The 72,089-nt window shown below is 36.8% G+C and overlaps 2 protein-coding genes across 11 annotated transcripts; both read left to right on the forward strand.

Moving 5' to 3' along the window:
• Positions 1-28,918: 28,918 nt before the first annotated feature.
• On the forward strand, positions 28,919-34,663 carry LOC114261063 (protein SAR DEFICIENT 1). Of its 3 annotated transcripts, none has more exons than XM_028201267.2 (7): positions 28,919-29,289; positions 29,604-29,679; positions 30,179-30,728; positions 32,063-32,223; positions 32,513-32,713; positions 32,860-32,965; positions 34,180-34,663. In XM_028201267.2, exons 1-7 carry the CDS (start codon positions 29,201-29,203, stop codon positions 34,344-34,346), a joined length of 1,350 nt encoding a protein of 449 aa, XP_028057068.2. In that variant the 5' UTR covers positions 28,919-29,200; the 3' UTR covers positions 34,347-34,663. The 3 variants fall into 3 exon arrangements, with proteins under 3 accessions (XP_028057068.2, XP_028057069.2, XP_082722873.1); XM_028201268.2 differs by having other exon boundaries at positions 32,872-32,965; XM_082866747.1 differs by lacking the exons at positions 28,919-29,289; positions 29,604-29,679 and adding an exon at positions 29,953-30,055.
• A 721-nt stretch (positions 34,664-35,384) lies between these two features.
• On the forward strand, positions 35,385-56,995 carry LOC114261021 (solanesyl diphosphate synthase 3, chloroplastic/mitochondrial). 8 transcript variants are annotated; one of them, XR_014327775.1, is made up of 15 exons: positions 35,385-35,545; positions 35,723-35,802; positions 38,266-38,340; positions 40,262-40,354; positions 41,211-41,291; positions 41,417-41,488; positions 47,607-47,738; positions 50,339-50,425; positions 52,759-52,830; positions 53,212-53,297; positions 53,945-54,077; positions 54,610-54,685; positions 54,791-54,880; positions 55,569-55,667; positions 56,564-56,995. XR_014327775.1 is itself a non-coding variant. In XM_028201227.2 (14 exons), the coding sequence occupies exons 1-14, from the start codon at positions 35,404-35,406 to the stop codon at positions 56,741-56,743; spliced, it is 1,422 nt and encodes a 473-aa protein (XP_028057028.2). In that variant the 5' UTR covers positions 35,385-35,403; the 3' UTR covers positions 56,744-56,995. The 8 variants fall into 8 exon arrangements, 3 of the variants coding, with proteins under 3 accessions (XP_028057028.2, XP_082722874.1, XP_082722876.1); XR_014327777.1 differs by lacking the exons at positions 54,610-54,685; positions 56,564-56,995 and adding exons at positions 54,258-54,387; positions 55,906-56,361 and having other exon boundaries at positions 55,569-55,816; XR_014327776.1 differs by lacking the exon at positions 56,564-56,995 and adding an exon at positions 55,906-56,361 and having other exon boundaries at positions 55,569-55,816.
• The last annotated feature ends 15,094 nt before the right edge of the window (positions 56,996-72,089 follow it).

Consider the following 72,089-nt stretch of genomic DNA (forward strand, 5'->3'; position numbering starts at 1 on the left):
AAGAAATAGTTGAGGATGAGATGTTTGAAGCCTTCATTGCTGAACAGACATTTTTGGTCGAAAAACCAGCAGGAGCAGACTATTCGAAGGAAGTCACTAGTATTAAAGTATCAGAGTGCAGCATGGAAAATGCTTCTGAAATAACTGAACAAGTTAGCCTGGAAAAGAAACAAGTGCAGCCAGCAGTTCAGTTTGGCTCTTTCCTCCAGTATCAGTGAATATGGTATATATATATATATATATTGCCACAGGAGTTCCAGCTGAAGATGGAAACCAAGAAAGTCAAGAAATTGATCCTATTCCAGTTCTTAGTGAAGATTCACAAGTTAGCATGATTCAAGATGAGTCTGATGTGGTCACACCAATGGAAACTAAAGATGAAAGTGAGGAAGTGAGTATTAATCTCTCATATCCCTTTGAGTATCCTACAACCTCTATGACACAGCACGTTAAGCCCTTGTATATCAAGGCTTTTTTCGGTGGGATACAAATGAACAGGGTATTGGTGGATAATGGGGCAACAGTGAACTTACTTCCGAAGTCCTCTTTGAAAAAACTGGAAAAAAGAAACTCCAGATTAATCCCAACCAGCACAACCATTGCTGGCTTTGCTGGGGATAAGCAGATGGCTCGGGGTATCTTGCCCATTAACCTGAGTGTGGAAACCAGAGATTGCATAACAACATTCTTTGTTATAGATAGTAATGCCAAGTATAATGCTTTACTTGGCAGAGATTGGATCCATACCAACAAATGTGTGCCTTCCTCTCTACATCAGAAGATAATGATGGCCCTATGCAATAGATAGACATAGGAGATCGATGCAGACCCTCAAACCTTTATTGTTTGTGCTGACTTTGCAGAGGCCAAGTTGTATACTGAATAAGTGACACCACTCAGTATATTGAGAAAATTTGATGGATTAGCCGAAGTGGCAGCTGATGAAGAAATAACACACGTGAAGCACTTAGTGCAGGAGAGTGCTGATGAAGAATTCGTCATCAAGGATGATAATGATGTCTGGTTGTAGGCAAGAAGATGCAATCCAAGAAGCCAAACCCTTGGCTTTAGTTAAATTTTCAATATTGGACATAAAATCAATAGTCTAGAAGGTTCAATAACAAGAGAAGGAAGCCATGGTAGTTGGCTGTAAGCAGGAGCAACAATTGGTCAAGCCGTTGACCTTTGATAAGTACTGTGTATTAGACATCGAAACAAAAGTCCAGGAAATACAGGAGAAGAAGCCTTATGGACAGATTTTGTCTATGAGTAAGAAGGCAAAGGTGTTGAACTAGAGAAAGTGGGAGCAGAACAAAGTAGAGAAATTGCTTCGAAGGCAGAATAAGTCAAAAGAGAAGCATTAGTAAGTGCTCAAGCACAAGACCCCTTAGAAAAAGTCAATTTAGAGGAAGGTTTTGCACAGCAACCCACTTATATCAGTGCTTGGTTAAGTGCTCCTGATAGGAACCAGTTATTGATAGTCTTAAAAAAATATAAGGATTGCTTTTCGTGGTCTTATAATGAGCTGCCAAGATTGGATAGGTCATTAGTGGAACATAGGCTCCCTATGAAGCCTAATTTCAAACCACACAAACAAAAACCAAGACGGATGAGCCCTGAAGTGGTTCAGAAAGTGAAGGAAGAAATGCTTAGACTCATTAAAGCAGGCTTCATTAGAACAGCCAGGTATGTTGAATGGTTGTCAAACATTGTGCATGTAGTTAAAAAGAATGGCAAGATGAGGGTATGCATCAATTTTCGAAATCTGAATGATTTTCGAAATCTGAATTTGGCAACTCCAAAACATGAATACCCTATGCTTATAGTGGATCTACTAATTCAGCAGGGCATAGGATTTTGTCCATGATGGATAGGCATTCTGGTTACAACCAAATCTGCATTGCAGAGGGGGATGTTCACAAGACAGCATTTAGGTGTCCTGGGAATATTAGCACCTTCGAATGGGTAAAAATGCCATTTGGTCTAAAGAATGCTGGGACAACATATTAGAGGGCAATGAATACTATTTTTCATGATATTATTGGAGGATACCTAGAGTGTTACATTGATGATATTGTTGTACAATCCCAGTCCATGGAGAAGCACTTGGTTCACTTGGTAGCAGCTTTCGAAAGAATGAGAAAGTTCAAGTTGAAGCCTAATCTTCTCAAATGTGCTTTTGGTGTACCAGCTGGAAACTTCTTAGAGTATGTAGTGCACAAGAAGTAAATACAGATTGATCAAAATAAAGTTAAAGCCATCATTGTGGTTAAGCTTCTATCAAGTAAGAAAAAAGTACAAAAGTTCCTTGGTCAGGTTAATTTTCTTCAAAAATTTATTTCTAACACTGTAGGGAAAACTAAAGTATTTTTTTCTTTATAAAAGTTGAAAGATGAAGAGGAGTTTGTGTGGACAGCAGAGCATCAAACTACTTTCAAAGGAATTAAAGCCTATTTGGCCAAGCCTCCAGTGCTGATGCCACCAAAGAACGATAAGCCCTTGAAGTTATACATTGCTGTAGCAGAAGATTCATTGGGAGTATTTCTAGCCCAGGACAATGAAGAAGGTAAGGAGCAAACAGTTTATTACCTTAGTAGGTTTTTAAATTCTTGTGAATGTAAATATTTAGCTGTAGAAAAGTTACGCCTTGCATTGTACTTTGCAGCAATGGAATTGAGATATTATCTTTTGCTTACTGTTGTTTTGGTAATTGTAATCACAGACTTGGTTAAATATATGTTATCTAGACCTATGTTGAAGGGAAGAATTGGCAAATGGATATTAGTTTTATCAGAATTTCATCTAAAATATATCCCCCAAAAGACAGTAAAAGGGCAAGTTTTGGCTAACTTCTTGGCAGATCATCCATGTCAAATAGAAAGCCAGGAGATAATGGATCTTGGTATGGTTAATGTTGAGCCATGGCAGATGTGGTTCGACGGATCAAAGGCTAATGGTTTGATTGGAATTGGTATTGTAATTAAGTCACTACAGGGAGTAGAAACCACACATGGTTTCAGGGTTGATGAAATTACTTGTTTCAATAATCAAGCTGAATATGAAAATTTAATAATGAGACTGGAAATGCTTATTAGATTACAAGCTCATGCAGTTGATATATTTGGAGATTCTCAATTGGTAGTCAACCAAGTGAAATGAATTTTCAAATGTCAAAGTGCAAGCATGTTACCATATTATGTTGTTGCATTACATTTGCTTTCTCAGTTTCAGATAACAAATGTGACTTACATCCCAAGGTTCATGAATAACAAAGCCAATAATGTAGCTCAGGAGGCTTCGAATTTCGGAATGAGGGATGACACTCAATTGAACATAAGTCAAGCAACATATCAAAAAATAATATCACCTTTAGCTAAAAGGAATGCGGTGTTGGAAGTCAATCATAATGACTTGTAGGCTCAAGATTGGAGGTATCCAATCATGTAGTACTTAACTGGCCCATCTTCGAAGGCCAGCAGAAAGATTAAATTACAATCTATGCAATACATAGTGTATAACAATGCTCTTTACAAAAAGGAAGCAGATGGGTTGTTATTGGAATGTCTAGGGCCAAAGGAGGCATTGACAGCCATAGCTGAAGTTCATAAAGGCATTTGTGGTGTTCATCAGTCTGGTGTGAAGATGAGATGGTTGCTTAGAAGGCATTTCTACTATTGGCCAACCATTCTTAAAGATTGTATAGAATATGCCAAAGGTTGCCAAGCATGCCAAAAACATGGCATGATAAGACATGCACCAATAACTGATTTGCATGCAGTTGTGAAACCTTGGCCATTTAAAGGTTGAGCTATGGATATGATAGGGAAAATACACCCACCTTCTTCGAAGTATCATTGTTTCATCCTAATGACCACAGATAACTTCACTAAGTGGGTCGAAGCTAAACCATATAAGGTTGTAGATCAAACTGAAGTTATTGGATTTATTAAAGATCTAATTCACAGGCTTGGCATTGCACAGACCATAACTGTAGATAATGAGACTGTATTTGATGGAAAGATAGTAAAATCTTTCACAGCAAAATTTGAAATTAGACTTGTTAATTCCACCCCTTATTATGCATAAGCGAATGGTCAGACAAAATCATCCAACAAGTCTTTGAAAAAAGGAATACAGAGAGTTGCGGAAGACAATTCTAGGGATTGACATAAGTTGTTGTTGGATGTATTATGGGCTTATAGGACTTCTCCAAGATCAAGTACAAGAGTTACTCCTTATGCTGTAGTCTATGGGCATGATGTCGTGCTGCCTATGGAGATTAATATTATGTCCTTGAGGGTGAAATGCCAGGACCAGTTAGCTTTTGAGCAGTACCATCAGAGCATGTTCTTGGAATCAGAAAATGTGGATGAAGCTAGAATTTTGGCATTAAATAGTATTCTTTTCCAAAAGAAGAAGGCAGCCAAAAATTATAATAAAAAGGTCAAACACATTAGCTTTGATGAAGTTGATTTGGTATGGAAGGCAATACTTTCAATAGGAATTAAAAGCCATAAGTTTGGCAAATGGTCATCTAATTGGGAAAGACCATATCAAATTTATAGAGTCTTGCTTGGGGGAGCATACCATTTGAGAAATTTGAATGGATATGTGCATCCTAAGAAAATTAATGGTAGGTACTTGAGACCTTATTATCCAACTATGTGGGAAACACAAGGAATGTGAGAAATGCTAAGTCAAAATAAACACAAGAAGCATCAAAACACTTCAACAATAAATAAGGATTGCATTTCATATAGAGTTGAGTACATGCAGCCATAAATTGGCCCAAAAATCAGTACAATGTTTCAGTTGTTCCCTTACGATGGGAACAACTGAATGGCTGTAGCTATGTCCTGCCTTCGATCAGCCAGCCCTTGATTGGTGATTTGCAGCTTTGTAGCAGTTTGATCCAAGGCTAGATTAACTGCTGATAACTCTTTTTCTAATTGAGCCTTCTTCTCCAAGAGTTGGGTTCGAAATTGAGAAGCAGATGAATGTTGTCCTTTCAATTTAGACACCTCAGCATGTATATGGGAAACCAATTCCTTTTCTTTCAATAGCTTTTCCTCTGCAACTTTGGCAATGCGGCAGATGTTGACATAAAAATCTATGGTAGCTACTGCCTAGGACAAGTGACTTGAAATAGCCATGTTGGATTGCTCAATGACCTTACAACACTGGAGGAAACCATTCTTGATGACATGTCTTTGTAAGGCTTCGAATGGGATCCTTAAGAATAATGTCAGCAATTCCAAACAGGTGCCCAAGTCCAGTAGAAGTAAGGAAGCCCTACTGATGGTTGAAGAGCTCTCAAATATTTCCAAGAGAAAGTCAGCCAAAACCAATAGCTCAGCTTCATTACTGGTTGCTGGAATGGTAGAAGGTATGTCAAAAAAGCTACCTAGCTTAGCTTAAAAAATGTCCATCTCTTCTACTGACATTGGAGGTGCAGAAAGGTCTCTAGTGGAAGAAGGAGATTGATGCATAGGAATAGGAGAGGAGGTTGAAGTGCCTCTAGCAGTGTCTATAGTCCTGGCCACTAGTAAGTCAAGAGAAGAAGGATTGGAACTAGATGGTGATGGTGGACAAAGAATTGATGAGCTACCAATGTCTTCTCTAGGAGTGTCAGCTATCACTGTAGATGAAGTGATAACTGGGACCTCCTCAGGTGGGGAAGGAGCAACCAAGACTATATGGAGAGTAAATTGGGCTGAGGTGAAGGTTAGATGAGTTAGATATAGATTTAAGCCCGGGCATAAAGATATAGGAATGCCTTACCTTAAAAGGGGTATGGAAAGTGTAGAACCAGGAAGTGGAAGTATTGTTTGGATGAGCTCTACATGTAAGGGCACTTTGGTGGTGATTTTTTTCCTCTTTTTCGAGGCTGTCTATAATGGTCTTTCAACTTCAGATAAGACTGAAGAGGCCATTATCGAAGGAGGAGGTGGAATAACTATTACTACAAGATAATAAATATAAAGCAATGTTAAGTTTCATTACTGAAAACTTGGGAAAGGAAATTACTAAGACACCAAAGGAAATTACCAGTTTTGGAAGTGGTGGCAATGGTTGGAGAACTGCGAAGGGCATAATATTTAGCAGTTTGTTACCTTCTTGCAGTTTCCCTTTGAAGTGCATCAACAACAGTTACCTCATTCCTTAATACCTGTTGCTATCTCCTTTTCTTAGACCTTTGAAAAACTACCAATTCTTTGGACTGCTCCTTCTCTACTGCCTTGGCAGTTGCTTGATGAACAGGGTCATCAATGAAATCAGAGAGACTGACTGTTAATTTCTTCCTTCTCTTGAGTGAGGTTTCTTGTTCCTTTTCTATAGGGATATCAGGTGCTTCATCTTTTTTAGGATCAAACACAAGCTTTCTTTTCTTTTGTTGTCGTTGCTGCTTGTCTTTAAGAATACTCAGTGCTCAAACCTTCTGAGGAGAGTCTACTAGTGAAGTCCCTGCATCAAATAAAAGCTATGAATAAAAGAGCTAAGCATTATAACAGAAGGGGAAAGAAATATAAGAGGTGTATGCATTTCTTCGAAGCAGCCCTAGTAACTCTAGGAGGAGGAGGAGAGGCATAAGGAGCATTCTCTGTGGTAGCAGGAACAAAAGTTGGGATGACAGGAGTAGTAGAAGGAGTGATGAGCCCAATCCCCTTAGGCTGGGCCTGAGAAGGCAAGTCTAGACCCACCAATATATCTTGAGGGGGGATGGCTAAGTGAACCTCTATATTTGATGACCACCAGTTCTGGTACCTCTTCAGTGCAATGCCTTGTGGGATGAAAGGAGTGAACTGAAATTTGATTAAGTCCTGAACTAATTTGGAGGTCGCCTCCTCTAACCTGGATCTTTTCACCTTCAGCTCTTTGGTGGCAAGATTGGGGTTAGTTTAACTGCATAAAGGAATAGGGATCCCTTAGGTAAGCCTAAATTGCCTGGCAAATTGAGCAGGGCAGTAGGCTTCTGCTATGCATTTGTAGGCTCTAGGGTTTAAAGTGCCAATAAAAAGCTCTCTTGGAGTTAAAATAAAAGCCTACATATCCCTATGCTGGGGCTGGGAACAATTTCTATTAGCTAAGAAAGTCCCCAACCAGGCTGGGCCAATATTGGTTTCGAAGGGACAGAAGAAGGTGTGAGAAGGAGGGGAAGCTGGGAGTTGATGGAAAAAAGTAAAATAATAGGCAAAAGTGGAGGGATAAAGTGAAACTCTAGCATATTTTGTTCCATAAGAAGTAGGGTTTGATAGTAAAAATCCCAAACACCTAGAATGCAAAACAGTGAAATAAGTAAAAAGCCAGAATTGCAATATCTAGAATGGCCGCCCTTGATTGGCATCTAAAGGTTTTTCACAACATTGGGAGCAGACTCTATACACATGGCCCAGAGGATATGGAGCTAAGGGTATTTTGTTCTCCAAAGCCAGAGCCTTAGCAAGGGAAGCAAACTCAGGCATAATCCTCTAAGAAGAAGTACAAAACAAGAATTTACAAAGCCAATACAAAAGATAGGAGAAGAACTCTCTGTCTGACACAGGGCCTTCCCTTGGGTTTTCAGAGTGTGCAAAATCACTGAAGGAGGAGTTCAAAGGAGGGATAGAAAAAGGCACATTAAGGCCAAGATAGTCTGGACCAAAAGAAGTGCCAATGGGGGATAACCCTAAGAGATGGCATATGTCCAGAATGGTAGGGGCTATCATACCGCATCGAAATTGGAAAAAATTAAAAGAAGAATTCCAAAAACATAATACAGCAGGTATGAGGAAAGGCCCTTCAAGAATAGATAACCTGGCTAGTCGAAAGGCATTAAGGAGGCAGAGTTCTTGAAGGTCAAGTGTCCTAGCGGGGACAACTCGATCATACCATTCTTCTCATTCAGGTCTCATTGTGGGCCAGCAACGGTGGGGTTGGTTCAACCTCCAACTTCCCCAGTCAAGGTTCCCCTTGTAGAGTAAGCATTGATCCTCTAGACGAGGGTCTAAGGCAGGGAGCTGAGCAGGGGCCTTTCTAAAAATGAGTCCAAGTACATACTCTCCTTGAGCATAATAGCAAGGAATAAGAATGCGTCCAACAACAACACACCATTCACTAGCTTTGTATTTTTCACATTCTTCATTGATGAGTCTCCTTAAAGCTACAGAGGGACTCATACGCTCAACGACTTACACTTTAGAGAAGGCATTACTGAAGGGGTGAAAGAGGAAGGTGGATAAGAAGTGAAAAGTTGCAGACAAGATCAAAAGGGAGAGAAAGGAAATTTTGGGCATTTAGATAGGTAAAGTACGAAGGAAAGTTTAAATCTTTCTGTCCAAAAGTTACCCGAACAAGCTGAGTGGGTCAGGTGGATCTGAAATGGTTATTTCATTGTTTGGGTCCATGTGAAATTAAAAGCTTTATTTTAAAATATGGAAGGGTCCCAAAATTAAAATCAAGAGAATCTCTAGAGGGAAACATATGTTGAATATCTAGCTTGGTAACATGTAGTTGGCTTCGAAATCTCCATAGGTCTTTAAAATAAGAGGTTGGCTTCAAAGCCTAATTGTCAAACAGTTAGCTAAGACTTCAGGAGCAAGCAATTGACTTCGAAACAAGTATCACGTCCCAAATTCAAGAGTAATTGGGATTAATTTGGTTCGAAAGACTTAAAGGCATGCTTTTAGGTTTTCAATAAAGGATGAAGTCCTTCGGAGGAGCCTTTTGTAAAGAACACAGTTCACGCTTGATATTTTAAACTTCGAAGTGAACAAACATTACAAAACCAGTATTTGGTCAAGTAGTGAAGAAACTCAAAAGAAACAAACTCTTTGAGAGTAAGCGGGGTAAGGAAAATTCTATACTTCGAACCACGTAGATTGTGTTTCGAAGCAAAGTTGGTTAATTCGAAACTGTTAATTAAACAAGAATAGATTATGTTAACCATACGATTGGAATGAGAAGACCTAAGGACAAGATTGTCAATTGTACTCCATATGTTGGAGATATTCAAATCAGGTTTCAAGTATTCCATTGGAAATATTCAAATCAAGCTTTAAAGGAAAAATTAGTAAATTCGAAGCTCTAATTTTATTTGAATTGGGCAAACAAAATGGTCACAAGTATGCAACTAGAACATAAAACCAAATCATACCAAATTAAGAAAAAAACCTAGTTTTATTGATATGTAAGTAACTACATTATAAAGCCTTCTTGGCTACAAATTCAATTTCATAAAAGTAAGGAATGGAAAAAGTAACAAGTTCATTAAATTTGGCCAAGCAGTGGTCAATGAATTTGTGTTCCTTCTTTATTTTGTCTCTTGTCTTATCAAAGGTAGGTTGTTGTAGCTGATATTTTCTTATTTGATGGAAAAGTTGTTCAACTTTCATTTCGAAATCTATCTCCTTCAATCCTTGTTCCATTTCGTCCATATCTAAATCATCCCAGTATAAAAAATCCTTATTCTTAAAGTCATTATATTCGTCAATGAGATTCTCTGCTTCATACTGGGTTTGAATTCGATTAGTTGAGATTTTGTCCAAAGAATTAGTGGTAGCCAAAGAAATTTGGTACCAATGAAGAAGAAGCGAGAGTTGATCCAAAAAAGCTTGAAGCTCTGCTTGAGCAATGAGGTTGAGGACATGACCCCGAGTCATAATGTCACAGGCCCATCGGAAGTTCTTGAGAGGTATAACGATCTCGATTTTCTCTCCATTGTTTATTGTATTCCAGACTTAGGTTCCATGGTGTTGGTTTTGTTTATATCTGGTTTCCGTCCTTTAATTCCTTGTATTCAAATTTTGGGATGAATTGGGCAGGTGTGTTACAGGTTGGTAATGAGTTTAAACTAATAGTTGCTGCCCAGATTTTTGCTTCTTCGCTTGAGCGAGGCTTTTGGTGCTCGAGCGAGCTTTGTGTTTTGGTTCCTTCGCTTGAGCCAGGGTTCCTTTGCTCGAGCGAGAGTTGAGTGTTGTGTCTGGTGGCTCGAGCTAGAAGTCTTGCGCTCGAGCTTGTGTCTGCGTCTGGTTCTGGACCTGAAGGTTGCATTTCTTGGCTCGAGCGAGCTTTCCTTCGCTCGAGTGTGCTTCTGGGTTGCAGACCTGAAGCTTCGCATTGTTGGCTCGAGTGAGCTTTCCTACGCTCGAACGAGGTTTCTTTGTGTCTAGTCACTTGAGCGACCACTCCTTTGCTCGAGCGAGCTTCGAATATATCAGTTTGCAGCAGCGGGTTTTTACACACTTTTTCATCTCTATTATCCTCAAACCCTAGATCTGGCTGCTCCCTCTCTCTCTACATACCTTCTCTCTACAAATCCATCTAGTTCTCGTGGTCTCCTACTCTGATCCCTTTGTAAGAAAGGTGGAGCTTGGTGTGGGCTACATTTTGATCAGAAAATCTTTGAGTTTAGAGCATCTGGAGTTTTCTTCATCTTCTCTATTTGGTCTCTTCATTTGAGGTAGGGATAACCTATTCCTTTCTATGGGTTTTGACATAAATATTATGTATTTTGTATAAATGGTGGATTATGGTGATTTTGGAAAAGTTAGGGTTTGTTTGAGGTTATGAAAAGGGGGTTTTCAAATGTTAAACTCCATGTGTATGTGAGACCTTGGAAAATGGAATTAGTATTGTTAAAGTGATGAAATTGAACCTTAGGGTTGATAATGGAAAAAGGGAAAAAATGCCCTAATTATGTTGGATAATTAATTTGAATAATTAATTTGGGGAATTATGAAATTGAGTAGGAAATTATGAAATTGGGAAAATATGAGGTTGATTGGTGTAGTTGGATAAATTAATCACTCACCTATGAAAATGTTGTTATTTTATCTGTTGATAAATTTATTATCTGTTTAGAGATAATTGCTTTGGGCTATCGGTGGAGGATAGTCGTGATTGTTGTAGACACTGTATGTTGATTAGGGAAAACTGAAACTAATCACTTGGAATATGTCATTGAATATGACGGTTGGAATAATACATTGAATATATGTATTGATTGATCATTGTATATGGTTGAATATTTAAATACATTGCAAATGTATCTTGTTTGGGAGGAGATAGGGGATGTACTCCATGGTTTGAGGGAAGATAGAGGATGTACTCTCAAACCTGTTTAGGAGGAGATAGAGGATGAACTCCATTGATAACTAAGTTGGCCGGAGTGTCCAGGGTGAAAGACCTGAAATTCTAATTACGTTTGCATAACGTAGATAATTGAAGTATTGGAAGTGTTTTTGACACGAGTTGTAGTCTCATTTGAATTGTGAATAAAGGAAGTGTTTTAATATGGGATGTAGTCTCATTTAATTGTTTGGCTAGGTTCTGAGCCATGCTTATGAATTGAATTGGTTAAGTAAAGGAAAGTGGAATGAAACATGTACATATTTGTCACGGAACTGGATTGTGTTGTAAGTTGGTTTATAAGTGTTAGCCATTTATCAAACGCTAATGTTTTAGTTATTGCTCATATCTGGTTTGGTATATCTTTGCTGGGCTTTGGCTCACCCTATATGGGACATCATTTTCAAGTTCAGGTGATATGCTACCTCCAAGAACGTAGCTTGGAAGGTTTTGGGAGTTGAAGACTCTTTTGGTTGTTTTGTTATTTTGGTATTACATGTAAATTCAAGCCAATGGCTTAATGTGTATTTGAGTTAGTACTCACTTTTTGTAACCAAGTGTTGGCTTGGAAAGTTGTAAGCCCATAGGGCATTTACTTTTGTTGTCAACATGTAATACTTTTGTAATGAATACTCTGATAAGTGGAGATATGCTTTATTCTCGTATGTCTATGGATATCTTGAATGTATGATTTATGGGTTTATTTTGTGGGCGTTACAACTTGGTATTAGAGTGTACCGGGTTTGAATACTTTGGGTACATGGAAAGTGGTTAGTACCACATTGGGTTTGTCTCGCTTGTTAGAGACTTATGTATGATGTTATGTGTTTATTTGATAACATGTTTATGTGACTATATGGGTATGGAATTTAGTTTCTAGGATGTTGATTGGATCCTTGGGTTTCTGGAAGTCATGTTGGAAAAGCACTTGATCAATGCTGTTTCTAACTGGAACTCTAGCAACGCCACGGGACTGTCATTATCTGGAAATAAAATTCGTAAGTGCTTATGCGATTATGCGCTTACGTGGAGTGAATTACTGTTGTCCAATGCTTTAGGACGCGAGTGAGATAGCTTCGGCACATTTGTGAATGTGCTAATGTTCTTTGTTACCTTTATTAGGATGTTAGGACGAGGACGTAGTGGTAGGCGAGGTAGGCCTGGGAGGCGGAAGATGCCTATACCGGATGAGATTCCGGCGCAGCAGTAGGGTGTTGGTCAGGCCAATATGGCCGAGCCAGTAGGTCAGCAGGCCAGGGGCGCCTTAGCCCGCGAAATGGCAGGAGCATTGAGGGAATCCATTGACATTCTCTGAGTTGAGAATCAAGTCCAGACCCATGTAACTGAGGCAGGGCCATCCTTTTTGAAGAGAGAGTTCTTTCGGTCGAATCCGGACGAGTTTGTAGGTGATCCGAAAGAGCCACTTAAGGCTGACGAGTGGCTTGAGCAGATGACTAAGACGTTTAAGATGCTTGGCATCAAAGATGAGGCATTGAAGATGACCTTGGCGTCTTTCCAGTTGAAGGGAGACGCGGGTCAGTGGTGAAAGTTCGTGTGAGGTCGTATTGGAGGGACTTGGGAGGCTTTCATTGGTGCCTTTCGGGAGAAGTTTCTGTCCCCCGCTGTCAGGGAGAAATTGAGGGATCAGTTTCGTCAGCTTAAGCAGCTGAGTACACCAGTGGCCGAGTTTGAGGCCACATTTACTAGCTTATCTAGGTTTGCACCTAAGCTAGCGGCGTCTGAGGAACGCCGTTGTCTTGAATTTGAGAAGAAGATAAGGACCGGGCTCAAGATGAAAGTTACGGGGTCCATGACTTGGGAGTTTGGGCGCCTTGTGGATGCTGCAGCCCATATGGAGATTATTATGCATGAGGAAGATGAGAGGATAAGGGGCACCAAGAGGAGTCAAAATGGCCAGGGAGACGATAAGAGGCAGAGGGGTTCTAACCCTCAGCAGTTCCAGGGTGCTTTTGAGAGATCTACCTTTTCGGTGCCGAGTTCAGGCTCTGGGAAAGGCAATCAAGAAGACTTTACTGGTTACAAATGTGGTCAGTTGGGCCACAAGTCTCCAACTTGCCCGCAGAGGAGAGGAGGGCAGAGAGCAGCTTCATTTTCGGCTCGACCTCAGAGCCAGAGTCAGGGCAGAGGTCAGCCGCTCTTTTGTTACCAGTGTGGTTAGGCGGGGCACCTGAAGTGGTTTTTCCCGCAGTTGAGTGGCACATCTAGAGCATCTGGGTCGAGGTAGAGTTATCAGCCAGTTCAGTCTGTTCAGGCCTTGAGGGCCAATCAGGGAGCCTCATCGTCTCATTCTGTACAGCAGCCTTTTGCTCCGAGAAGTGAGCAGGTAGATCAAAGACCTTCAGGGCGCGTGTATGATGTTACAGCGCAGGATCTTGTACCGGCTCCATCGGTTGTGAGAGGTACCTTTTTGTTTTTCAACTCGGTTGCAAATGTGTTGATTGATACGGGTGCATCTCATTCCTTTATATCTGCTGCATTTGCATCTGTTTTGGGGTTGGAGTTGGCACAGTTAGCTTCTCCTATTTGTGTTGTATCACCTGTTGGGGGTGAGTTGATTTTGAAACAAGGGTGTCGGGGCTGTGATATTGAGGTCGTCGACCGCCGGCTTCCATTTTCTTTTGTAGTTATGGCTATGTCGGGTTTTGATGTGATTTTGGGTATGGACTGGTTATCGTCATACCGGGTTGTTATTGATTACTACCGCCAGAGGGTTACTGTATGTACCTTGAGAGGGGATTGTTTTCATTTCTTGGGGGATCGGGTTGGTAGAGTTTTGCCACCAGTGTATGATCCGCGAGGGCAGAGTGAGCTTAGTTGTCTTCTCGCTAGCTGTATGAGTAGTGAGTGTGATGAGATCCAGATTGAGTTACCCAGGGTGGTTCGTAAGTACTCGGATGTCACGCTTCAAAATTCAGACAATTAAATATCAAATTAGGGCTAAACCCCAATCAATATTCCATCATCCAAATCCTAGGGGTGAAACAAAAAAACTAAACGCTAACCAAACCATCCACCATAAATTTCATAACTAACTAATACCTCAATATTAAGATAGCAACAACTAGTCAAAACAACTTAAATAAAGTACAGTTACAAACCATGCCAAATTATTCCAATACTAAAGTCATAAAAAAAATAATAAATACATAAACTAATATCAATCCTAAGCTCAAGAAAACGAAAGAAGTCGAAACGACATGTCCTACTATCATAGTTATTTCTTGTCACCACCATAGCCTCAACTAATCCTACAAAGGAAGCTCAGCTGCGCTCAAACAGAACGCACCCGAGTTGCCAAGAGACAAAACGGGTCAGTATACAGATATACTGGTATGAGTACAAGATTTAACACTCACATGTCCACCAGACACAAACAAAAATACATTAAATTCTTATTACGGGACAAGACAAGTAGTTCCAACCGCACCGAGACGAATGGGTAGTTTCTCGAGATACAATGGCATTTAATTTCTTGTTCGTACACAACGAGACATAAATTGATTATAAAATAAACAAAATAGAAATAAAAATATGGTGGGTCAGCCTTGCATAAAAAAAAAATTAGAAAGACCCACCATCCTGCAAAAAAAATAAAGTTAGTATAATTTAATCATAAGTAACTTACTGAAAAAGTATAAAAATGCACCGTTTTATGCTTAAATAATTCGAATTAACCAACACTCAAAGAATGAAAGTTGTACAGAATCAAATTTCCTAAAAGACAGCGAGGACGAATTTAACAGAAACTGAACAGGTTGAGAGAAAAACTTGATAGAAAAATCTAGACAGAATTCAATCGAAAGATCTAAAGCTGAAAACGAACAAAAACTGCCCTAAGATGATTTTTTTCCAGAAAAGTTCAAAACACGAAAAGTGTGTAGAATAATGTTTTACTTCAGTTTATGCGAAACCAATAAAAATGAGCTCGTTTCGCTGGTGAAAACAGCCTCTAAAATCTGCATTGCTTAACTGAATCAAAACTACAATAACCAAGATCATCTGATTATAGGTTCTAATCGATATTTTTAATAAAAAGCTAAAACACAAAAGTTGTCTATAATCACATATACATGCCTCTGCTCAAATTTCATAATTTATCGAGGTCGTTTACTATTTTTCAATATGTACAAATCAATACAATTCACACTATAACAATAAACTCATATTTAATTCTTTGTACCTTAACTTCACCACTTCGACCCTTCACTTCTGGCCTACACATATATCCCATGTGCCTCCCACATACCTAACACCGCTCCGAAGCCAAACTTGCACGGGGATATCATCCCGAGTTTGACCTACACTCCCTGGATGGTTAGCATATACGTACGCGCGTAAATCAAAGCACTCATCTACTCATGAGAAGGAGGCAACAATATACATATATAAAACATCTCACTCATGAGAACAACAGAACAATGCCAAGCCTAAGGCATTTAAATAAATCTCATAATCCTCACTTTTTTTTTATACACTCTTTCTCACCATTACTCAAATAAAACAACAATCCATGGAGTCATGGTGGAGTGTAAGGAATTTATCTATGGGTTCCTAATTAATTTTAATTTTATATAACCATGAGTGTGATTATAACCATTAAATAAATCCATATAAAAACCCTAAACATGGCATACACCACTAATCAAAATGATTAAAATTAATTAATCAACTAATAACCCTAAACCTTACATACACAACTAAGTAAAATAATTAAAATCAATCAATCATCTCTTTCTCTCTCTCTCTCTCTCTCTCTCTCTCTTCCCTTCCCGAAGCTGCTGCCAGATTGAATCTTCTTCACACCCACACTTTTGTGATTCAACCCTAGTATATTATATAATAACCTAATAACAATATATAATATTAAATTCTCATGTGACCACATAATTAATAAAGTTAAAAATAAAATAAGATAATAATAACCATAATAATAATAAATAATGACTAAAGAAAATTAGGGTCGCTACATCAAACGTCTTTCCCGAGGATCTTGTTAGTTTGCCACCCCATCGAGAGGTTGAGTTTTCTATTGATTTAGTGCTCGGCACGGTGCCGATTTTTATGGCACCGTATAGTTTTGCCCCAGCCGGTTTGAGTGAGTTGAAGATTCAGCTCCAAGAGTTGCTAGATAAGGGCTTTATCCGCCCTAGTACTTCGCCGTGGGAAGCACCAGCCCTCTTTGCTAAAAAGAAATATGGGGCTTTGAGACTTTGTATCAATTACCGAAAATTGAATCGGGCTACGGTTAAGAACAAGTACCCTATGCCTCTTATAGATGATCTGTTTGACCAGTTGAAAGGGTCCCGTTGTTTCTCCAAGATAGACTTGAGATCGAGTTACCACCAGTTGAGGGTCAGGGAGGAGGATATCCCGAAGACGGCATTTCGTACGCGGTATGGCCCTTATGAGTTTCTGGTGATGCCTTTTGGGCTGACCAATGCACCGGCAGTGTTTATGGACTTGATCAACCGAATGTTCCGAGAATTCTTAGATCGCTTTGTGGTCGTCTTTGTGGATGACATTCTGATTTATTCACCTTCTGAGGAGGAGCACGAGGAACACTTGAGAGTGGTGCTTGAGTTGCTTAGGGCCTATAAGCTGTATGCGAAGTTTGGGAAGTGTGAGTTCTGGCTAAGAGAGGTTAAGTTCTTAGGCCATGTAGTCTCCGGGGAAGGGGTGTCTGTAGATACATCCAAGATAGAGGCAGTTCAAGATTAGGCACAACCTAAGAGTGTTTTTGAGATCTGCAGTTTTCTGGGATTGACTGGGTATTACCGTTGGTTTGTGAAAGATTTCTCCAGGCTAGCTTCGCCGTTGACTAGATTGACGAGGAAAGGGGTCAAATTTGTATGGAATGAGACTTGTGAAAAGTCGTTCCAAGAGTTGAAAGTTAGACTTACCACCGCTCTAGTGTTAATTATTCCTGAAAGAGGTTTGGGTTATGCGGTTTATTGTGATGTTTCACAAGAGGGTTTAGGTTATGTGTTGATGCAAGAGGGGAAAGTGGTAGCCTATGGCTTGCGGTAGTTAAAAATACACAAGAGGAATTACCCTACACATGACCTAGAGTTAGCAACTGTGATTTTTGCCTTGAAGATTTGGAGGCACTACGTGTATGGTGAGAGATTCGAGGTGTTCTCGGATCATAAGAGTCTGAAGTATCTGTTTACATAGCGAGACTTGAATTTGAGGCAGAGAATGTGGATGGAGTTCATTGAGGATTACGACTTCAAGTTGCATTACCATCTGGGGAAAGCCAATGTTGTGGCCGATGCCCTTAGCAGGAAATCTATTAGTGATGTAGCTTGTATAGCCATCCGGGAGTGGAAAATGTTGGGTGCACTTGGCGAGTTTGATTTGCTTCTGGGCGAATTTGTCGAGTCTGCGGCTTTGTTTTCTGTAGTTACGTAGCCTACACTTGTGAATCGAGTGTTAGAGGCACAGAGTAATGACATTGAGGTAGAATCCCTCTGGGAGAGGATCTCCACTGGAAAGGTTAAGAAGGGTTTGACTGTGTATCCTGACCTGAGTGTGAGGTACTGAGACTATTTGTTTGTACCAGAGTCTTGCCGAGAGGAAGTACTCCGAGAGTTTCACCATTCACGCCTTGCGGTACATCCGGGAGGCACTAAGATGTATCGTGATTTGGGTCGCCAGTTTTGGTGGCGGGGTATGAAGAAAGATGTGGCAGTTTTTGTATCTAAGTGCCTTACTTGTTAGCAAGTGAAGGCCGAACAGCAGAGGCCAACGGGTTTGTTACAACCCTTGCCTATAGCCGAGTGGAAGTGGGAGCATGTCATGATGGACTTCGTTGTAGGTCTTCCGAGGACTCAGCGAGGTAATGATGCTATTTGGGTGGTTGTAAACCGATTGACTAAGTCGACGCACTTTATCCCTATGCGCGTGAAAGATTCGGTAAATCATCTTGCCGACTTGTATATTCGGGACATAGTGAGGTTGCACGGGGTCCCATTGTCGATCGTCTCAGATAGAGATCCACGTTTTACTGCTAGGTTGTGACAGAGTTTGCAGAGTGCCTTGGGCACTAGATTGACCTTTAGCACGGCTTATCATCCTCAGACTGACGGGCAGTCCGAGCGTACTATTCAGATCCTTGAGGATATGCTTCGAGGCTGTGTCCTTGACTTTAGTGGGTCGTAGGAAAGGCACTTGCCCTTAGTGGAGTTTGCCTACAACAATAGTTTCCAATCGAGTATTAGCATGGCACCGTTCGAGGCCTTGTATGGCTGACCGTGCAGGTCCCCAGTTTGTTGGGCTGAGGTGGGTGATGCACCTTTGTTGGGCTCGGAGTTGGTTCGGGAGAAGACGGAGAAAGTTGAGTTTATTCGTAGGAGGCTTGTTATAGCCTAAAGTTGTCAAAAGAGTTATGTCGACCGTAGGAGGAGGCCTTTGGTATTTGAGGTGGGTGATCACGTCTTCTTGAAAGTATCACCTAGGCGGGGTTTGATGAGATTTGGTAAGAATAGGAAGTTGTCCCCTCGATTTATTGGCCGTTTAGAGATCCTTGAGAGGATTGGCGAGGTTGCCTACCATTTAGCTTTGCCGCCACAGTTGTCCGAAGTGCATGATGTGTTTCATGTTAGTATGCTTCGGAAATACGAGCCGAATCCGTCTCATGTATTGGATTGGACCGACTTAGAGGTTGATGAGGATATCTCGTATGAGGAGAGACCGGTGCGGGTCTTGGATAGGCGGGATCAAGTCTTGCGAGGCAAGACGATACCCTTGGAAAAAGTTTTGTGGAAACATCACGGGGTTGAGAAAGCCACTTGGGAACGTGAGTTGGATGTCCGTGAGAAATATCTGGACTTGTTTGTTAATGTTTAACCATGTATTGGAAATTTTGTTGCATTGATAAACTTTAAGAACATTGTATATGTCTTAAGTTGTAAAACATTGTATATGTTTCGGTTTATGGAAGTATTATTGAATATGCCTTGAAAATAGAAGTTTAATTTAACATTGTATATGTTGAATGTGTTGTAGAAATGCAATTATATAATTAACATTGAATATGTTATGGAATTGTGAGGCATATGTATTGAGACTTGTTGAATTTCGAGGAGAGGTATGTTGATAATGCATGTTGTATCATATTGTGAATTGCCTCTTGAAAAGAGATGGGATGACCGGTAATGGGTCAGGATGTTGAATATTGAATTGTAATGTTGCTGAGAATTAAAAAAAAAAAAATCAAAATCACAATTTTGAAACTTATATCTAATTCTAGAGATGAAATTCCTTAAGGAGGGGAGATTATAGCGATCCCGATTTTCCCTCCATTGTTTATTGTATTCCAGACTTAGGTTCCGTGGTGTTAGTTTTGTTTATATCTGGTTTCCATCCTTTAATTCCTTGTATTCGAATTTTGGGATGAATTGGGTAGGTGTGTTACAGGTTGGTAATGAGTTTAAACTAATAGTTGCTGCCCAGATTTTTGCTTCTTTGCTCGAGCGAGGCTTTTGTCGCTCGAGCGAGCTCTGTGTTTTGGTTCCTTCGCTCAAGCCAAGGTGCCTTCGCTCGAATGAGAGTTGAGTGTTGTGTCTGGTGGCTCAAGCGAGAAGTCTTGCGCTCGAGCTTGTGTTTGCGTCTGGTTCTAGACCTGAAGGTTGCATTTCTTGGCTCGAGCGAGCTTTCCTTCGCTCGAGCGTGCTTCTGGGTTGCAGACCTGAAGCTTCGTATTGTTGGCTCGAGCGAGCTTTCCTGTGCTCGAGCGAGGTTTCTTTGTGTCTGGTCGCTCGAGCGACTACTCCTTCACTCGAGCGAGCTTCGAATATATCAGTTTGCAGCAGCGGGTTTTTACACACTTTTTCATCTCTATTATCTTCAAACCCTAGATCCGGCTGCTCCCTCTCTCTCTACATACCTTCTCTCTACAAATCCATCTAGTTCTTGTGGTCTCCTACCCTAATCCCTTTGTAAGAAAGGTGGAGCTTGGTGTGAGCTACATTTTGATTAAAAAATCTTTGAGTTTGGAGCATCTCGAGTTTTCTTCATCTTCTCCATTTGGTCTCTTCATTTGAGGTAAGGATAACCTACTCCTTTCTATGGGTTTTGACATAGATATTATGTATTTTGTATAAATGGTGGATTATGGTGATTTTGGGAAAGTTAGGGTTTGTTTGAGGTTATGAAAAGGGGGTTTTCAAATGTTAAACTCCATGTGTATGTGAGACCTTGGAAAATGGAATTAGTGTTGTTAAAGTGATGAAATTGAACCTTAGGGTTGATAATGGAAAAATTGGGAAAATGCCCTAATTATATTGGATAATTAATTTGAATAATTAATTTGGGGAAATATGAAATTGAGTAGGAAATTATGAAATTGGGAAATTATGAGGTTGATTGGTGTAGTTGGATAAATTAATCACTCACCTATGAAAATGTTGTTATTTTATCTGTTGATAAATTTATTATCTGTTTAGAGATAATTGCTTTGGGCTATCGGTGGAGGATAGTCGTGATTGTTGTAGACACTGTATGTTGATTAGGGAAAACTGAAACTAATCACTTGGAATATGTCATTGAATATGACGGTTGGAATAATACATTGAATATACGTATTGATTGATCATTGTATATGGTTGAATATTTAAATACATTGCATATGTATCTTGTTTGGGAGGAGATAGGAGATGTACTCCATGGTTTGAGGGAAGATAGGGGATGTACTCTCAAACTTGTTTAGGAGGAGATAGCGGATAAACTCCATTGATAACTAAGTTGGCCGGAGTGTCCAGGGTGAAAGACCCGAAATTCTAATTACGTTTGCATAACGTAGATAATTGAAGTATTGGGAGTGTTTTTGACACGAGTTGTAGTCTCATTTGAATTGTGAATAAATGAAGTGTTTTAATATGGGATGTAGTCTCATTTAATTGTTTGGCTAGGTTCTAAGCTATGTTTATGAATTGAATTGGTTAAGTAAAGGAAAGTGGAATAAAACATGTACATATTTGTCACGGAACTGGATTGTGTTGTAAGTTGGTTTATAAGTGTTAGCCATTTATCAAATGCTAATGTTTTAGTTATTGCTCATATCTGGTTTAGTATATCTCTACTGGGCTTTGGCTCACCCTATATGGGACATCATTTTCAGGTTCAGGTGATATGCCATCTCCAAGGACGTAGCTTGGAAGGTTTTGGGAGTTGAAGACTCGTTTGGTTGATTTGTTATTTTGGTATTACACGTAAATTCAAGCCAAGGGCTTAATGTGTATTTGAGTTAGTATTCTCTTTCTGTAACCAAGTGTTGGCTTAGAAAGTTGTAAACCCATAGGGCATTCACTGTTGTTGTCAACATGTAATACTTTTGTAATGAATACTCTGATAAATGGAGATATGCTTTATTCTCGTATGTCTATGGATATCTTGAATGTATGATTTATGAGTTTATTTTGAGGGCGTTACAAGAGGAGTCTCATCTCCAAGAACATTGAAGGGCAAGTGAGAAAAGGCTGCAAGCAGAAGTTGAGCTTGCTATCGCTCAAATGTAGTGGGAAGATCTAGAGGTTGGTAGAAAGGAAGAAACTAATTCTCGAAGAGAGTAGGTTTCAATTTCTCCATGCAATGAGGATTCTGAGGAAGAGAAGGCGCAGGAGGGTCCATCCCAAAGGAAGAGGGGAACTGGGGATTATTCACACATTCAAGTCAGTTAGAAGAGCAACATTTTGCTTTCTTGGCCAAGAATGACGGATTCTATCCTTCTGCTTCCTTTGGATGAGGAGTTGCTCGCACTATTTTCGTGGGCATAGAAGATGTGTACCACACCACAAGTAAGTTGTTGTGACACCCCAAATCTACACTAATAGTTGTAGTCGAGAGAAAGTCACTAATGAGTCTTATGGCCAATAACCAAGTAAGATCCCAGATCGCCAGAGGAGTCAAATCAGTCTCATTTCTAAGTCTAGCTTTCTTAGGTAGTGCACTACCCTTTTTGACAGGTCTTAAGAGGCATTGACACAAGGTCTCATAAGCGAGGTCAGGGGTTATATTAGTGTTAGAATATAAGTACATAATAATAGAATAATTACGAATATCCTTAATTACAAAAGCTCGTTCATTAACATTATATCCCAAAAGAAAATTTAAATTTTTATATGAACTTCACAAAACATCAAAAGGAAATTTCTAACTTTTCTAAGATAGCAAAATGTCTTTGAAGGTTTCTGGCTTGTCGTCTCCTGCTGTAAGCTCCCCTTCGACACTTGGTATGATACGCCGTGAGCTTTGAATGCCTAGTAAATGCACACACACTCCATCCATTTTTCCCAATCCAATACATAACAACATTTACAAAAAGACAAAGGAAAGGATCATGGCATTTAAGTTCATAGCACAAATTATATGGTCAATTGTTAGTAGTCTAGAAATCCCCCAAAGAGATTTTATCCTTTTAACTCTAAGAATTGGACGCAGATTATTTGATATGTCCCATCTTTTGCTGCTTTGTTGCAGACCTTACCTCGGATGCCTACCAACGGTTATATACCACGTAGCGCCAACCGAGGGCCTCAAAAGAGACGGTAATGATGGGTCTAGCCCAAATCCCACCTTACACCGAACTATCTAGGGTTTGAATATAACTGCTCCATTCAAGGGTTCCGAAACAACCAGTTACGCAAGATTTGCTCATTTTAATCCACTACTAATATCAACTTAACATTCTCATCATTTACTATCTATAACTAGTGTGGTCGTTAACCCTCTTTACTAACCCATTTAGTTTTCCCCTTTTCACACCAAGTTCATTTCACATTAGTGGTTAGCACAAGTAAGAGAAAAATAAGGCCATTCAAGGTGAAACTCAAGCATGCAAGTATAACATATATTACAACAAATATGTCATGATAGCACAAAAGCATTAACTACAACAAGAACCACATTGTTCAGATTTTCCAACAATGCACCGGTTCAAAAATAAATAGAGAAAAAATATTTTTTTAGGGTTTCAAAAATGTGGCTTCTTGAGGATTTGTATAGAATCAAGTCTAGTTTTAGAATCATTTTATGAAATTAGGGTGGCCCATTTTGATTTTTAGATATTTAAAAAATACACAGACTTTATCCAGATTTGACAACTGTTACAAAATTTGGTGTTTCTCCTAAAATACTCATTCATTTTCATTGAACTAATTTTTTTTTGAAAGCTAACCTTCAGAGGAAGATTTTGATACAAAAATGAATGCGAGATCATTTTTCTATAATTTTCCAAAATTTCTTAAAGTTCCCTATTTTAAACAGGTTCTTGCACCAAGTATTTAGAAAAATAAAAGGAGTCATAAAAACACATCCATGCTCTTAGCCAAAATTTTCACATACTCTATATATGTCAATTAATACCCCTTTAAAACAGATTTTGAGTTGGTGAAGGTTTGCTATGGAAATAAAATCAAAAACCTTGAGAAAAGCTTGCTGGAAATTGCAAGGAAGAAGAGAAACCTTTCATTTTCAAACCATACATCATCTAACAATGTAGTAACTCTTAGTATCATGTGAAATATATTTTTAGCATGTATTATGACGGGGAAAAACATGATGATTCATTGAGAGAAGAGGTGTATGAGATTTACCTTGGTTTACTAGATCTTTTTCTTACTTGTTACTCTTTTTTCTTCTCGTTTTCTCTCAAGCTCACTTGCTCTCCCTTCCCTTGTCTCTCAGCTGTGTGTTGTGTGTGTATGGAGTGAAATAAAATAGCTGGCAAGGCTTGTATTTATAAGCCAAGGAGGAGAGCGAAGGCTTAGTTTGGTTTGGTTGGTTTTCAATAGAAACTATTCAAGTTTGGTTGGTTTGTAATTGGATCCAATTAAGATTTGTGTTAATTGATCCTGATTAAGAGAAAGTAATCCTATTTACTAGTTAATTGGGAGACAAAAAAGATAGAACAATAAATGCCCCCCATTCCTCCATGTTGGTCAAAGATTTGTTGCATATTTGTACAAGATTTGCTATGTATAAAAAAATACAATTCTAGGTCCTTTTCACCACCTACAACTGGCTACCCTATTTACCCATGTGAAAATTTGATTTTTTTTTTGGTTAATAAAATATAGAGGATATTTTGTATAAATTAATAAAATATTGGTTGTACCTTTATTGAATAAAATATTAAGGTTTTGGGGCCAAAATGCAATAATTAAGAAAGAAAATGGTACAATCTAAAATTTTGAAATAAAACATATGTTTAAGTCATATAATTAATAAAATAATGATAGGAAAAATAATTCGGGCCACGTGGTGCCGATTCGCAAAAAAAGGCAAGATACCGTGCTAAAACTGCGATTACTGAAAATTAGGATTTTTCTCTTATAATTTTTCATTCTAGGGTTTCTAAATTATTAATTTAGGGTTTTAAAATGTTTCTTAAGTTCTCAGAGTTGATTAGGGTTTGCTAATTATCTCGCACAGTCATTCTTGATATTTAGGGTTTAATTTGCAAGAAATGAAGAAACAAGGTTTTTTATTGAAATTCTTCAACTATAAATGTTTGGGGACATTACAAAAAGTTAGGGCCTCACAGTTGTCCTCCAAACTGCATCGGTGATCAATGGGTACATAGGGGTAAACCACTGAGCTCCGAGCATAAAGAGGGATAGACAGAGGATTATCAAATTCGAAAAATCGATGGTGAATTCGCTCTCTTAGTTTGGATTCATCAAGTTCTAGCCAGCTTTCCTAGCCAGTAGACCTGGAGGAAGAAGAAGCAGTTGTGTCCCATGAAGAAGGTGGTAGGGCAGAAGAATAAGCAGCTGTGTCCCATGCAGAGGATGGTGAGGTAGAAGAAGAGTTTCCAAGATCCATTTTTGTAAACACTTGATCCAAGGGTTTGCAGTTGGCAAACTTTTGGTCTGAAGATTGGTAATTTGTAAAAGCTTTCATAACTTGAATAAATGGAGGTGGATATGTGTGGCTAATAAATGCATGAAAGTTTTTTTGAGAACGAACATCATTATCTAACAACTCTTTGTATGCTTGATCTATGTAAGAAAAGGTTTGCTTGGCCATGAGAATTGTATCATCCTTTTCGAATGCTCAGATAGTGAAAGATGTTTAAGGCATAGAAGAGAATTTAATGCAGTGCAAATACTGCAATGATGGACAACAGTTGCATTTCTAAGAAGATACAAAGCCCATACACGTCCTAGGACATGAGTAAAGTGTCTCTAATATCACAAAGTATTGGGTATATTAGTGCAAGGGGTAATGTTGTTTGTATAATTTGTAAAAGCCAATCATAATTTAACACGTGGCATGAAGAGGGAAATTTAGGGAGTTAATATATGTTGCCAACCAAAGTCAGACACGTGTCAATTCGTATTGGTAATAATGGATCTGCGTAGCACTGGAACAATCAAGAGATACAAAGTAATGTGGCCTAATCGTTACTCACAAAGTTTAAATTCAAAATTAGGAGGGAAGCCTAACTACAAGAGTGGCGTAGTGGGATTGATTGTGAGAGAACATGTTCAACAATCATGGGAGGACATTTCGACGGTTGGAAACCCACTTCGACGGTTATCATTGAAAAGTATAAATAGCAGAGAAGGTCCCAGAATGAAGGACCCTGACTTAGATCAAAAAACCAGTTTATTTACTTCGTTTTTCCTTCCAGTTTTTAGAGTTCTTTACATTTCTGCACTTTAATTCCTGTACTGCATTTTATTTCCTAGGAGTAGTTTCAAGTAGCGTATTGCTGCAAACCTCTACGAGATTGGGTCAGATCATTGTAAGTTTTTCATTTTACTTAATGAAATTCAGATTCTGAAATTGTTCTTTATTTGTTGTTATTTACTAAATTCTCCTAAATAAGCCACCAATAAAAGTCTTCTTCATAAAAGTCCTCTTCATTGAGGCTGAGAGAACTATAACATCGTCTGATAATTGGTTGGCAATTAATATTCTGTAAGGACTAATTGATCCTTACTGGCATGCTTAAAACTACAGTATTAACCTTCGAAAGCTAAAAAGCCAACAACCATATATGGGAAATCCAATGTTATTATAGATTGTAATCATATTTATATGGTTAGAAATTTGAAATTCAAAATAACCTAATTAATGGCAATACTATATATGGGAAATCCAATATTACTATAGATTGTGATCATATTTATATGGTTAGAAATTTGAAATTCAAAACGTAAATATAACATCCTAAACCCAACGTGGCATTTCCATATGTTTCTGAAATTCAAAATAACTTGATTAATGGCAATGTCATGTATGGAAAATTCAATATTACCATAGATTGTGATTATATCTATATGATTAGAAATTTGAAATTCAAAACATAAATGTAACATGTAACATCCCAAACCTGATGTGACATTCTCAAACCCAACATGAAATTCTCATATACTTCTCATCACAAACCCAACGTAAATGTAACATGTAATATCCCAAACCCACCATGATATTCCCATATATTTCTCATCCCAAACCAAACGTGACATTATAATCTTCCACTGTTGAATTATGAATAATGTAACCTCCTAAATGTAACATGTAACATCCTAACCTAACCCATGTATTGAATCACCATCACCCCCAACTCAGCGTATCTTCAACATCGAGCAATGTGATTCAATCCATATTCAATTACAAACCCAAATCCCGAATAATTTTGCGCAACATATTGTAACATGTATGTGAACACTGATTATAACAAAAACACGATACACATTCAAATACATATACAACCGAGCAACACACACAAATGTCATCTATTACATGGTGTATGTGGATTAACGTTACACACTAAATATAACATGCATCATAACACGATCATTCATTTCCCAATATATAATTTCCATCATACGACATGATTCACATTCGATATCCAATTAATAACAAAAACCAAATACCCCTAACCCAACCCTTGAACCTATACACATCACCCCACACATCGAACATATCAAAACGCATCAACTATTACAATGTTAAATACACACATTCAATCAAAATATTGGTCAAAATATGTCTATCAATGAGTGTAATAAATTGTCAATGCCCTATTAAAGATAAATAATCATCACTTCATTAAATAACAATACACTTCAACAACAACAACAACAACAACAACAATTAAAAATAACAAATAAAAAAAATACCTCTTCTCTTCAATCGATTGGAGTCGAAATCTGCTGAAGGAATCAACACACAACCCTCAAACTTCATCATATCATCAACCATATCCACATCCACATCCACATCCACATCCATTTAAGTAATATTTTGAAAATGCACTGGAATTCTGCAATCAAGGCGAAAAAAGCTCACATGGTCGTTACCTGTAGGCTTGCTTTTCTAAAACATTCCCAAACGTGATATGATAAATGAAAAAATAAGGTACAATATGATGAATACAAATTAATACACTAATATCATTTATTTATAACTCATAGGACCTTATGGAACACATTTTTATTTAAATAGGATTTCAAACTTAAAAGAATATTCATAAAATTTTACATTGAATAAATCTTTCAAATATGATTTATAAATAATTTTTCCTACTATTTACTAAAGTATAATATTTAAAAAATACGAGATTTCAGATACATGTGCTCCATTTTTTCACACTATCCATGTAACTTCTTTTAAATATAAGATAAATAAGAGAGTGGCATGTGTCCTATTATTATTGTTATTATTATTATTATTTTTATTTAGAGTGCCATCATATTTACATTGCAATTTAATATGATTTAGTTGAAAATTAACTTTGTAGTAATTTTTTTTAATTTTTTACAAAAGAATATACAAAAAAAATAAAAATAAAAATTAATAACTTTTTGATTAATTTAATTACTTCTCAAATAAGACCTTAATGCCAATTTTTAAGCGAGAAAAAAGTAATAGTTGTCGGTACCTTAAACTAATACATTAATAAACTGTTAAATGATATCACTAATCATGTTTCATACACAAATTTGATAATCATAAAGTTTTAAATTTATTTACATTCCTTATTTTATAAATATATATATATATATATATATAATATTATTTCAATTTTTATTATAGTTTCTTACAAGATAGTGGGCCATCTCTAAGTCACGGCTCCGCGGTTTAACTTTACATATCGAGATCAACGGTTAATGACATTTTTTATAGTCACCATTTATTTCTAGCCGTTGGATCTCCTTGAGCCAGGGCCCACTTTCGTCCTGTGTATCGAGGGTTGTGTGGGTGTGCTGAGTGTGTGTGTGTGGGTGTGTGAGAGAGAGTTGACTTTGAGGTTGACGGCAAAGTCGTTACAAGTCATTCTAATGGCAGTTACTGTAAATAAAGTGGGATAAAAAATGATAAAAGAATTTTAATTTTAATTTATTTTTCATACATATTTTTATTCATAATTCTAGTAACCATGAAAAATTTATTATAATTTTACTCCAAAAATAATGTATATAGGATTGATTTAAGGTTATAATTTTTTGTAATAAATACGTAACTCAATTACATTTTTATTTATATTTAATTTATATTTTATAATTTTTTACATGTATATCTAGGCTAATGACTATTTCTCTAATGATAATTAGTATTTTTCTATACATAATAATATTAAGAATAAGTAATGATATATAAATAATGATGTGTATGTGGTAAATTTATCATTTCTAAAACAAAGTGCTTGTTAAAATAATTTTTAATTATTAATATATCATAATTACATTGCTTTGATTAAAAAAAATATTCATATCAAAATTATATAAGAATAATAATTTTCATAATATTATATGTGTGTGTGTGTGTTTTCCTAGATTTTTACATTATGGTATCAAAGGTCATATGGAGCTTTACCCAGATGGTTCCTCTATCATTCGAAGAAGCTTCATTTATTATATTTATTTATTAGGGCTAATTCCTACATATATATATATATATACATACACGGTTATCGTTTTTGAGATTAACAGATGCCGTGTATCCCTAACCCTCTTTCTCCAACCTCCAACAACTCTCTCTCTCTCTCTCTCTCTCTCTCTCTCTCTCTCTACAGTTATATGCTGGTTTCTTTACATTTAAGGTTTTGATTCTCTAAATAATGTCATCCAAACGGTTTTTCGATGAATCTAAGACCAACCCAGATCACCCAAATGGAAAAAAAATCAGACCTACACCTTCCTTGTCGTCGTATGTTTTTAGAATTTGATCTATTTTTTTTTTTTTTCCCCTTGAATTTTTTCTTTGTTTGTGAAACAATACAACTTTCAATTTCTCTCATGGATCTTATTACTTTTCTTCTCATGATCATATGTTTGTTTTAAAACTACAAGTTTAGAGACTTCTTTCACGGAAACTGGACACAATTCTATCACATACGTGTTGTGTGAGAGGATTGTATTTAGTTCTGTTATTGGTGTTTATATTCCTAAACTTTTTCTTCTTATGAAATACCATGTTATTCACGCCGCTTACTATTTGGTTGCTATTTTCTTTCTTGACAGTAAAATTGGAGAAGTAGTTGTGGGGAATTTCTTAGAAAATTTCTGTTCAGTGCTGGAGCCAATGCTCAGAAGAGTGGTATGACCATGAAACCCTCCATTAAAGTAGCACTAGCACAACCAAAAAATATCTAAAATTATATTACCATATGGTTGATATGATTAGATTTTTTGATCTTCTGAGGTATCAGTTTATAGAAGATATACGTATCAAATTTTCATCCTTTTGAAACTAATTTACTTTGGTGTATGTATTTGTTGATTCTTGATACATATCAATCTATAGCCAATTCAAGAACCCATTTACAGATGATATGACCAATTCACGGTCGATACCACCAGTTCAACTGCTATAAAGCTTCTTTTTTTTTTTCTTTTTTTTCTTCCTCAGCTGATTATATGTATACAAAAAGAAAAAATGGCTCACTATTCCTGATATCATTGTGCCATGAAAGGTACCGAAATGTCTCCACCTATAAAACTATGCTCTATACCCTAAATCCTAAACAATAAAAAAAAAAGGCATAAAATCATAACAATGAATAAAGAACATGCTAATGAAACTAATGTATTTTCAGGTGAGTGAAGAGATGGAACATGGCCTAAGATCTGGTGGAAGATTTTTAACTAGGTCACCTTCATTGAGAATTCAAGCCCTCGAACCGTCAGCCTTAAAATTAATTTTCAATAAAAGCCTTTTGCTACCAATATTCACTGGCAGCAAGATAGTGAATATCGAAAACTCTCCTCTTCAAATCCTTCTGGTAGACACAACAGCTGATCAATTAGTTCCAACAGGTCTTTCACATCCAACAAAAGTAGAGATTGTAGTCCTTGATGGGGACTTTCCTCCCAAAGACCACAACATGTGGACCAGCGAAGAATTCGATAAGAAGGTCAAGAGGGAGAGAACTGGGAAGCGACCATTGCTCGCCGGAGATGTGCTAGTTACCATGAGAGATGGGGTTGCACATGTCGAAGAAATTGAATTTACCGATAATTCGAGTTGGACTCGAGGCAGAAAATTTAGGCTCGGTGCAAGAGTGGTTCAAAGAAGCAATCAGGGTGCTGTTAGGGTACGGGAAGCCATGACCGAACCTTTTGTTGTCAAAGACCACCGTGGAGAATGTAAGTTTCTTCTAATATCAGTTTGGTGAAAAAAGTTTACAAACTTATTAGCTTTTAATGTCATAAAGTTTTTAACTAATGTGATATTATTTTTACTATTTTTCACTTAAACGATATTTCTCCTTTCTTCTATAGCTACTTGTTTTGTCTAGTTCATTTTGGTTCCATGATGAATTCATGATTTTGTGATATGATAATGACAAACTCACTTATCCTCACAATATTGTGGAAATATTTTGCAAGCATGCATATGATTATTTTAATTAGATCATTAAGAGAAATGGACTCTTGAGATTTTCTATTTGTTGTTAATTTTAATATATTATCTTGTTTTAGTTTTTGTTTGTATGAGTTGGTGAGAAATATTGGTGACCTTATCACCCTCAATCATTGGTTACAAGACACAAAGGGAAATAAATCTTGGTACTTGTTAAGTCAAAGAATATGCAGTTTCCCAAACCTAACCAATTAAGATTTTTGTATGCAAAAAATATTGTGAGAATATAAAGTCTTGCTGCAGATTATCACTAGTTTCAAGTTTCGAAAATGTTATATTCACTAATTTTCTCACTTGATATAATAAATGGATTTTGCATGTATTTATTAATACGAATTCACCATTTTATATGGCCAATGAAAAAGAAAATGTGGTGAGAATAAACTATGGTTGTAGCATTACTCTTCCCATACAAAACCGAATGGCATGGGTAAAAATTTATTATTGATACAAAGTGTTGTATTAGGTTTTGTTTGAATCTTCAAATTGTGAAAAATTTAGATTGTGTTCAATTTGGAATTTGTGAAGAAAATTTTTAAGAAGAATAAAAGGGAAGAGAAAAGTAAATTACATAAATTTGTTTCACTACTTATTTTTATTTTTATTTTTATCACACATAAATACCAGTCAACAATCAGCTAAAGTTTTGATTATGTTATTTATTTATCACTCTTGAAAAACAAGCATCAAAAAGTAGTTTTGAAATTTTGAAAATTATTTTTACACAAAAACAAAAGCAATGTGACATCATCTTATTTTGTTTCTGACAACATGAACAACGAAAAAGAAAAGAACAAAATACAAAAAAAGAAAACTATGACCCGGGCGAGACTAGCTTTGGAAGATAAATATTTATTGAATTTCACTTTCGAAGTACTTTGCAAAAATGCTTTTAGCTTTTGACGAAATATTATGTGTTTCCTAGATAAAAAGATTTGAGAGATTAGCAACTTTGTTTCAAGCATTTTGACCAAATAATTAAAATGCTTTTACTAATTAATTGACTGAAATGAAATAGATTGTAATTTTAATCTCTCTTTTCATGATTGATATGTAGTGTATAGAAAACATCATCCACCCAATCTAGAAGATGAGGTATGGAGACTAGAGAAGATTGGAAAAAATGGAGCTTTCCATAAGAAGCTAGCATCTGAAGCCATTAACACAGTCCAAGACTTCTTGAAGATGTCTGTTGTGGAACCAAACAAACTTAGAAAGGTATATATGTACTTTCCACTATAAAACATTTTTTTAAGAAACCTTCTCATATTTAGTTGCAATCTCGAAATTAATGTGATAGTAATTTAGACCAAATAAACTCATTTTCTATTCATCATAAAAAAAACTTTTTCAAATGCCAGAAAAGTGAGAAAAATATTTTTTGAAAAACATATTTTTGACAAAACAAATGTATTGTATAGAAAAACTACATTAATAGTACAATATAAGCTTTCTTGCTCACTTGCTCTAAACAAAATTAACATGGATTTCCATGAATTTCGAACAGATATTAGGTGTTGGGATGTCGGATAAAATGTGGGAAATAACAATAAAGCATGCAAGAACCTGCATTATGGGAAACAAACTGTATATTTCCCGGGGAGCCGACTACACCATTACTTTGAATCCTATATGTCAAGTTTTCAAGGCTGTGATTAATGGCCAAACATTGTTGCCTACTACTCGGAATTTGACAACCATGAATAGGGTATGTGCTTATATGAGCAATTAATGCATTTAGATTTCTCAAATTATATTTTGCTAATCATAATCAAAGTATAATAATAATAATAATAATAATAATAATGATAATAATATGTTCATGTTGTGCATATTGATGGTGATAAATTTCAGGCCTATCTTGAGAATTTGGTGAGAGATGCATATCAAAATTGGAATTCCTTGGAAGAAGTAGATGGACTTTTGAATGAGACTACGGCAACACTACTACTAACCCAAGGTATTACTTAGTTGAATCTTTCTTTTGTGCTAATTTATACAATTAATCCCATTGTTTTAAATATCTAATATGTACTGTTGTTTTGTCCTTTTGATACTAGTAAACCTATTTACAATCGATATGACTACTATTTTATTATTATTATTTTAAAAAATTCATAATTACATTACCTAATTCTCAATATCTATTATTCAGTAATCTTTATTCAACTATACTGCACCCGAGACCTACTCATCACACAATATCACTACAAATCCATTATACAATAAATTTCTCTATCCCAATTTTTCTCCTTCATGATCATTTTCATGATGACTATTGAGTCATCTCTCTCTCTCTCTCTCTCTCTCTCTCTACTTGGGGTGATACAACAATGTTAGGTATCATGAAAAGTCTTTCATGAAAATGATCATGAAAGATTTGTAACCTTTGGATTACACTTAGAATAAAGCACCACACACTAATCAATGTAATTTAAGAGTCACAAATCTTTCATGATCATTTTCATGAAAGACTTTTCATGATCCCTAACATTTCTCGGGGTGATATATTGATACTATAGAGCGTGGATACTTCTAAATAGAAGCTAAATCTGTATCGTACTAGTATTAAATATTATACTCTTTGAATACTCATAAATACGTATCTAATACTTCTTAAGCATATTTGATATTTGATATTAATTTCAAGAAATATCAAATCAAACACTCTATTTTTCTCAGATTTTATCCAAACTATTATGAAATTGAAATTGTAATAATTTTTACATATTATTCTAATATAATTGTTAGAATAAATACTACAATAAGAATAATTATTCAGTAATTCTGAAATATAGATACGTGATATTTCCCCTACAATAGTTTTAATAAATAAGAAAATAGTGAGATAAAGATAATATTCTATTTTTTCAGATTTTATCAAACTAAATTCAACCTACCTTGACTGTACCCATATTTTACTTTTATAAATTTTATTATTTAGCTTGTATTTGATATATTATTGATGGGAAAAGTTATGAATCATGAAAAAAAATTTATGAAAATAATCATGAAAGTTTTGTGACTTTTGGATTATCTTGATTAGTGTGTAATACTTTATTCTAAGTGTAATCTAAATGTCACAAATCTTTCATGATTATTTTCATAAAAGATTTTTCATGACATCTAACGTTGCTGATTATTGATATCTTGTGTGGTAATTGGCATATATAGGTGAGGAGGTGGCTTCCGTGCCAAGCAATGCACACATGGCGGAGGAGTACTTCAACAATGATTGGCCACTTCTTAATTCAACACCTCTCTTTTCCACTCCCTTTGATTCTTCTTCTGGTGTTCGTTATTATAACGTCTCGGACTCTTCATCAGACGGTGTGAATTAATTAATTAACTACCCAAGGGAATCGAGTTGATAATTAATTCAAGATCCTGTTAATTATGATGTGTGTAACTGTAAACAGATGTAAAATTTGTCCTGTAATATTTGTGGACCCTACCTACCCTACCTATTGTAAAATATTTTGCGGTTTGGCTCCTTGGCATAGAGACAAGGAAATCAATATGAAATATCAACCCAAGTGGGCCTAATTTTGTATGTGATAATAATTGTACATAATTTTGTACTAATACAACCATCTTTCTTTAGAATTTGGATCTTCTATAATATATTGTCAGTATTGCATCCTGTATTGTATCAAAACGATTTTGTTTTAGTAAGAAAGTGAATATGACAATGACATGTTCTTTTTTTTTCTTTTTTTCTTTTTTAAAAAAATTTTGCCCCCTCACTTTGTCTTAGATCTTCAACTAGTAATCTTATTACTCGATTACTCATAATTCATTCAATATATTCCACAAAAAACATGGACTTAGTTATTGTTTAATCCAATTAAACTGTGCAATTTGAGAAAGAAAGTGATTTGATTTGGGTGATTTAAGCCTCAATAAAAAGTCCATACTCTGTGGCCTGGCACAACCCTAAAAATATATGGACAACTTAGGCCAAGGGTTAGGGCCCATGGTGTGGCTCAGCCGAATAGACTTTCAAAGCTCGGCTCATGTCCGAGCCCATATTAGGTCCATATAATTCATTATTATGTATTATAAATGAAGTTAAGTTTTTTTTTTGTTTTTTTTATTTCTCATAATTTAATATTCAATTTTAATTACCATAATGCACTTTAAAATTTTATATTATTATTTTTTAATTTGTTTAGAATGTCATTAAAAAAATAAAAATAAATTAGGCCCATATCAGACCCAGCCCAAAACCGTTGATTATTTTAAACCCATAATAAATAGGATATGGGTTTTAAAATATGACATGGGCCGACCCGACCCCAACACCGTCACGGATTGATCCACCCGCGTCGACGTGGCTATGTAACATACAAGTGTTATGATAGACCCTTTCACACCAGATTCAGGCCAACCACTCAGATGTCATACATACATACATACATACCACAGACATACATAGGCCTAACCCTTCTCCTCTGGGGTTTATTCTCTCTCTCTCTCTCTCTCTCTCTCTATCTTCCTTCCCCACTTTACACGACGGCGCAACCATCTCTTCCACCAGGTTCAACTTCTCTCTCTCTCTCTCTCTCTCTCTCTCTATATATATATATGTATGTATATTTGTGAAATTATATGTGATTTGTTTTAGGTCTTCGATTCCATTTCTAGTTTATTATTGATGATCTTCTTATCTCAAATATTAAATTATTTGAAAACTGATTTTTATTTAATTATTTAGTGAATTGGGGGAAAGTAATTAGAGGAATGATGTGGGCAATTGCAAGGCAAAGAGTTGCTTCTGGTGGTTCTTTTGCTTGGGTATGTATGTTCCAAAAACTACACACACTCAGATATCTACAATACATGCATACATATATATACACTATTCACTTTGCTACAGTGAATTATATTTTTGGAACTCTTGTTGCAAAACCAAGTTTTGTGGGTTACTTTTTAATCATTTCACTCTTTAATTGGATTCAAGGTTTTGAAAACAGTTGCGGTAATGGTGGCGGTGGTGCAGTTACGGTGTGTAACGGTTGCGGTAACCGGAACTGGAAATATTTTTATTTTTTGGCACAATTTGAAAAATTTTTACCGACAGACATATTTTTTTTTCTATGATCATATTTATTAGGTTTAAAATAAATATTGATCAATTTTTATAAGTTTTTAAGTATGATTTAATATATTTCATATTTTTAAATCACTATAAATTGAGTTTTTTACATTTTATTTTAATAATTAATGATTTTATATTATACAAAAAAATCAATCGTTAACTATTATATATAAGATAAATAATGACAAAAGTAAGAGAATAAATAAGAGCCTAAATGTATATATACATATTTTAACCAAGTCAAATAGATAATAAATAAGAGCCTAAATGTATATATACATATTTTAACCAAGTCAAATAGATAATCACCACACTTATTATTATTATTTTCAAACAATATATAGATAGACACATACAAACAAAATGGTTTGATAGCAGCTGAATAGAATAGCGTAAGTCTTACAACTTCAACAAATCAATAATATATTCTTTATCTTCTCTCTCCTCTCTCTCTATCTCTTGCTCCTCCATCTTCTCTTTATCCTTCTTTCCCCATTTTCAGCTTTTTTTTTTGTGTGTTTTTTTCGAAAGAAGCAGTTTGGAACCGTTACGTAACGGAGCATAACAGGCCGCTACGGCTGTTACGGCATCGTTACAACCCCTACGACAATCGCTACGGCCGACGCACCTGTGAATCTCAATCACACTGCAAAAGCGGCCGTAATGGGTGGCGGTAACCGCCACGACCGTTAAATCTTGATTGGATTGTTTTTTTACTGTGCACACTTTGGCTTGTTTTAGTTCAATTATTCCTCTCTTTTGCTCCTTTATCACTAAATTAGTTTAATGAGTCCCATTACTAAATTTGTAATGCAGTGTTGCATAAAAATGTGGTTATTTTTATTTACTTATTTATTTATTAATTTTTAAATTTTGTCCTTGGGTTTTGCTAATCACGGTCAAATGGAGATTGACTTGAGGTTCAAATAAAATTTAAAATTTAAAAATTTAAATACATACTTTACATATTCGTATACGTACTTTTATATATTTCAATATATTTGTATAGGTATACCAACCTAAATTTCCATCCATTAAGCAGTTGTTACTATTTCCCTTTGTGGAGGTTTCTTGCTAATCACCGTTAAATGGGTGTGGGTTAAGGTCCAAATAATGACAAAATAATAAAACTTCAATAATACACGTTTTATAATTCTCATACATATACAATTTAAAAAAAAAAAAATTTTACACATTTTAATATAATTTTATACCTTAACGAGCAGCCATTAAACTTGGCTTGTTTTTTTGCCATTTTTGTTGGAATTACCTTCTTATTTTTATTTTTAAGGCTTAGGTGGTAATTTAATGTCTTTCAAAAAATTTTTGTTTTTGTTTTTAAAAGTAAACACTCCAATTAATGTGTCATATTAATTATTTTATTACATTTTTTCTTTCAATATGTATTTCATTTTTTTTTTTTTTTTGCTGACAAAACTCATTTAACATGGATTCTACATTATAAAAACGGGAAAAGAAACATTCCTTCCTTTATATGTCAAATTTAACATGGGTAAGACAATGCCAAATGTTGCCTTGGCAAATGAGAACTTGAGTGGAGTGCTGAGAGATGTGAAATATTGTTACTTGGGCTGTCAACTAATAAATGACATCTTGGTTGGTGAAGCTTTTAGGTCTGTGTGGATTATTTCTTTCCCTCATCCAATAGTAAAAAATAATTACATATTTTTATCCCATCTTAATCAAACATAATATAATAATGTCCAATTTTTTTAATCTAAATATTTATTTCATCAATTTCATGATATAATTTATCTTTTATAATATTATCCATAATTCTATCTTATATTTAATCATTTGTTGTGTTCAATTCCATGGAAGAATAAACTTAATTTTAGAGTCAAAGACCCAAAATTGTATTTTTGTAAACCAAATCTACCACAATAGTAGCACTGCCTTGCATGGGCATTTTCTACTAGTATATATAACTGTGTGCACGCGTGCCCTTTTATATGTATTATAGATTATAGATCTAGTGATGTACATGTGGAGGTATTACGCATATATATTGTATACTTGGCACGCTTGCATCTACTAACTTGTCTGCATGTTTGTGTCAGAATGTTTATGTGCATACACTGCTATAGAATTGTGGAAATATGTGATTTATGGTGTGTTTGATTTTGGGCATAGGACAGGCCATTAGGAGGACTCGACCTGCATCTGTGGCATCAGCGCTGCGGGATTTTGTTGCTTCAACCACTGCCAATGAGGTTTTAGCTTGATCTCATCCACATTCTTATTTGTATCTGTTATTACCCCCCCACTCTAGCTGCTAATTGCATATGTATGATTGACTGTCATGGATTAGTCCAGTAATTAATGTTATCTTTCACGAAGTTTTGATAGATTTGTTATAAGTGTGAAATATATAAATTTTATTTGCAAAATTGATAGATTTATTTTGTTGTCTATAATAGAACATTGCATGTTGATGAATTTACACTCCGTTTGGATGGATAGGTTTGGCGAGAAAAGAAAAGAAATGGTGAGAATGAGGTTTCTCATCACTTGTTTGGATAATGAGGCGAGTAATGATGAGAAAGGAAGAGAAATAATGAGAAAGATATCACTCCAAACTGAAGTTTTGTGGTGAGAAGCCAAAATTACTCTTTACAAAAAAAATTATAATACCTAAACTTCCCCTCTAAATACAAAGCAAATAAAATAAAAAGACACATGTATCTTCTTTTAATAATTATCCATCCAAACAAGAAGGTGAGAAATCACAATAATTTATTTTCTTCTCACCTAGATGAGTTTTCTCATCTCACGATCCAAATACAAACAACTCTGAAGAGCCTGATATTTGCATCAGCAATGTAATGAATCTGTGACAACTTTTTGGAGTTTAACTAGTTCATTTTTTTTGGCTGATTGTAACTTTACTACCCAATTGTTCCTGCTGTAAATGTACAGCAACCAGAACTAGGTTAGTTGTGAATTTAAAATTATTAGCTCCGAGGAACTGAGTGATTCATAAGTCGATCCCACACATAGTTCCATTGACAACTTGATAATTTTATTACATTTTTGCTGAAGGCAATGTTTTCTATCAATTAGTGATCACTTTAGGTCTAGTGATGATTCAAAATCTTCTTTCCATAAGCCCCTTGTTCTTCTTCTCAGTCTCCCATCTGTGAAAGAGGTTTCCTCAACTTGTAAAGGTTGTTCATTTGTGAGTTTTCATGTGTGACTCTGCCTTTAATTAATGGCATTGACTAATTGATTTCTAATGCTCATAGTATTAGTTAAAAGCATTTAGTAATTTCTCGTATTTGCATTTGAATGCATATAGACAGAATGGAGCTTCTAACTATAAGACAACTTGAAATGGAGTTGGTTAGTTAAGCAACGAGGTTGATGTCTTCACTAGGTGATGAGCTTTTTCTAAATACAATTCATATAGTTAGTGGTAGGGCTGAGCAAGGAATTCGTGAAATTTGTAATACGATCCAGTTCAATCCAATCCGATAGGTTTGGATTGGTTTTTTGAACCCGTGGTTCGGTTCCATATTGAAAAATTAAAAATCTGTAGTCCACGGATTGGTTCCGGATTGGAACCAATCCGGACCGTATACAAATAGTCTATATTTTTACTATACACCCTCATGCATAGTATATTCTCTTATTCCATATAAAACCTAAACCCAAACTTAAACTCACATAATATCTTCTTTTATTACTTTTGTTTTTAGTTTTTAGTTTTAATTTGTACTGGTCTAAATACTTATGGTAGAACCAGTTTTCTTATGGTTGTTTAAATCTTAGAACAATATGTCGCTATTATGGAAATATATGTTGCTATTGTGAAGCTAATATGATGTTATATTTATGTTTTTATGAAATTAAAGTGTTACATATATTTTTTTGTTATTTAATTATGTGAATCCGTGGTCCTAAACCGATCCAATCTGTGTTTAAATGGATTGGTTCGGATTGGTTCCACACGATTTAAACGGATTTGATTGGTTCCAATTTTTCAGGAACCGTAGATAACGGATTGGTCTTAGTTTTACCCCAATCCGGTCCAATCCGGACCATGCTCACCCCTAGTTAGTGGAAATTGTTTTTGTCGTAAGTAAGTTGTGGATTGTTTATATTGTATCTGTTATTGTTTTTGGTGATTAGTAGGCTTCGGGTTGCAGACCAAATTACTCCTGGGGTTCATGTGCCTTTCATTGTGTTGGTCGTCAAATTCATAGCCATAGAAGCTCTGTCACGGAGGTTTGTGTAACTCATCATTCTTGCTTAATAAGTCTTCCTGGATATATTTTGTTGCCAATTTTTTTTCTTGGAATAATTAAACAAGAGGCATGAGAGCTTCGTGAGGCATGGAAAGACAAGAAAGGAATATAAATTGAAGTCTCTCAGGTTTCTTATTTCTTTAACGGGGAAATTTTACATTCAACCCACATAGTTTGCAAAATTTTATGAGATGGCTAATGTTTATGTATCTTGTTTACTCCTTTTATATTTTTGTAAATTGCTGAAAGAAAAATAAATGACACTTTAGATATTTATTTTCTCTGTTTCTTGACAACCACACAGAGGCTATGTGAAAATCTGAACTTCCGATATTGTCATATGTTGTGTGGGTACAAAATAACTTAGATTCTTAACAACTTTACTTCTCATCAATCTTCAAGAAAGTTTCCAAGATTTAAATCCACAGCATTCATTAACACTAATGTAAGGCCAACATAAAACCAGAAAACATTTTCCAATCAAGCATCCAGATGTGGAAATAGTTTGCTATTGGATCATGTGGTTGGCTTTTGAAAAAGTATTTTAATAGTGTTTTAGATTTCGTTAACCAATGAATTGCTCAAGATTCAGTTCAGGTTGATCATGGCTGTTACCATTTCTTGGGATACTATTGGGCTACCCCTTTAATTGCCTTATTGACTAGTTGCTTTTTACGATACAGCCTTAGCTTTTACTTATTTTTGCATTTTATTTTTTCAAGTTTTTATGTGTTTTGCCTCTTTATCCTCTTTATCGTGAAATCTGAATTTTTTATTTTATCTTCCAAACAACCCCCCCCCCCCCCCCCCCCCCCCCCCTCTCTTCTTCTTTTCAGGAGCAACTGGATCCATTTTCACTTGTTGAAAGTGAACTATATATTCTTGCTAGTAGGTTGCGGTCAATGGTAGTTGCTGAGGTATCCATTTCATACCTTCTGTTTTTTGCCTAGTTAGTTTCATTTTATTCTGGAACATCTATGTCTGGAAAGAAGAGTGGAGCATGCAGACTTTTGGGATTATCATCAGATTTTATGTCATACAGGTCCCAAAGCTTGCCTCAGCTGCTGAGTACTTCTTCAAGATGGGGGTGGAAGGAAAGAGGTTTCGACCAACGGTAAGAAGATTTAGCAATGGAAAGTTAAAACTTTTAAGTTTCATCATTGTGTCTCTCACAATTTGCCTTTGACTGCTTTTTTGGATCTTCAGTTCACTTCTTTGTGTTGAGAAGTTAGTTAACAGTAATAAATGTTGCTGGTGCTCAATGAAATAGTCTATAAGTAGATATATTATTCTTAGACTGCTACAAGCAATTGCTTGGATAAAAGTTTTTCTATAAAGAAACACTATAAACTATTACATGAAGCTATGAACAAATGAATCAAAGTGATTTCCAGTGTCTGAGTATTGTATTTTAATGATTTGTTGTAATGGAATATGAAGGGTAAGAGCAGTGAAAGATGCACACTAAGAAGTACAGACACATGCACTCAACATGACACGGACAAGCCAACATGACAATTTTCAAAAAAATACAGGACACGACATGTGGATACACACAATATATAGTATTACATATTTTTTGTATATCATACAAATGAGTATATCAGTCAAAAATAATAAAAAAAGGCAACATAAAACTAATTACTATAAATTTACATTGCAGTATATGACACCACGCTCCGGCAAAGGCTTAAGAAAACTATGCTGTGACAAAGTAGTTATTGAGAAACAAATAGCTGGAAATTTGTGTTAATGCATATAATAAGATAGTGGCATATGATAGTGGTGTTGGTGGTAGATAGTGGCATGTATAGAATATGATAGTGGTGTTGGTGGTAGATAGTGGCATGTATAGAATATGATAGTGGTGTTGGTGGTAGATAGTGGCATGTATATAATATGATAGTGGTAGATAGTGGTAATATATAATATGTAAGTGGCATATAATGGGTTATAATGATGTTTGTAATATCTCCTATATAAGGAGTGTCATTTGGTCTTGTAAAATAAGAAGTTTTGAATATAACAGAAATATATTCCTTCTTCCTCATATTTTCGGAGTTCTTCTTTCTCATATTTTCTAAGTTGGTATCAGAGCAACAAAAAACACAGCAGCCCAAAAACCGTCATAGCCATGTCGGAAGTCACATCCGAAACCACTTCAACCCCTGCCGCTGCCATTCCGGTGAAAACGTCCAACTCTCACTCTGTCCAAATCACCACCATCCGCCTAAATGGTGATAATTTTCTCCGCTGGTCACAATCTGTCCGGATGTATATCCGTGGGCAAGGAAAGATCGGTTACATCACTGGTGACAAGAAGGCTCCTGCTGTTAATGATCCGCTGTTCGACAGTTGGGACGCTGAAAACTCCATGGTTATGACATGGTTGGTCAATTTCATGGAGGAGGATATAAGCTCTAATTACATGTGCTATCCTACTGCACAAGAATTGTGGGATAATGTTAGTCAGATGTATTCTGACCTAGGAAATCAATCTCAAGTTTTCGAATTAACTTTGAAGTTGGGAGAGATTCGTCAAGGAGATGATTCCGTCACCAAATATTTCAATTCGTTGAAAAGGTTGTGGCAGGATCTTGACATCTTCAACACATATGAATGGAAATCGGTTGACGACTGCAACCACCACAAGAAAACTGTGGAAGACAGTCGTATTTACAAGTTTCTTGCCGGCCTCAACATTGAGTTCGATGAAGTGCGAGGAAGAATTATTGGCAGACCTCCTCTCCCATCCATTGGCGAAGTATTTGCCGAAGTCAGAAGGGAAGAGAGCCGAAGGAGCGTCATGCTTAAGAAAAAAGGTACTGGTGAATCAATTGAAATTTCTGCTTTAATTAGTGATGCTGCGGCCAACAAGGCTGCAAATTACCAGCGCAGGTTTGATGATAAGCCACGGGTCTGGTGTGATTTTTGCAACAAGCCTCGCCATACACGCGAAACGTGTTGGAAGATCCATGGCAAACCTGTCAACTGGAAAAGCAGCAAACAAGGAGAGAAGAATCGTGGCTTTCCTACCGCTAATGAAGCCGATTCAGGTCCCTTCAACAAAGAGCAGATTGATCAACTCTTAAAGCTGATAAAATCCAACTCCTCATCCGGTACTCCTAGTGTTTTGTTGGCACAAACAGGTAGAAATCCTAAAGCCTTCTCTTGCCTAAATTTCTCTCCGTGGATCATAGATTCCGGTGCCTCCGATCACATGACTAGTTTTTCCCATTTATTTAGTACCTATTTCCCTTGTTCTGGTCATGACAAAATCAGAATAGTCGATGGTAGTTTTTCACCTATTGCAGGAAAAGGATTTATTAAACTAACTGAGAAAATTAATCTCAATGCTGTTCTTCACGTCCCCAACTTAGCCTGTAACCTTTTGTCTGTCAGTAAACTATCTAAGGATTCTAATTGTCGTGTTACATTTTTTGAATCCCATTGTGAATTTCAGGACCAGAACTCGGGGATGATGATTGGGCGTGCTAGGATGCTTGAAGGTCTTTACTACTTTGATGAAGTACCTGTTAGTAATAAAAAAGCTCAGAGCTTTAATAGTACTAGTTCAATCTCTGTTCGAGAAAAAATAATGCTATGGCACTATAGGCTAGGACATCCTAGTTTTCTTTATCTGAAACATTTATTTCCAGAATTATTTAAAGGGATTGATTGTTCTTCTTTTCATTGTGAAAGTTGTATTTTTGCAAAATTTCATCGCTCTACTTATTTGCCAAAACCTTACCAGGCTTCCAAACCTTTTTATTTGATTCATAGTGATGTTTGGGGCCCTTCTAAAATCACTACTCTTTCTGGTAAAAGATGGTTTGTTACATTTATTGATGACCATACCCGCTTATGTTAGATTTATTTGATGAATAAAAAATCTGACGTGAAAAATTTATTCACAAATTTTTACAATATGATTGAAAACCAATTTCAAACCAAAATTGGTATTTTACATTCTGATAATGGAACAGAATATTTCAATGAGCAGTTGGGTGAGTTTTTGGAAAAAAAGGGGATTTTTCATCAATCTACATGTCGGGATACCCCTCAACAAAATGGCATTGCAGAACGAAAAAATAAACATCTACTTGAAGTAGCACGTGCTATAATGTTTTACATGCATGTTCCTAAATATTTATGGGGTGAAGCAATTTTAACAGCCTCTTATTTGATAAACAGGATGCCTACAAAGGTGTTAACATACAAAACACCTTTCGATTGTCTCAAAACTTTTTTTCCTGACACGAGGTTGTTTTCTGATTTACCCGCCAAAGTTTTTGGATGTACTGCCTATGTTCATGTTCCCAATCAATTTCGTTCAAAACTTGACCCCCGTGCTATAAAATGTGTTTTTTTGGGTTATTCCTCAAACAAAAAGGGGTATAAGTGTTTCGATCCTCAAACCAAGAAATTTCATGTGAGTATGGATGTGTCATTTGTGGAAACAAAATCCTATTTCCCCAACACTTCTCTTCAGGGGGAGACAAGTGGAGTAGAAGACCGTTTTTGGGATATTTCTATCCCGCTCCCCAATGTCATTTATCCTACACAAAAACCACATCTGTCTGATAATGATCACTTAGGAGAACCAAGTTCTATGGTGCCTAGTCAAGAAGATTCTTGTTTAGGGGGAGAAGTACTACAAAATGATCTAAATCCTGAGCTTCAGGTGTATACTAGGAAGCGATTTCATCTGAGGAATAATGACCCGAATGTCCATCCTAATGACCCGAATGTCCACCCGAGTTCTGGCATCGAAATTTTAGGTAATCCTATTCCTTCTATTTCCGACCTTGATGTTCCTATAGCAATTAGGAAAGGTGTCCGAAATTGCATTAAACATCCTATTGCAAATTACCTCTCCTATCAAAGACTGTCTAAAAACCATAGAGCTTTCACATCTAGGATTTCACACTTGTTTGTTCCAAGGAATATACAGGAAGCATTGGATGATCCGAATTGGAAATTAGCAGTCATGGAGGAGATGAATGCTTTAAGGAGAAGTGGTACTTGGGAGATAGTTGATCTACCCAAAGACAAGAAAACAGTTGGGTGTAAATGGGTGTTTACGATAAAATGTAACGCAGATGGAAGCGTTGAGAGATACAAGGCGAGACTGGTGGCTAAAGGCTTCACTCAAACTTATGGGATCGACTATCAGGAGACGTTTGCTCCTGTTGCTAAAATAAATTCCATCGGAGTACTGTTATCTCTTGCAGTAAATTCAGATTGGCCTCTACATCAACTTGACATTAAAAATGCATTTCTCAATGGTGATCTTGAAGAGGAGGTGTTCATGAGCCTACCGCCGGGATTTGAGCAAAGACTTGGAAGCGACAGAGTATGCAGATTGAACAAGTCATTATACGGACTCAAACAATCACCAAGAGCGTGGTTTGAACGCTTTGGGAAGGCAGTTCTCAGTTGTGGCTTCTCGCAGAGTCAAGCAGATCACACAATATTTTATAAACATTCAAAAAACAGTAAAATTACAATTTTGATTGTTTATGTTGATGACATCATTTTAACTGGTAATGATGAAGCAGAGTTAGCAGCCCTCAAAGAGAAACTCGCAAAAGAATTTCACATTAAGGATCTGGGAGCCCTCAAGTATTTCCTCGGAATGGAATTTGCAAGATCCAAGGAAGGTATATTCGTTAATCAGAGAAAATATGTTCTTGATCTCCTTGGAGAAACAGGCATGCTTGGTTGTAAGATGGTGGAGACTCCGATCGAGCCTAACTTGAAGTTACAAGGTGCTAAGGCTGAAGAAGTCAAAGAGAGGGAACAATATCAGCGACTTGTCGGGAAATTGATTTACTTGTCTCATACGCGGCCTGATATTGCCTTTGCAGTCAGCATGGTAAGTCAGTTCATGCACTCACCAGGGGCAGAGCACTTTAAGGCCGTTTATAAGATCTTAAGATATTTGAAAGGAACTCCAGGGAGAGGTTTACTGTTCAAGAAACATGGACATCTTCAAGTTGAAGTATACACAGATGCAGACTGGGCAGGAAGTGTTACAGACAGGAGATCAACATCCGGATACTGCTCCTTTGTAGGTGGGAACCTAGTTACATGGCGGAGTAAAAAACAGAATGTGGTAGCTAGAAGTAGTGCAGAAGCAGAGTTCAGAGCTGTTGCCTATGGAATCTGTGAAGTAATGTGGATTAAAAGAATTCTTGAAGAATTAAAGCTTTCTCACCCGACACCTATGAAGGTCTATTGTGACAACAAAGCAGCTATATCTATAGCTCATAATCCAGTTCTACATGATCGCACAAAACATATAGAAGTGGATAAACATTTCATCAAGGAGAAAATCAATGCTGGCATAATCTGTATGACCTACCTTCCAACAGGTGAACAATTAGCTGATGTGCTAACGAAGGGACTACACAAGAAGCAATTTGATAAGCTGACTAGCAAGCTGGCTATGGAAGATATCTTCAAACCAGCTTGAGGGGGAGTGTTGGAAATTTGTGTTAATGCATATAATAAGATAGTGGCATATGATAGTGGTGTTGGTGGTAGATAGTGGCATGTATAGAATATGATAGTGGTGTTGGTGGTAGATAGTGGCATGTATAGAATATGATAGTGGTGTTGGTGGTAGATAGTGGCATGTATATAATATGATAGTGGTAGATAGTGGTAATATATAATATGTAAGTGGCATATAATGGGTTATAATGATGTTTGTAATATCTCTTATATAAGGAGTGTCATTTGGTCTTGTAAAATAAGAAGTTTTGAATATAACAGAAATATATTCCTTCTTCCTCATATTTTCGGAGTTCTTCTTCCTCATATTTTCTAAGTGAATTGAAGTAGTTATTTTAACAAATTGAAATAGTCATTCGAACAGGTGCAACGTAAAAGAGGTGGGCAATGCGAGCAGGTGGGTTTGTAGCATTTAAAAACAGAGGCTGGCTGGTTCTGTAATTTTGCTTCCCTCTTATGGGCATTGCTGGAACAAGGAAGTGTAGAAAACACTTAGTGGCTTCCGTCTATTAGTATAGTATAATGTGATGATTTAAGCACCAGATCCATCATACTTGTCTTCTTGATTAATAGATGCCAGCTTAAGATTATATTTCATTATTCTTATTCCAAATATTACTTTATTCACATTGTATGCTACTCTGTCCTGCGGCTGCCTGTTATGATTTCTTTTGTTCCTGTTTACAGAATTACAGATATTTTTGTCCCTGCAGGTTTTATTGTTGATGGCAACTGCTTTGAATGTACCCATACCTGGACCAGATTCGGATGAGCTGGTTGATGCTATATCAACGGAACTACGTAATAGACAACAACGGATAGCTGAGATCACAGAAATGATCCATGTCAGTTCTTCTTCTTCTGTTGTTTTCTGCTCAATGCTGCAAAGGGAGATAATTTGGATATTAAGGCCTCGTTTGGCATGTAACAGTTTTAGCCTAAAAGCTAAAAAGTTACTAAAATAACCAAAAAACCTATAATTTATACAAAAAAGTCGAAGATTCTCTTTTCTCTTTACTTTTTACACATCTTTTCGTAAAAAATCAAAAAGTCATTTCAAACATAGTAGTTTTTTTTCTCTCATATTTTAGCCAAAAGCCAAAAAGTTACTAAAATAGTATGTTCCCTGTGGGTGAGAGGTGTGGTTAGAGGTAGTCCGGGAAGATGGCGGGCACTTCAATGGCCTGAGATCACCGGAGGTGGAGAAGAGGAGGTCAAGGCAAGCTTGGAGAGGGAAAGGTTGGCAATGATAGACCTTTGAACACTAATGTAAAGTATGAGAGGGTGTTTAAGCATGAGGCTCGGTTGTATTGTTGTTGTTGTGTCTCGCTGCATATACGATACGTTATATAGGCCACAGGAGTATTGGAGTCCAAGTGAACTGTTGGACAGGTGGCTCGTTCTCCTCAACTCTGCCAGAAGTGATATAAGCCCTTCTGCCGTTTGTGGCTTGCCGGCAGGCGGAGAGCTACGTTTCATGGCAGGCAAAAAGTAACGTTTCGTATATGCATCGGATGACATGAACGTAAGGTCATTGTTGCCTCTTCTTCAAGCTTGGTCGAGATGGAGTTGTCTTAGCAAGAAGACAACCATCTCGACGATCCCATGACCTCAGCCGCCAGTCTAGTATCCTCTGATGATCCCGAGCAGTAGTGCCTGGTGTCACGGACTGGGCGCTTGTCGTCCTCCCAAGAAGCCGGCTCCACGAGTGGTACTGCGTACCCCCGTGCATTATGCCCAAGGACCAACCCAGGAGATGCGATAGGGATCTACCCTGCTTGCCTTGCCGCTCACAAACTAATGCGCTTGTAAGGTGCTTGGTGTAGAACTCGCATCCCTAATGAGTCGGTACGTGACATGTTACCACCGCCAGTCCCTGACGTCCTCATCAGGGGGACATTACCCTGCCTGCCCCCATGCTTGTCCGTTTCCCTACCCGCGGGAAACCCGCCCCGCGCGGACACCACCCTTGGTGCGGATCCCACAATGAAGGTGCTTGATGTAAGTCCCACGTACCGTCCCCATCACAGTGCCCCTAGGCTGGCTCTGATACCACTTGTCACGGACTGGGCGCTTGTCGTCCTCCCGAGAAGCCGGCTCCACGAGTGGTACTGCGTACCCCCGTGCATTATGCCCAAGGACCAACCCGGGAGATGCGATAGGGATCTACCCTGCCTGCCTTGCCGCTCACAAACTAATGCGCTTGCAAGGTGCTTGGTGTAGAACTCGCATCCCTAATGAGTCAGTACGTGACACTGGGTCCTGCTCCCAACCCAGGCATCTAAGTAGATAAATGGGCCAGGGCCCACCTTAGTGTTTAAGAGAGCCAAGGGCTCGCTTCCAAGTGACCAAGTAGGAGAATGAGCCGCGGGCTTATCTCAATGTTTAAGAGAGGGGCTCGCTTCTGAGCGATCAAGTAGGAGAATGGGCCGCAGGCCTATCTCAATGTTTAGGAGAGCCATTGTTTATCAATCTAAGTCCAAGTGAGCCGGGGGTTGATTGTATTGTTGTTTGGCCTTGGAGCGAGGTATGAAGGACCATGGGCCTTGCGGGGCCATGGTGCTGCCTGTTGTAGGGCTCTTCATATCTAGATATATTTGGGCTTGTATATATGCTCCCGCTTAGGCTAAGCATATAGTTTTGGTTGCCTTGGCACATGGCGCCCATAGGGCTCGCCATGTATCAAACATACGACATGCTAGACGTGGTGCCTTATTGGTCTGCCATGTAGGTGTGGTTTTGGTGATGTGGCACCTGTAGGGCTTGCCACGTATTGAGCTTGATACAAGTACCCACATTCTCAAATGAGGCCTAAAATATGCTAAAATAGGGGTTTTAGAGAGGTGTAGAGTGAAATATGTTTTAAGCATAATCTCTATATCAATCTAGGGTTTAAGGGACATAAAAATTGACACACTGCTTGGTAAGGAGGACAAGGAGTAGGGAGAGAAATTTGTATTTTAATTGTTTCAGTTTCCCTTAGTCACAGGCCCCACTCAGCATGGGTCTAAATCTAAAATCATTCTTAAAGGCCAAAAATGATTTCCTTGTCCGTTGGTTAGTTCCAGCTTTTACGTCTTCTTAATATTGTGTTCATATTTATTTGTGGTTTTCATTTCAATAATTTATGTATTTGATTATTTTTCTGGTCATCAAACCTGGATTTGCTGTATTGGACGGAGATATCAAAATAGCCCAAATGAACCTTAGTCCTCCTTTTGTACTTTACTCCTTATGGCCCTTCAATCTCTTTACCACTGAATGAGACCTTGATTCCTCTACGTAGTGGTGGTGGAAGGTTGAAGGTCCTGAAAAGTCCAAATTGTAGTAGAGTTATTTTTCACATTATTGGTTTTAGAAAAACAATAACAGATGATCATATGTGGTTTAAACTCTAGGCATACATTAATGCTTCCAAGCTAACATGTTCATTGAATTATCTAAGGTGGCAAGCCTTCTTCATGATGATGTATTGGATGATGCAGATACAAGGCGTGGCATTGGTTCATTAAACTTTGTGATGGGGAATAAGGTAGCTTGTTTTCTTTTTTATATTGATCATCTCTTTTTTCTTTTTGTTCTCTTACATCGTGAACTCAATTAATTGAATCTGTGTTTCTTGTTGGAATGTGTTCCACATCGTCTAGAGTTGCCCCATCTGTGTTGGTTATAAGGTTTCAGTTTCTCTCTCCTTAATATTTGGGTTTTAAGGAAAAGTGTGGGTTTGGCTTTTTAATTTGGTATCAGAGCTTGGTTGGACCTATGACTGGTGTACCGTTTGTCCAGCTACTGTATGTTGTGGTCCCAAAGGATGTGTTGGAATGTGTCCAACATTGTCTGAAGTTGCATCATCTATGGTGGTTATAAGGCTCCAATTTTCTTCTGCTTAATACCTAGGTTTTAAGGAGAAGTATGGACTGGGCTTTTCAATTTGGACTCTTTGATAAATTTATCTCATATTAGATGTTGTCCCTCATCAATAAAATGAGTAGAAGTTTTCATTGAAGTATTCTAATTTTGTCTTCTCCACTCCATTTTCTATGCTGGGGTTTTGTTTTGTGGTTTGATTTTTTTGGCTCTCTCTCTGCATTCAATTCTTCATGGATTTCACCTAGTATGTGTTTTTCTCTTTGGAAAATTTAGCCAAAACTCCTCCATTGGACCCTTGTTTAGTGAAAAGGATAGCCTAATTTATTTTGCTTCATAAATCCCCTAAGGAGGATGTGCATAATTGAGTAAGGATAAAATAAAATATATATATATATATATATATATTTTTTTTTTCTTAAACAATATTGCCAGAGTAACATATTACTGTGAGACAGAATAACATATTGCTGTTTACATCATTTTTTACAGTAATAATTTATTTATTTATTTTTTATAATTGCATAGTCAACGTGGATCTTATTTGATAGATCTTGATGAGAGTATTCTAAAAATACTAATGGGTAAATTACATTGACACCCCCTGAGGTTTATGTTTATTACAGTTCTTCCCTTCACCTTTTGAAAATTACATCACCCTCCTTGAAGTTTAAAGTTTTATTACAGATTGTTCTCTCAGTTAGTTGACTGTTAAGTCAACTAACAGATTTTGCTGATGTCAACAATTTAATTTTTTTAAATATCAATTTTGCTTTCACTGGGTAAATTACATTGACACCCCTCACATTTTAGAAATTACAATCCCCTCCCCAAGGTTTAAAGTAACATTATCAATTGCCCCCTCGGTTAGTATTAGTTAGAAAAAAAAAAATCATTGAAAAAAAACATTATTTGAAAAAAAAAATTAATTGAAAAAAAATTTTGTTAGTCAAATTTTAAAATTTCGGTTTAAAAACCAACGTAAACTCATTTTTTGAATTTACATTTTTTTCCTCAAATTTACAAACTGAGACAACTATTTATAAACCAAAAAATTTATCAAATAAGTTTTTATGACAATTTTTAAAATTTTTGTAAATATAAATTGAAAACTAAAAACGAAATGATTACCAAACATGCCTCAGATGGTAAAAATATCGTAAAATTAACAAATAATTAAATAAGTTACCAACGTAAGAAATGACTTATCAAAATATTCTTAGGTTATGTATAGTTTGATTTTTAGAAAAAAAATTTTAAAATTAAAAATTAATTTGGTTAAGAAATAAAAAATAAAAAATAATTTTCATTTTTATATAATTTTTATCTTTCGAGTGCTTAGAAATAATTTTTTACAAATTAAATATATTTTTTCATATTTATTTTTATTAAATTAGTTTTTTTTTTTAAATGTCAGGGAGGAATCCGTATTAAATTGAAACCTCAAGGGGTGTCAATGTAATTTATCCTTTAAAGTATATGTAAAGATTAAGGGTAAATATGTCATTTTAACTTAAAAGTTAACGCTGTCAAATAATTATGTTGACAAAGGGGGTCAGTGTAATTTCCCAAATGTGAGAGGGGGAAACTGTAATAAATATAAACTTAGGAGGTGTCAGTGCAATTTACCCAATACTAATTTTATTAAAAATCGACAACTGAATCAGAAGTTATATTATTTTGAAGTTTAATATTTTGGTAATAGTGGTATGTGTTGGACTTTACAAGGAAAACTTTTTGTGCTTGTCCTTAATGCATTTCAATTTTATCATGAGGGGGTTTTGACCAAATCCCCCTTTCACTTTGGTAAACATCGCACTATTGATTATTTGTAACTTCTCTCTTTCTTTTAGATGGTATTTCCATATACGAGCTACGGTAGTCTGGATACCTCTTGTGTTACTTGGAGTTTTCATCTCTTTCCGAAGAAAAAAAACAGGATATGAAATTTTGGGGCCTAATTTTTTTTTTCCCTTCGTTTTTTCCCTCACAATGTAGTTAGCAGTATTGGCTGGAGATTTCCTACTTTCCAGAGCTTGTGTGGCTCTTGCCTCTTTGAAAAACACAGAGGTATTCTATCCTCTTGAAACTGGTATTTTTGGATTTATTATCTTCTGAACTTCTAAATTTCTGCTGCATGGATGCTTGAATTTTAGTGAGAGGTGGCACTGAGCTGATTCTTTCTACAATGCCATGCTTTGGTAGCCTATTTCTAATACTATTCTTTCTAATTTTACCACACATCCATCTAAGCAACTTTCATCTTAGCTGCATTTATTTTATGAAGGTGTTGTATCCTAGTAGCCTAATATTTTGTTCTGTAAAGCATTGCTGTTCTATAGCATCAATGGCTTAAAGAATTGAGTTTATAGTTGTAATTTGATATTCAAGATTTTGATTAGTATAGCTTCCATTTGCTACATATTTAAAATAGTCACCATGCTTCTGCAGGTTGTATCATTACTAGCAACTGTGGTAGAACATCTTGTTACAGGCGAGACCATGCAAATGACTACTACATCTGAGCAACGTTGTAGGTACACTACTCTGCTGCTGGTGTCATTTTTATACTTTTTTAGCTTCAGGCATTATGCACTATAAATAAGAGATGCAAAATCCTATGAGACATAATAATACATTTTCTGGTTGTAGGGCTATTCTCTCTAGGCACTTATAAATTATTGATATGGATTAGTGAGACTTTTGGCAAAACCGCTGAGGACATAAAGTTATCTTGGCAATATAAATTGAATTCATCCACAGTGGAATGTCTTTTCTTGTTTGTGGGAGCCTGATTGCCTGCTCATATTACTGATTTTGACATAAATTATCTTCGGTGCAGAAGAATATATTGATGGTTGTCATTGAATCATCTTAGGGGACCATTGTGTAACTTTGCATTGGTCTCTGATCATCTTGATTTTTGGTGTTGATGAGAAGCATGAGCTTGTAAATGTTGCTTTAAATATATTGTCTAGTAATAGTTTCCCTATGTGAATGCTTGCAATGGGAAGGTTGCAGGATTGCAGTCAATGTAGCTTCTCTGGTGCTGTCATTTCATGTCTGATCATTAACATCCGTTTCATTGGCATATTACTTCTGGTTTTCATGATATTTTGGCTTATATTAATTACTAGTCTTGCTATAAATTCTTTCATTAAAGTAATTTTTTATTTTATTGCAGCATGGAATATTATTTGCAAAAGACATACTATAAAACAGCGTCATTGATTTCAAACAGCTGCAAGGCAATTGCCCTTCTTGCAGGGCAAACTGCAGAAGTTTCAATGTTGGCTTATGAATATGGAAAGAATCTGGTGTGTAATATCCTTGGGATGTATGTTCTATCTGTTATTTACAAGAAAGATCATCATTTATTAGTATCTGAATTTCATAGATTTATGGCCCATCCACCTAATAGAAAATTTTAACAGATTCATGTGAAGTTAAATTCAGTTTCCCACAATAATTTAAAATCCAAAAGCTTCTGTGTGTAGCTTTGTGTCCAATTTCAACAATACCATAAACAGAGCAGAAATTCTCTCTTATACGTGCTTCCTCAAAATGTGCGCAAGATAAATTGACAGCTTTATTGCAGTCATATCAGGCTATACACCATAAGGCAGGGTAATCCTAACATTTTAGCTGTTCCAAGCGCTTTTCTTTAACTGTATACTATTAGGGTTCCTTGGTCTTTATCTTTGGTCTTTAGAGAATGAGTAGAGAGTTGTGCAACTTAATTGCTTTTTTTGTAATTGTTGCAATGGCCAACCTGGCTGCCATCACTCCAAGACATGTCACCAAAATCTTGACATATTCTAAAAATAACACTTTTTGTTTAAATAACAGTGGTTACCATTACACCTTAATGATGATGCTGTCAACGCTGATTGGCTTGCAGTTGTAACAGCCCTCTCACTCACTAGTAGGAAAACCAAATCAAAGTTTTGCCTCTCCCTAAAATATTATCGTGGTTTTCTTAGTTACCTTTGAACTGAATGCTTTTGTGCATTCTCTTTTTCCTCCACAGGGATTGGCCTACCAGTTAATAGACGACGTTCTTGATTTCACAGGCACATCAACTTCCCTCGGAAAAGGTTCTTTATCTGACATTCGTCATGTAAGTGTTCTTTCCTTTGTGTTATTGTTGCATTAAAATAATAATCTTCTCAATATTGAAACTGCACATCCTATGTGTGTCCACAAGCTTCTGATTTCTAGTTTTTTGAAATTAATTATTATTAATATATATATATATATATATTTTTACAGATTAATACATCCAGTTACATAGTTCGTAGTTGAAATTATTATCTTTTTAACTTTAGTTGAAAATTTTTAGTAGCTTATGCAAAGAATAAAATGACTCACATTTCAACCCAGGTGAAGGAGAGAGGAGGAGTTTAGTTTAAAAAGTCCTGAAAAAAATTTCAAAGATTGTCTTGTTGGTTCTCCAACTGTTGACACATGCCTTATCATCAGTCTAGTGTCAAGGTGTTATGATTACCATTGACTGTGTTGAACATGTCTCGTCCATGCCCTACTTAAACATACAATGTGCACTCACGCACACAGCGTTTAAATGGGATCTCCTTTGCATATAAATTTTAAGCTGTCATATCTAACCCTTCAATTCAAGTACAGGGATTTCTTGATTTTTTATGTTCAAAACATGTAGCTATGAGCATATCTATTCACTATAGTTCCTGTCCTGTATATTGATATAGTCTAAGGAATAGCCTATGTAGAGGATGAGTACCCTTAAGACTTTCGAATTGTAAGTGTAGAAATTTAAAATTCTTTTGCAGGGAATTGTAACTGCTCCAATATTATATGCCATGGAGGAGTTCCCGCAATTGCGTGCAGTTGTTGATCGGGGATTCGACAACCCTGCAGATGTAGATCTTGTAAGTTTCTGTGTTACACTTCACATATTATGCATGATCCATGTTGCATCTTGCATGGAATGGATGTGGCAATGATCCATACACTATATAATTGTATACACAAGTGATACAACAGAACTCTATCCTTCCTCTTTTCTCATTCAGAAATGGTAAAGACCACCTCAGCAGCGAATTGGTTATTTGATTCTCATCTCTATCCTTTCCATCTCTCATTGTTTAAATCGTTTAATGTTGATAGGGTCTGACTTCAACAAATTAAACCCTAACTCCCCAAAAAAACACCAAAATTTATGGTGGGAATCCATTTTTTTATACTGGAGTTGCAGCAAAGAAACTTGTGCAGATGTTATAAGTTCCTCGTGTGGAAAAGGTCAATCTTAGATATTCGTAAGAGGCAAAATTGGAGTTGCTATATGTACTCTTCAGATTGAAGCTTCTGCCTTTTGTGCATGTGAACCTCTCAATTTCAGATGACATTTATTTACAACTTGTTGGTTTCTACGGAAAAGTTCAAAGGGATATAAAGTTTAATTGAAGTGTTGCCTTAAATAGATAGAGAGAAAGGTGAAACATGATTTGTGTAGCAGGCTCCTAAATTGATGGGACAAATGCTTGCAGTTGAGCATCGAGGTTGTAAAATTTTACTGGGATTGGTTATAATTTTGCGTCTTAGAATTTACTACTACTTCAATCTGTGCGTGTTTCCATTTTTACTTGTTTGGTTTTTGTTTCTCTCTCTCTCTTTTTCTTTTTTTGGTTTTGTTTGGCATAAAATGTAAGCATTGTATTGACAACCAACAGTATTGCATATTTGGTCTTTCTTTTGGTACATGTACACATTCAACTTGCTAGATTTTTAACTAACAAACACCATCTACATGCAACTGGAAACACAGGCTCTTGATTATCTTGGACGGAGTCGTGGAATACAGAGAACCAAAGAGCTAGCGGCGAAGCATGCCAACCTTGCCTCTGCTGCAATTGATTCTCTTCCTGAGAATGATGATGAGGATGTTCAAAGATCAAGGCGGGCGCTGGTTGATCTGACTCACAGAGTCGTTACAAGAACAAAGTAGAAAAGAACATCAATTCCTGCCACAATGCTTTCATGTGTCAGTTTTTCCTGCAATTTTTCCATCAATGGTTTTGTGAGGGGGTTTATTTCCTCAATATTCTTTCTGTTTTGTTTTCCATTTCAATCATGTAGTTGTGATGAAAGCCACCAAAAAAAAAAAAAATGGCCCTCCCCAAACTTGCTATCAATTGTAACATTGGGTAATATTAGTTAGGAATGTGATAAATAAAAATAACTTTATATAAGTTGACTCGATTCATATGGTTAGTGGCTTCAACAAATTTATATCCTATTTTACCCATAACATATATGCAAAGTTACATATATGCACATGCTAGATTTCCAATTTTGGCAGAAAAAACTTGTTAGTTGTTTTTTGAAGTTTTGAAATCTATTTTTGCACAAAAATAAAAATATAATTGGTATTTTTAAACTTCCATTATTTTCTTTTAGGAAAACACAAGAAAATGAAGACATTGAGAATGGTATCAAACACTTGCGTTAAACTGCCATAGATTGGATCTTAGGTTTGTTTAAAAGCTTGGGAAACAATTGCAATCTTTGGAATGCTGCATGAAGACTGTCTCAATCACTATAAATTTTTAGGCAAATAAAATTTGATCAACTAGTGAGTTATCTCTACTTAAAAAGAAAAAATATACTCTTTTTTTTTTTTGGGGGGGGGGGGAACTAGGGGGATTTGGTCATAGCCCCCTCACTATCTAATTTCTCTTTCAAAAGGACAAGAATTATATAAGTACTTTCAGAGCCCCATGATATTTTAAAACTTGTTTCTTTTACTATATTACCTTCATATCTATCAGATCTCCTATTAAGACATTTTCACTATGTATTTCAGAGTAAAATTTTACACTCTGAAACTAAAAGTAAAATTTTACTCTGTATGAAAGTAAAATTTTACTCTGTATAAAAGTAAAATTTTACTCTGGTTCTGTCAAATGAAAAACAGAGCAATAGAACCAGAGTAAAATTTTACTCTGGTTCTATCAAATGAAATTTGATGTTTACTCTGAAAAATCGATGGAACTTTGAGCTTTGAATCAGGCCTATAATCCTTGAATCAATCGATGTTTACTTTGAAAAATATTGAATCATGCCTATAATCCTTGAATCAGGCCTATAATCTGAAAATTTTAGAGAAATCTCAATTTTTCATACCCCGGTTCTTCAGATTTTACAGATTTTTCAGATTTTTAAAACTTTGAGCTTTCAAAAATCTATATATTCGAATTCAAATATCAAAACACACAAACACACACATATATATAGATATATATATATATTCGAATTCAAATCTCAAAACACATATATTCGAATTCAAGTCTCAAAACACACAAACACACACACACACATATATATATATATATATATATATATATCTATATATCTCGGGAGATTAGAGATCGGAATCGTTCATGGTGCACAGATTTGAGTTGAAACCCTATATCGAAAGAGGGGAGAGAAGCTTGCGGAGGCTCTGGAGGATGATGAAGTCATGGAGAGGTAACGGTTGAGGACGGAGTCGATGGAGGGGTTGCCGAAGGCGAAGGTGTTGCCGGCGTTGGAGAAGGTGATGACGGCGGCTTCGGTGTCGCACAAGTTGCAGAGCTCGCCGGTCTTCTTGAAGAGGCCATCTGTGGAAATGAAAAGAGTGGGGAAGAGAGTGGGTATAATAGTCATATAAAATATTTAAATAATAAATTTGTCTTTTATGCAAGACTTTATAATTATGAGGGGGTTTAGAAAGTATAATTTTTTTCTTAATCCATTTAACAATGAAAGGAAGGTAAATGGGATTTATAGCCAAATTTTCCGACAAAGTAAACATGTTAAAGAAAAATAAATTAGAGTATAAGTTGACTTTGCAGATTCACTTACTATGCTGAGTGTGATGATTTCATCCTAAATTACAAAATGACCTTTTAAAAATGGAAAAGTCTCTATTTTGTCCAACTTTGGCTCTTCCTTTGCACTAGAACCGATACTCTTCTCTTATTATTAAAAAAGTCGCTCTATAGACAAAGCAGCATTTTTTTTAATGAGTGGGGTTGAGTGTAATTTGGGTAACATTCAAGGGAGGTCTGTGTAATTTTTTTTTATTTTTATGATCTCAACGGTATATTTAATTAGAATTATATATCTGTTATAAAAAAATTTAAATAAATTTAATAATAATTTTTTATTTTATTTTATTACATTTATCTAAAGAAGTGTAAAATAAAAATATTATGATTGTCGAATCAATTTTAATTTTTTTATACAAATCAAATCTTTTAAAATAGACGGTTCAAATAATAAAAATGCCTTTAAAAACTGGTTTTCATATTGACGGGTGGGAAGTTAAGCCCCACTTCCCTCCCCACCGACCCCCCTTCTCTCTCTCTCTCTCTCTCATTATTGCAATGCAATTTGAACCTGTAAAGTTTAATCGGCAGAGGAAGAAGTAGAAGAAAAAAACCCTTCATTTTGTTAGGTGTGTCTCTCTTTTTCTGTTTCCGCTTAATCTCTTTCTTCCAATTTTGATTCCATTTTCAACCATCATAGCCAACAAGTGATTGAGGTGCATCATGTTACCTTAAATCTTGTTTATTAATTCTGTGTTTGATCGGAGAATTTGAGAAGGGATTTAAAAAAAAATAAAAATAAAAAAATAAGTGAAATATGAATAAAAAATATTTTCACTTCATTTACTTTCACACATTTTTCTTACAAAAGAAAAGTTATGTGAAAGGAATGAAGCTTTTCTCTTTCAAGTTTGTTTTTAGTTTAAATTAAATGCCCTTGGTCCCTCTAATTTCACGGTCCCTAGTTTTAATTTTAACAATTTGAACATCACATTTCCAAGTGAGAATTTTGAGAAGGAAGAATAAATTATACCGTGGTCTCTATAGATTTGCTTTAAATTTCACTTTAATCGCTCTAATTTCTCATCCATTTTGTTTTTTCTTTTTCTTTTCCAAAATGTTAATGCAATATGGAATAACTACATTGAAATGAAATTGAAAATGTGGGATTTAAATTAATGAAATTAAAATTAGGAAAATCGAAGTGAAATTTGTCAAATTAGGACCAATGGTGTATTTTATCCTTGTTTTGTTTATTTATTTATTTACCGTATTACTTATTTCATTGAATTTATTTTTAATTGTTGCATGTTGTGATGATGGATACCTCTGCATATAGCTTGATAGCTAACGGTAGTTGTAGATTTTCTTGTGGTGGAGTCTGGTAGGAAGGCTTTTATTGATGGTAAACTGTTTTGGGAATTGACTTGAAGTTGGGTCAGTCTTCCCAAAATAGCGGGTTGACTGTGTAGTCGGCTATTGAATTGCCGGTAAACAACGATTGCTCTTTATCTAATTCAATGGTGATTGTATTCTTTCTCTTCTCTTTTTACCCCATTAAGAACACAATTTATTTGAAGGTAGTAAATTTTTTGTGGTGGGTTAGTGATGGCATATATTATTGAAGGAAAGGTATATATATATATATATATTGGCTTGCTTTTCTAGCAAAGCAAAGCTGATTGTCTTTAAACTTGTGGTTTCTCTGGGCTGGCTGATTGGGATCAATTCTTAATACTCTGCTCGGTTAATTGGAATGAGAAGGAATGGAATCGAATTATCATTTCTTACTCTTCCTTATGGAATGATCACTCCCTTACATTATGTTTGGTTGAAAAATTTGGGAAGAGATTTGGAAAAGGAAAGAGAAAAAGATGTGTAATATTTTATTTACATTTCACCTACTTTGTCTGTTTTCTTTTCCAAATCTCTACTCAAAACTCTTAACCAAACACAACATTAGAATAGTGAAGGATGATTCCATTTGTAATGTAATTTTCATTATCTTTTCGGTCAACCAAACATAAGAATGGATATTTTGATGTGAAAGAAATAAGAGAGTGTAAGAAATCTCTTGAATCTATTATCTGACAGAGGAAGAGGAGACTCCTATTTATAGGAGCTATTGTTTACAACATCATTATGTTACATTACATAAAATATTAGAAAGTGGCCGAAAGCAGCCGAAAGGCATCTGAGTGTGTTAATATAATATATATATACATATTAAGCAGCCGAAAGGCATCTGAGTGTGTTAATATAATATATATATACATATTAATATATGTTACATTATATTAATATATGTTAACAGCCCCCCTCAAACTCAAGGAGGACAAACATCAACCAACTGGAGTTTGGAGACAAGGTCAACGAAGCGGCCAGGAGAATGAGCTTTGGTGAAGATATCAGCAGGTTGATCAGCAGAGGAGATTGGATGGAGATGAACAGTACCACGAGTGACGTGTTGACGAATAAAATGACAGTCAATCTCAATGTGCTTGGTGCGATCATGAAAAACATCATTGTGAGCAATTTGAAGAGCACTTTGATTGTCACAAAAGAGGGCGGTAGCGCCAGAAGGGGAAACGCCCATGTCAGCAAGAAGCCAACGAAGCCAGAGAAGCTCCTGAGTAGTATCAGCAAGAGCACGATATTCGGCCTCAGTACTGGAGCGAGCAGTAAGAGATTGTTTCTTGCTGCGCCAAGAAATAAGAGAATCACCCAGAAAAAAGCAAAACCCAGTAGTAGAGCGGCGGTCAGTAGGATCGCCAGCCCAATCAGCATCAGAGAAAGCACGAAGCTGGAGAGAGGAGCGGGCGGAATAATGAAGACCATGAAACATGGTGCCTTTGAGATAGCGAATGATACGAATTAATGCAGCATAATGTGTGGTACGAGGAGCCGACATAAACTGGCTGACAATATGGACGGCATAGGCAATATCAGGACGAGTAACAGTGAGATAGACAAGACTGCTAACCAGCTGACGATATAGAGTAGCATCAGAGAGAAGAGTGCCATCAAGAGGTGTAAGACAACTCTGAGGCTCCAGGGAAGTTGAGGCAGTCTTGCAATCGGTAAGACCAGCACAGGTGAGAAGATCAGATGTGTACTTAGCCTGAGAGAGAAAAGAACCCGTGGAATCATGGAGGATTTCAAGACCTAAGAAATAGCTGAGAGGACCAAGGTCTTTCATCTCGAAATGATGGCTAAGAAATTGTTTAAGATGAAGAATACCATTGACATCATCACCGGTGATAATCATATCATCCGCATAAAGAAGAAGCAAGGTGGTTCCTTGAGCAGTTTTGCGGATAAAAAGTGCAGTATCATAAGAGCTGGAGGTGAAACCACAGTCATGAATAGTAGAGCTGAACTTGGCAAACCAAGCGCGGGGAGCTTGTTTGAGACCATATAAAGCACGTTGAAGTTTGCAGACTTTATGAGGTGGATAAGTAGACCCAGGGGGAGGTTGCATGTAGACCTCCTCAAGAAGAACACCATTAAGAAAGGCATTTTTCACATCCATTTGATAAAGATCCCAGTGTCGGGTAGTAGCAACTGCAATGAGGCTGCGAACAGAGGTGAGACGAGCAACAGGAGCAAAGGTCTCCTCATAGTCAATACCATATTCTTGATTGAAGCCTTTAGCAACAAGGCGAGCTTTATAGCGCTCAATAGAGCCATCAGAACAGGTTTTGATTTTGTATACCCATTTACAGCCAATGGCAGTCTTGCCAGGAGGAAGATCAACAATGTCCCAAGTGTGAGTTTTGTCTAAAGCCTGTAATTCATCAGTCATAGCTTGCTGCCAAAGAGGATTAGAGCGAGCCTCCTGATAGGAGGTGGGTTCATAAGTAGAAAAAGCAGTAGAACCAACAATAAAGTCACGAAAACGAGTAGAAGGTTGGATTACCCGGTGTGGTCGAACAGGAGGAGGAGGAGCCAGAGGAAGAGACTCAACAGGGGGTGAGGAGTCCGAGGGAGCAAGATCAGGACCATCAGAGCTGGCAGGTGCTTGAGAAAGACCAGTAGGCAAGGCAGTCTCAAGAGAGTCAGGCATGGGCAGTGGAGGAAGCTCATCAGAAAACAGATCTGCAGAAGGGTTAGTAAAACACAGAGAGGGTGAAGGAACGGATAAACAGAATTGAGAGAGGGAGGAAAACATTGTGTGTTCCCAAAAGACCACATGACGAGAGATACGGAGACGCTGGGAGAGAGGATCCCAACAGCGATACCCTTTTATGTTCAATACTATACCCCAAGAAGCAACAAAGGCAAGAACGAGGTTCAAGTTTGGTACGTTCATGAGGTTGGAGAAGAACAAAACATGCAGAGCCAAAAACCCTAAGGGTGTCGTAAGGGGGACGGGTGCCATGTAAACGCTCATATGGAGTGTGATTATGAATGACCGGTGTAGGGATATAATTGATAGTGTAAGCAGCAGTGAGAGCGGCTTCACCCCAAAAATTTTCTGGACAAGAGGAAGAGAGAAGGAGGGCTCGAGTAGTGTCAAGTAGATGCCGATGTTTTCGTTCAGCACGGCCATTTTGTTGGGACGTACTTGGACAGAAAAAATATGTTGGAAGAAGAGGCTAGGCAGAAAACCTGTGCTCTGATACCATGAAAGAAATAAGAGAGTGCAATGAAAGAAATAAGAGAGTGTAAGAAATCTCTTGAATCTATTATCTGACAGAGGAAGAGGAGACTCCTATTTATAGGAGCTATTGTTTACAACATCATTATGTTACATTACATAAAATATTAGAAAGTGGCCGAAAGCAGCCGAAAGGCATCTGAGTGTGTTAATATAATATATATATACATATTAAGCAGCCGAAAGGCATCTGAGTGTGTTAATATAATATATATATATATATATATACATATTAATATATGTTACATTATATTAATATATGTTAACATGATGGAATGATAATTTAATTTCAGTTTATTCTCGTGAACTAAATACTACCTAAAAGGCTATGGATTCAAACATATTGTAACATATATATATATGGTTAAATTAGACTGATCTCCCTTGAGCTTTGGAGAAAATACAATTAAACCTATAATTTTGATATAATTACATTGATCTCCCTTTTAGTAAGATACTAGTGCAAATGATATGAAAACAAAAAGATACACAAGGGAAAATACACCTTTAAATGTAAAAGAGATGATAATATTATTTTTTCATTCATACGATTAACAGAAATTTGATAAAAAAAAAGAGGCCAAGTGTTATATGAATTATAACCTTATTAAGAGAACCCAATATAATTATGCGAAACTTGTGAGGCTTACTGTAGTTTCTTCAAATCTCAGAGGAGATCAGTGTAATTGACCCCATATATATCTTCTTGGGAAGTGCTAAAGATTTAAGCATTTGTGTCTGATAGACATGATGATTCTTTTTAAGCATTTTGGTCTGATACACATGATGATTCTTTTGTTCAAACCAAGTTCTGTTGTTTAGGAATGCGGAATCAGTTCACTACTTGTCAAACAAAAATTGCTTAATTTTACAACCCAGAATTATGCTGGATTACTGTGTTTATGCAGTAGCAGTCGCTTATTTGTGGAGCACAAGTGGAGCGTTTGTAAGGACCTTGTTACTAGATGAAATAGAAAAATGTTTTGTTTAATACATGGGAAAAGCTACACTGACAAGTTCTCACGTGGGAAAAGCTGTGCTGGTTCACGGAAAAGTGCACTTGAAATGCCAAATAGATTGTTCACGTTTGAGCAAATTTCAGTAGTATCATTGTAGCTGTAAGAGTTCATCAAGTGATTTCCAGGTCCTTCTTAACCAGTACTTGAATAGTGAAGATTATACCTTTGCTACTCTGTCCATGTGAATGGTGGTTGTGGAGGATGAAATTATCTCTACAGGGAAAATAAGATGATACGCCTAATCCTTTGTACTCTGTAAAAAGAAACTAATGTCAATGATCACTCCCGATCAGGGTAGGTCAGGAGGACCCTTTCAATGATCAAGTCAATACCATGATCGGCCATAACATAAATATTGAAAAAGGAAATAATTATGAAGTGGAAGCTAATCAAGATTGAGTATAATTGAATTGAACTGGATTCACTCACTTGTCTCTTTATGCTTTGCTTGCTTACCCATTTGTAACTTTTCTAGTTCAAATTCCATTCGTCAGATCTTGTCTTGATCGAAGGATTCTACCTATACCTGGCTTTGGTCAGACAACTTGCTAAGTTGCCCTTATCTTTGATCGTTGGATCTCTATCGCATGGACGGCTTGGATGATGTCTGACGTTAGTGACCAGCTCGCTGAGCATTACATCCATACGATCAATTTGATTGGACAGCTCTACCTCACTAGGCCCAGCCTATATCGTAGTCTTGTCTATTATACATTTGTATCGTTGGATGATATCTAATCCGATATATCTCCTTTATTTTACAGATCTGCCTTTTAGAAGGTTATCTTTTATATTTGCTTGTGTAGCTTGACTTTCTCGCGCCCCCTTTCGGAAGGTTAAAAGAAAGCCCCGCAGTTTGGACTCCCACGATTCTGAATTTAATCTCACAAGTGTGAAATTGATAAACACCAAAGAGTCCAAATCCGGCAAATCGTTTAGAAAACTGATTTTGAATCAAAAATGCTAAAATTGGACTACTTTGCCAGATACAGAGTTGCCACCTAAATATTTTGTTTTGAGAAAATTTAGGAAACCTATGACTCACGCCAAAGGCCACGTGTCCGTCATCACCAAAGTTGCCTCGACTTGGGAATTTAGGTATGAGGGGGGAATGTCATGAATTGAGCACCCCTGCTCACCCGATCAAAGATCGGCCTCTACTAATTTTGATATGATTTTTATCAACATTATATGCTCTTATTGTGGTTTATTAGGCTAACATTACTATGTGATGCACACACACAAGTATAAACTAGTTTGCTCGAATTGGAACAATTCAATTTTATGTTTGCTTTTTGAAAAAGGTTTGGATTTGCCACTCAACAAAGTGGGCTTAAAGCTTGTGAATTTGCCACTTGACAAAGTGGGCTTAAACGTACATTCATTGAATCATTCCAATTCAAACATCAAACCTTCATCCACAGGCATTCAAACAATTATAGCAATTAAGCACTTAGCCTCATAGTAAGCATGTTAGTCATGGTAGCCACTCACACTCATGCAAATATGCTAAAGCACTAAAAACTCACATAGTACTTAAAGCTAAGATAAAACAAAAGAGTTAGAAAAATGCATAATTCCTAACTATGCAAGATAGCTAATGCAACGCATGCAATAATGCAACTAAATAGGCTCGGCTACTTAACATGTTATTTGCAACAATTTCATAGCATGCGTTTAAATACGTATTCAACGAGGTATTAAACGACAATGTAAGTTTGAATGATGAACTGAGCCTTGATGCATGCAAGACAAATGAATAGATGCAAACATGCGATATGCTAATTGAAATGTGATGACCCTCATCTAACCATCAAAAGTAGATAAATAAAAGGGAGAAAGATGTGAGGTTGGATGACATATACATTATTACAACATTGATGCCCTCACGCAGGAGAGTCCGAATGAATAAACTAGCTAAGCTAAACTACTTAACTAATTAAGCTAATTATTACAAAATAAATGAAATAAATAAGCTAGCTATCTAAGCTAATTAATTATTACAACAAGTAAATAATTAATTATGCTAAGCTAATTAATTAAATAATTACAATAATAAACTAATTTAATAAACTACTTTAAGCTAATTAAATAAATACAATACGAAGCTAATTAGCTAACTACATTAACTAACTAATTACAAAGCAACTAATTAAACTAATTAACTAATTAATTACAACATGAATTAACTAAATAACTAATCTAATTCTTTTTTTTCTTTTCTCTTCCTTTTGTTCTTTTGTTCTTTTTTCTTTTCTTTCTCTTTGAAATAATAAAAACATCTGTAGACGTCCCCGAACGTCCCGGGAGGATGTATCCCGTTTTGTTCATGATGGGCTCACTACAATTCAGGACTCAATGTCACGGTCCTGTATCTAATTTCGCAGAGTGCAATGCAAGACCGATGAATCATCAAAGAGTCCAAATCCAGCAAATCGTTTTTGAAAACAGATTTTTTTGAAAGAAATGCCAAACATGGACTGCTTTGCCAGATACAGAGTCGCCACCTAAATATTTTATTTTTGGGGAATTTAGGAAACCCTGACTCGTGCCTAAGGCCACGTGTCCGTCATCACCAAAGTTGTCTCGGCTCGGAAACTTGGGTACGATTGGGGAAGGTCACTTCGTGAGCACCCCCGCTCGCCCGATCAAAGATCGGCCTCTACTAACTATGATATCTAGTTTTGAAAACATTATGCGTTCTTACTCCGGTTATTAGCCTAGATTTACTACGTGATGTGCACAACATACAAGTATAGACTGGATTGCCTAATTTGGAACAAAGCATCGCATATCCATTTGTTTTGAAAATGGATTGAAGTTTGCTACTCGCAAGTAGGCTAAAACACGGGTTTCGACGAATTATTTCAACTCAAGCAACCTAACCTTCACCCACAGGCATTCAGGCAGTTATATCATGTAAGCACATAGACTCATGGTAAGCATGCTATCATGGCATTCACTCGCACACATGTAAGGATGCTAAAGCATAAACATTTACCGAGTACTCCGAGCCAAAGAAAGAAGCTAATTAGAAATCATGCATGAATCCTAACTATTCTGAAATGCCTAATGCAACACATGCAAAAATGCAACTAAGATAGGCTCGGCTATTCTAAGATGGCATATGAAATGTAACAATTGATACACGTATTCAACTTGGAATTGAAATACGATGCAATTAGTATGATGCGCCGAGCCTGGTGTATGCAAGAAGATTAATGAATACAAACATGCTATCATAAGTATGCTAATTGAAACATGCCCTAATCTAACCATCATAAGCTGGTAAATAAAAGGGAGAAAGGCGTGGGGTTGGAAGACATACATCACACACACGCACACTTATTACACAATTGCCCTCGCTCGGAGGGTCCGAATAAATAATTACAGTCCGAATGAATAATTAAATGTTACAAAACCCTAATTAATTAACAAATTAACTAGGAAAGCAATAAACTAGTATGCAAATTCATGGACCGCCTCGGCTCTGTTTCGAATGATGAAAGATGCATGCATGCTCGAGTCGCCTCGTCGGGAAATTCCATTGCGATGCCTCGTCTCGTCTTTGTTTGTAACTGATTTTAGAAACTTGCACAAAGCTCCAGAAGGCTGAAACTCCACCTTGGGAAGGCTGCCGACCAGCTATTGGCTTGGGAAACACCTGCCGACCACCCTTTGTGGTGGAGACTAAAAGAGGTGGTTGGCCTGCCAGAAAAGCTGGCCAACCGACCACTTTCAGTCCTTGGATTCTGGTTTTTCTACAACAAAGGCGAGAATGAGAGAAAGTAAGGTATTTTCAACAAATGTGTGCTCGACCACTCTCCCCGTCCTTGCACAAGCTCTAGGGAGTGTAGTCCTCGATCCTCGTGCCACCAATCACTCATCTCGATGCATGATGGCCGAGGAGTCGAATTGCATAACTCAATGTGAAATGAATGCACATATAAACATAACAAGGCCTAAACTCCATCATGGGTAATCCGGAGTGTCGGCGACTGGGAATTGAGACACGTTTCGTCACTTGGAGTACGAAACGTCCCTCGTTTCCCGTGTTTGGACTAACCCTACTCCAAACACAATCCAATGAGATGGCATACACAATGCAACTAACATGCCACCCTAAATGCAATGCAATGCAACCTAATCATATTGGCATGTGAAGGATGATATGCAAACATGCAACCTAGCATACGCAATGCTATGGACTAAAATGGCATACACAATGCACATAAGCTATATGGCATACACAATGCACACATACGAAGATGGACATACACAAAGGCATAATCAAAGCATACACAATGCGATGGTCAAACATGCAATAACATGAACCAAATGGCATACACAATGCAAGGTGAACTTAAACCAATATGAGTGGACCTTAGCCACACTCACATCAATGTCCATATGAAAGAAATGAGACAACCGAAACACATACAAACATGCACGATGCAAGGGATCGATCCTAAGGCATCAAATGCCACTCTACCAAAGCATGGAAAAGGATGCAATATGGCATACAAACACACAAATTCCAGCTCTGAAACATGATACAAAATGGTCCCGAAACACGCAAACATGGCACACAATGCAAGCTAGGGGGCCCGGGTACCGAAACTAGCGAAGTGCGTTACTCTAGAGGTACCCAAAACAATGCACTAATGGAAAAACCAACCCCAAATAGACCCTAGGAAGGTCTAAAACAGTGGGGAAATGGCCTAAAATGATGGCTCGGGATGCGACGAAATGGAGCTCATTCAATGGTCCGAAAACAAGGCATTCATGGACAACTCTCAAGCACACTTAAGGAGTATAAAACATGGCAATATGGCATTGACACAAGCTCTGAAATATGATATATAATGGACCCAAAACATGAACGCACCTCAGTATATGCATGGAATGAACCTCGAAACTCAAAGTTAAGCATGGGTATTGAACTACAAGCATGCAAAACCAACATTATTCAACCATGAGACCCAAAAATAGAGCTAGGGCAGTCCAAAATAAGCATAATATCAGTTTAAGGCATGGCCAAAAAGTGTTAAAATCAAGGGTCAACAAAGCATGCAAAGAAAGCTAGTGAACCATGAGTTACATTACAACTATATGGAGCATATGAAGGCTCACCAAACCAATCAAAAACAAAAGTATGCCATGCTAAAATATGCCCAAATAACCACTGAAACTCAATCAATTCATGCAAGAATGATGGGCTCCTTTGAAAGGCCAATAAGGGGGTTGTTCTACACATGCATGATGGACACACACAATGGAAAAACCACATCTGGACAGAGGTTCTGAGGGTCCTAAGACCCACTAAAAAGAGCCTGAAAGGGGTCTAGGAAACATGCAAATAAAGGTCCCTTTGAAAGGCCTTGAATGGGGCTGTTCTACACATGCATCAAAGACACAAAATATGGCCAAAAGGGCTCTGGACAGAGTCAAGGCAGACCTTGAAACTCACAAATAATGGCTTGAAACAAGACTTCTCAACATGCAAAATAGAGCTCCTTTGGAAGGCCAGCAAAGCTAGTAAAGAGAACAAGGGGTGAGAGGGTCACCCCTCTCTGATTTTAGGGCTCAAAAACACATCTAAGCCACTGAAAATCCACTGGATTTCAGTGGCTAAAAGGCCAAACCAAGGCCAACACAAATGCTCTAATGCATAGCTCAAAACATGAGTAAATGAAGCATGCAAAGGGGAAGATGACCCCAAACAGAAAAAGTATCTTTAAAAAATATGTTTATAAGCTCAAAACAAAACTTTTTCCAGTTTATGTCGAGGTCCAAAAATGCTTGCAAGTATGGCTAAGCAATAAAGCAAAATAATGCAAAAAAAATGGAAAATAGAGGCTTACCCTTGTAGAGCCGACCCTCAGCAACTTCTGGACCAAGGTAATGAGCCTTCAACCTCTGCAAATCAGTTCCAAGGTGCTTGGATGGATAGTGGAGGTGTTGTGTTAGGAGGTGTAGTGCAAATGGCCAAGAATAATGGAGTTTTGGAGCTTGGAAGAGAGAGATATAGAGGGAAGTGTATGTATGCTCTAACCAAAAGGTTCAACCCTTGTAATGGAAGAGGCACTTTTCCTTTATAGAAGAAAGGGCCTAAAGCTTCTTCAAGAAGCTTAAAACCAAGCTCAAAGATCCTCCATACACGTGTATGGAGGATCACTTCTGAGGCTTCTAGTTGGCACAGCTGGCTTACACTCAAAGAGACCAAAAAGCAGGAAGCAGGCCGACCAGTTAAGGTGGTTGGCCGGCCACTTCCCCTGGTTGGCCAACTAGGGGTCAAAAAGGTCAAGTTGAAAAGGTGGTCGGCCATACTAGATTGGTGGCCTCCCAGGTGAGTACAACACAGCTGTATGGTGAGAGACCAGAAATGTGACCCAGGAGAGAGAAAAATCAGTTTTCTAGCAAGGTTCAAAAGGTTCAGGAAGAAAATCTAGTCGGCCTACCCATATTGGTGGCCTCTCAAATGAGTACAATACATTGGTGGTATGGGAGACCAGAAATTAAGGTCTAAAAGTGAGAAAAACCAGCTTTCTGTCAAGAAAATTGGCTGGAGGAGAGAGAAAATAATTTTCAAAGGAATTGCTGGTCTCCCACCATCCTACCACCTTCCTAACAATGAAAATAGGGTCCATACCAAAAATGAACCCTAATTGATGCAAAACAAGGGTTCGAGGGCCAAAACGCGCAGCAAGGGGCCCCGAAAACAGGCTGTTAGGTACCGGAAGTGGCGTGCGACCGCGAAGGTAGTCTCTCGGGCCACAGTGTCCCTAAAAAGAGAGGAAACAAGGTGTGTCCCAAAAATCGGAGCAAACGGAGGTAGTTAAGTGGTCCCGAACCGAGGCACACGGCCGACGGCTCCGAAAATCGGAAACTGGTCTCCAAACGGGAAAAATGGCCTACGGCCACGAAACGTAGCCTACGGCCACTGAGAGATGGTCTACAAGACCTCTCCCTCCCTTCGGGAAGAGAAAACAGAGAAAACAGGACCTAGTTCGCAAACCGCGACAAAGCACAAAAGAGCCCCGAAGTCCGAAGGTAAGGCTCGCAGCCGAGACTCTGAAACCTCAGAACGAGCACAATATGCATCATCACCGATCGCTCAATTGGTGACGTCTGAGTCTTAAGGTTGGTCAAAAATGGGGTGTCTACGACATCAAGGGAGAAGTTTTATGATTTGTGAGGTCTGAAAGCCACCTTATACTTGTAGGTCTGAAAACCGCTTTGTGCTTGCTAAAATGATCACTTAACGACGAAGAGAATCCGTAGAAGAATGTAAAATACCACGCACAATTCTGAACCTATCTTCGCAAGTTTTGCAAAAGAAACAGCTTAAAATTTTTGAAATCGTGAATGACTTTGCCCCAATAAGTCAAAATTCACTCAAACCATTCGAGGGATCCTTCTTAATATTCGAGCTTATTAACAAAATCTCATTCAAAAAACAAATTCAAAAACAAATTCAAAGCCTTTTTCTATTTGTGAAAGGTCACGCATGCATCACTATGGGCATAATAAAATGATTAGAAACTTGACTCCCACTTTCTTATAAAGATGAAGACCTGAGAGTACACGAGAGAAACTCAAAGGAAAAAGACTCAACTGACGCAATAACGCAAGAAAAGACAAACAAAATCAAACTCACAACATAACTATTTGCAGAACACAACTCAAAACAAAATAAGCATTTCTGAGACAAAAGGGGTTTTTCCTTCTCCAAGTCCATCTGCAGAATTTCAAAAACAATTTCAAGTAGCCCACGGGAAGGTCCAGACCTGCCTTCAATTC

This window comes from Camellia sinensis, chromosome 4 (assembly GCF_055761805.1).
Source record: "Camellia sinensis isolate YWXY chromosome 4, ASM5576180v1, whole genome shotgun sequence".
Lineage (NCBI taxonomy): Eukaryota > Viridiplantae > Streptophyta > Magnoliopsida > Ericales > Theaceae > Camellia > Camellia sinensis.

What these genes read in the sequence shown, in the direction of transcription:
- LOC114261063 (XM_028201267.2), top strand. Translation starts at nt 29,201, where the DNA reads ATGTCATCCAAACGGTTTTTCGATGAATCTAAGACCAACCCAGATCAC. An exon ending in CAAAGACCACCGTGGAGAAT is followed by an intron (nt 30,729 to 32,062) that starts GTAAGTTTCTTC and finishes ATTGATATGTAG; the next exon opens with TGTATAGAAAACATCATCCA. An exon ending in AACCAAACAAACTTAGAAAG is followed by an intron (nt 32,224 to 32,512) that starts GTATATATGTAC and finishes AATTTCGAACAG; the next exon opens with ATATTAGGTGTTGGGATGTC.
- LOC114261021 (XM_028201227.2), top strand. Translation starts at nt 35,404, where the DNA reads ATGTCATACATACATACATACATACCACAGACATACATAGGCCTAACC. An exon ending in CTTCAACCACTGCCAATGAG is followed by an intron (nt 38,341 to 40,261) that starts GTTTTAGCTTGA and finishes GGTGATTAGTAG; the next exon opens with GCTTCGGGTTGCAGACCAAA. An exon ending in GAAAGAGGTTTCGACCAACG is followed by an intron (nt 41,489 to 47,606) that starts GTAAGAAGATTT and finishes TTGTCCCTGCAG; the next exon opens with GTTTTATTGTTGATGGCAAC.